At 45.6% G+C, this 71,348-nt stretch overlaps 4 protein-coding genes across 5 annotated transcripts; 3 read left to right on the top strand and 1 right to left on the bottom strand.

Moving 5' to 3' along the window:
* Positions 1-23,230: 23,230 nt before the first annotated feature.
* LOC125537759 (serine/arginine repetitive matrix protein 2-like) lies at positions 23,231-26,926 on the top strand. Its single transcript, XM_048701078.1, has 3 exons — positions 23,231-23,317; positions 24,778-24,855; positions 24,944-26,926. Exons 1-3 carry the CDS (start codon positions 23,231-23,233, stop codon positions 26,813-26,815), a joined length of 2,037 nt encoding a protein of 678 aa, XP_048557035.1. The 3' UTR covers positions 26,816-26,926.
* A 2,283-nt stretch (positions 26,927-29,209) lies between these two features.
* LOC125539588 (V-type proton ATPase subunit G1-like) lies at positions 29,210-31,634 on the bottom strand. The gene is made up of 4 exons (XM_048703080.1): positions 31,484-31,634; positions 30,662-30,756; positions 29,730-29,830; positions 29,210-29,649 (listed from the first exon to the last, which is right to left on the bottom strand). Exons 2-4 carry the CDS (start codon positions 30,747-30,749, stop codon positions 29,506-29,508), a joined length of 333 nt encoding a protein of 110 aa, XP_048559037.1. The 5' UTR covers positions 30,750-30,756; positions 31,484-31,634; the 3' UTR covers positions 29,210-29,505.
* A 123-nt stretch (positions 31,635-31,757) lies between these two features.
* Positions 31,758-34,115, top strand: LOC125539587 (multiple organellar RNA editing factor 2, chloroplastic-like). The gene is made up of 4 exons (XM_048703077.1): positions 31,758-32,144; positions 32,243-32,340; positions 33,033-33,098; positions 33,708-34,115. Exons 1-4 carry the CDS (start codon positions 31,816-31,818, stop codon positions 33,857-33,859), a joined length of 645 nt encoding a protein of 214 aa, XP_048559034.1. The 5' UTR covers positions 31,758-31,815; the 3' UTR covers positions 33,860-34,115.
* A 396-nt stretch (positions 34,116-34,511) lies between these two features.
* On the top strand, positions 34,512-37,313 carry LOC125539586 (thylakoid lumenal 29 kDa protein, chloroplastic). 2 transcript variants are annotated; one of them, XM_048703075.1, is made up of 11 exons: positions 34,512-34,662; positions 34,731-34,856; positions 35,516-35,600; positions 35,702-35,736; positions 35,828-35,893; positions 35,986-36,026; positions 36,148-36,278; positions 36,361-36,467; positions 36,569-36,706; positions 36,824-36,958; positions 37,077-37,313. In XM_048703075.1, the coding sequence occupies exons 1-11, from the start codon at positions 34,579-34,581 to the stop codon at positions 37,185-37,187; spliced, it is 1,059 nt and encodes a 352-aa protein (XP_048559032.1). In that variant the 5' UTR covers positions 34,512-34,578; the 3' UTR covers positions 37,188-37,313. The 2 variants fall into 2 exon arrangements, with proteins under 2 accessions (XP_048559032.1, XP_048559033.1); XM_048703076.1 differs by having other exon boundaries at positions 34,512-34,644.
* The last annotated feature ends 34,035 nt before the right edge of the window (positions 37,314-71,348 follow it).

A 71,348-nucleotide genomic window follows, 5' to 3' on the forward strand; every position in this document is an offset into this window, starting at 1 on the left:
ACATAGAATATGTATGTCTAATACATATTCCATCTGCCATGTGTTTATTGGTTCACCACGAATTTTAGGTCAAATTTTCAATCATAGTATATATTTGACTAGCCAAATATCTCTACCATTGAAGGGAAGTTGGCGTTGGTACGTCACCAAATGCGGTTTGGTCCCTCCCCATTCGTTTGGAATAATCTAAACCAAATCATGTTTTTCTTACCTTACTCTAGTGAAAACCCGGCACTAAATCAATCAAATCTTACTAAAATCATGGCCTGCATTAACTCAATTAACTAGATCAAATTTTACTTGTCTTCTCCTACTCATGCTCAAATCAAACCAAATCCTACCAAAATCTAGAATATGATTTCCTGCAAAAAAAATCTGGTATCTGATGGGTGTAGCGTATATGTCAGACACGATGGTGTTGAACCATTAGAATATGTATGCCCCCATTTGCAGCACACGGAAAATTAGCTGGTTAGTTTTATGCTGGAATAACTATACTTATATTTAGTCAAATCCATGGTCAGAGTTTGATCCGAAATATGAGGATGACTAATAAACTTAGACAAATTAAGTACCCTAAACTGTTTCTTAATATTGTAAGTACAACATAACATAGATGCACATAGGCTCACGCTCATCTACTGAATTTTAGGCTAGGAAAGCTTCAAGATTAACGGAGTCACGATAAAGATCATTCCACCGACTATAATATCATCATGCTGAAAATTTAAGGCGCTTTAATGAGATGCAAGTGCAGTAAATGCACAGTTTAGTCCATGATGAACTAGGCATTCAACCAATGTTTCAATCTTGAGCCACTCTAAACTACGGAGATTTCAACACGTGGTACGATTATGATTATACATTGATCGGTCTCCCACCCCCCTCCCCATGACCCCGTTCATCAAAGTGTGCTAGGGTGTGTTAGGATTGTTTTCTTATTAATACCATAATCATGTGATGTTTTTTAGTAAATTGCAGGTTCTATAGAAGATATATTTTTCGTGGCTCCTTGCAGATTAAGGACGGGCTACTCGGATGTTACTATTGCCAAAAGTCACACGCCAACACACAATCATCTCACGCTTTCAATTATGGAAAATTCTAGAGTGTGATCTGTTGAATTTTGTAGAAAACACGCTTGGGATTGTTTCTTATGTGCCCATAAAGTTTGAAGATGGTGAATGCACGCTCAATGAAGTGGATTGTAGTAGAATGTGATTTCTATAGAAAATGTATATTTTGTTGCTCGTCACGGACTATTGACGGGCTAGGTACTTGGATGGTATTTCCAAAAAGGCACACGCCAATGCATGATACGTCTCCTACGTATCTATAATTTTTGATTGCTCCATACTATATTATCTACTGTTTTGGACATTATTGGGCTTTGTTATCCACTTTTATATTATTTTTGGGACTAACCTATTAACCGGAGGCCCAGCCCAGAATTATTGTTTTTTGCCTGTTTTAGGGTTTCGAAGAAAAGGAATATCAAATGGAGTCCAAATGGAATAAAACCTTCGGGAACGTGATTTTCTCACCGAATACAACTCAGGAGACTTGGACCCTACGTCAAGCCAATTAACAGGAGGCCACGAGGTAGGGGGCGCGCCTGCCCCCTCCCCCCCAAGCGCGCCCTCCACCCTTGTGGGCCCCCTATTGCTCCACCGACGTACTTCTTCCTCCTATATATACCCACGTATCCCCAAACGATCAGAACAGGAGTCAAAACCCTAATTCCATCGCCGTAACTTTCTGTATCCACGAGATCCCATCTTGGGGCCTGTTTCGGAGCTCCGCCGGAGGGGGCATCGATCACGGAGGGCTTCTACATCAACACCATAGCCTCTCCGATGAAGTGTGAGTAGTTTACTTCAGACCTACGGTCCATAGTTAGTAGCTAGATGGCTTCTTCTCTCTTTTTGGATCTCAATACAATGTTCTCCCCCTCTCTTGTGGAGATCTATTCAATGTAATCTTCTTTTTGCGGTGTGTTTGTTGAGACCGATGAATTGTGGGTTTATGATCAAGTCTATCTATCAATAATATTTGAATCTTCTCTGAGTTCTTTTATGTATGATTGGTTATCTTTGCAAGTCCCTTCGAATTATCAGTTTGGTTTGGCCTACTAGATTGATCTTTCTTGCAATGGGAGAAGTGCTTAGCTTTGGGTTCAATCTTGCGGTGTCCTTTCCCGGTGACAGTAAGGGCAGCAAGGCACGTATTGTATTGTTGCCATCGAGGATAACAAGATGGGGTTTTCTTCATATTGCATGAGTCTATCCCTCTACATCATGTCATCTTGCTTAAGGCGTTACTCTATTTTTAACTTAATACTCTAGATCCATGCTGGATAGCGGTCGATGAGTGGAGTAATAGTAGCAGATGCAGGCAGGAGTCGGTCTACTTGTCTCGGACGTGATGCCTATATACATGATCATGCGTAGATATTCTCATAACTATGCTCAATTCTGTCAATTGCTCAACAGTAATTTGTTCACCCACCGTAGAATACTTATGCTCTCGAGAGAATCCACTAGTGAAACCTATGGCCCCCGGGTCTATCTTTATCATATTAATCTCCTACTACTTAGTTATTTACTTTGCCATTTACTTTGCCTTTATTTTACTTTGCATATTTATCATAAAAATACCAAAAATATTATCTTATCATATCTAACAGATCTCACTCTCGTAAGTGGCCCTATAGGGATTGAGAACCCTATTTGTGTTGGTTGCGAGGATTTATTTGTTTTGTACAGGTACGAGGGACTCGCGCGTAGCCTCCTACTGGATTGGTACCTTGGTTCTCAAAAACTGAGAGAAATACTTATGCTACTTTGCTGCATCATCCCTTCCTCTTCGGGGAAAACCAACACAGTGCTAAAAGAGGTAGCAAGAAGGATTTCTGGCGCCGTTGCCGGGGAGGTCTAGGCAAAAGTCAACATACCAAGTACCCATCACATACCCTTATCTCCCGCATTACATTATTTGCCATTTGCCTCTCGTTTTCCTCTCCCCCCCAATTCACCCTTGTCGTTTTATTCGCCCTCTCTCTCTCTCTATCCTCCCTCTCTTTCTCTATTTGCCCCTTTTTGTCTGCTTGCTTTTTGTTTGCTTGTTTGTCGCAATGGCTCAAGATAATACTAAATTGTGTGACTTCACCAATACCAACAACAATGATTTTATTAGCACTCCGATTGCTCCTCTTACCGATGCTGAATCTTGTGAAATTAATACTGATTTGCTGAATCTTGTCATGAAAGATCCGTTCTCCGGCCTTCCTAGTGAAGATGCCGCTACCCATCTAAATAGCTTCGTTGATTTGTGTGACATGCAAAAGAAGAAAGATGTGGATAATGATATTGTTAAATTGAAGCTATTTCCTTTTTCGCTTAGAGATCGTGCTAAAGCTTGGTTTTCGTCTTTGCCTAAAAATAGTATTGATTCATGGAACAAGTGCAAAGGTGCTTTTATCTCTAAGTATTTTCCTCCCGCAAAGATCATCTCTCTTAAAAACGATATTATGAATTTTAAGCAACTTGATCATGAACATGTTGCGCAAGCTTGGGAGAGAATGAAACTAATGATACGTAATTGCCCTACTCATGGTTTAAATTTGTGGATGATTATACAAAATTTTTATACCGGATTGAATTTTGCTTCTAGAAATCTTTTGGATTCGGCCGCGGGAGGCACTTTTATGGAAATCACCTTACGAGAAGCTACTAAACTCCTAGATAATATTATGGTTAATTATTCTCAATGGCATACTGAAAGATCTACTAATAAAAAGGTGCATGCGATAGAAAAAATTAATGTTTTGAGTGGAAAGATGGATGAACTTATGAAATTATTTGCTAATAAGAGTGACTCTTCTGATCCTAATGATATGCCCTTGTCTACTTTGATTGAGAATAATAATGAATCTATGGATGTGAATTTTGTTGGTAGGAACAATTTTGGTAATAATGCGTATAGAGGAAATTTCAATCCTAGGCCTTATCCTAGTAATCCCTCTAATAATTATGGTAATTCCTACAACAATTCCTATGGAAATTATAATAAGATGCCCTCTGATTTTGATTCTAATATTAAATAATTTATTACTTCGCAAAAGAATTTTAATGCTATGATTGAAGAAAAATTGCTTAAGATTGATGATTTGGCTAGGAACGTTGATAGAATTGCTCTTGATGTTGATTCTTTGAAACTTAGATCTATTCCAGCTAAACATGATATCAATGAGTCTCTGAAAGCCATGAGAATTTCCATTGACGAGTGCAAAGAAAGAACCGGATGCGTGCTAAGAAAGATGCCTTTATAAAAGCGTGTTCTTCTAGTTCCTATGAAAATAATGATGAAGATCTAAAAGTTATTGATGTGTCCCCTATTAAATCTTTGTTTTGCGATATGAATCTTGATCATGATGGGACTGAATATGATCCACCTTTACCTAGAAGGCGTTCCAAGAATTCTGAATCTTTTGATCTTGATGCTAAATTTGATAAAAGTGGGATTGAAGAAATTAAAACCCTAGATGTTGCTAAACCCACTATTATGGATTTGAAGGAACTTAACTATGAAAATTGCTCTTTGGTTGATTGTATTTCCTTGTTGCAATCCGTGCTAAATTCTCCTCACGCTTATAGTCAAAATAAAGCGTTTACTAAACATATCGTTGATGCCTTGATGGAATCTTATGAAGAAAAACTTGAATTGGAAGTTTCTATCCCTAGAAAACTTTATGATGAGTGGGAACCAACTATTAAAATTAAAATTAAAGATCATGAATGCTATGCTTTATGTGATTTGGGTGCTAGTGTTTCCACAATTCCAAAGACTTTGTGTGATTTGTTAGGTTTCCGTGATTTTGATGATTGCTCTCTAAACTTGCACCTTGCGGATTGCACTATTAAGAAACCTATGGGAAGAATTAATGATGTTCTTATTGTTGCAAATAGGAATTATGTGCCCGTAGATTTTATTGTTCTTGACATAGATTGCAATCCTTCATGTCCTATTATTCTTGGTAGACCTTTCCTTAGAACGATTGGTGCAATTATTGATATGAAGGAAGGAAATATTAGATTCCAATTTCCGTTAAGGAAAGGCATGGAACACTTTCCTAGAAAGAAAATTAAATTACCTTATAAATCTATTATGAGAGCCACTTATGGATTGCCTACCAAAGATGGCAATACCTAGATCTATTCTTGCTTGTTATGCCTAGCTAGGGGCGTTAAATGATAGCACTTGTTGGGAGGCAACCCAATTTTATTTTTATTCCTTGCTTTTTTTCTCCTATTTAGTAATAAATAAATTATCTAGCCTCTATTTTGGTTATGTTTTTTGTGTTTCATTAGTGTTTGTGCCAAGTAGAACCGTTGGGAAGACTTGGGGAAAGTCTTGTTGAACTTGCTGTAAAAAACAGAAACTTTAGCGCTTACGAGAACTGCTGTCATTTTTATTTGGAAAGTGCTATTTAGTTAATTATTTTTGCAGATGATTAATAGATAAATTACTCAAGTCCAGAAATTTATTTTATAATTTTTTGGGTTCCAGATCTTGCGCTAGCTACAGATTACTACAGACTGTTCTGTTTTTGACAGATTCTGTTTTGCGTGTGTTGTTTGCTTATTTTGATGAATCTATGGCTAGTAAATTAGTTTATAAACCATAGAGAAGTTGGAATACAGTAGGTATAACACCCATATAAATAAAGAATGAGTTCATTACAGTACCTTGAATTGGTCTTTTTTTTTTCTTTCGCTAACGGAGCTCACGAGATTTTCTACTTTAAGTTTTGTGTTGTGAAGTTTTCAAGTTTTGGGTAAAGATTTGATGGATTATGGAACAAGGAGTGGCAAGAGCCTAAGATTGGGGATGCCCATGGCACCCCCAAGATAATCTAAGGACACCTAAAAGACAAAGCTTGGGATGCCCCGGAAGGCATCCCCTCTTTCGTCTACTTCTATCGGTAACTTTACTTGGAGCTATATTTTTATTCGCCACATGATATGTGTTTTGCTTGGAGCGTCTTGTATGATTTGAGTCTTTGCTTGTTAGTTTACCACAATCATACTTGCTGTACACATCATTTGAGAGAGCCATACATGATTTGGAATTTTTTAGAATACTCTATGTGCTTCGCTTATATCTTTTGAGTTATATAATTTTGCTCTAGTGCTTCGCTTATACCTTTTAGAGCACGGTGGTGGATTTGTTTTATAGAAACTATTGATCTCTCATGCTTCACTTAGATTATTTTGAGAGTCTTAATAGCATGGTAATTTGCTTAAAATCCTAATATGCTTGGTATGCAAGATTAATAATAAAACTTTCTTATGAGTGTGTTGAATACTAAGACAAGTTTGATGCTTGATAATTGTTTTGAATGGAGGTAATAATATCAAAGTCGTGCTAGTTGAGTAGTTGTGAAATTGAGAAATACTTGTGTTGAAGTTTGCAAGTCCTGTAGCATGCACGTATGGTAAACGTTATGCAACAAATTTGAAACATGAGGTGTTATTTGATTGTCTTCCTTATGAGTGGCGGTCAGGGACGAGCGATGGTCTTTTCCTACCTATCTATCCCCCTAGGAGCATGCGCGTAGTACCGAGGTTTCTGATGACTTGTAGATTTTTGCAATAAGTATGTGAGTTCTTTATGACTAATGTTGAGTCCATGGATTATACGCACTCTCACCCTTCCATCCTTGCTAGCCTCTTCGGTACCATGCATTGCCCTTTCTCACATTGAGAGTTGGCGCAAACTTCGCCGGTGCATCCAAACCCCGTGATATGATATGCTCTTTCACACATAAACCTCCTTATATCTTCCTCAAAACAGCCACCATACCTACCTATTATGGCATTTCCATAGCCATTCCGAGATATATTGCCATGCAACTTTCCATCATTCCGTTCATCATGACACATTCATCATTGTCATATTGCTTAGCATGATAATGTAGTTGACATAGTATTTGTGGCAAAGCCACCGTTCATAATTCTTTCATACATGTCACTCTTGGTTCATTACATATCCCGGTACACCGCCGGAGGCATTCATATAGAGTCATCTTTGTTCTAGTATCGAGTTGTAATCATTGAGTTGTAAATAAATAGAAGTGTGATGACCATCATTTTCTAGAGCATTGTCCCATGTGAGGAATAAAAAAAAGAGAGAGAAGGCCCAAAAAAAGAGAAAGGCCATAAAAAAGAAAATGCCCAAAAAGAAAAAAAAAGAGAAAAAGAGAGAAGGGACAATGTTACTATCCTTTGCCACACTTGTGCTTCTAAGTAGCACCATGATGTTCATAGTAGAGAGTCTCTCATGTTATCACTTTCATATACTAGTGGGAATTTTTCATTATAGAACTTGGCTTGTATATTCCAACAATGGGCCTCCTCAAGTGCCCTAGGTCTTCGTGAGCAAGCAAGTTGGATGCACACCCACTAGTTTATTTTGTTGAGCTTTCATACATTTATAGCTCTAGTGCATCCGTTGCATGGCAATCCCTACTCCTTGCATTAACATCAATCGGTGGGCATCTCCATAGCCCATTGATTAGCCTCGTTGATGTGAGACTTCCTCCTTTTTTGTCTTCTCCGCATAACCCCCCTCATCATATTCTATTCCACCTATAGTGCTATGTCCATGTCTCGCGCTCATATATTGCGTGAAAGTTTATAGGTTTGAGATTACTAAAGTATGAAACAATTTCTTGGCTTGTCATCGGGGTTGTGCATGATGATAGCATTCTTGTGTGACGAAAATGAAACATGACTAAACCATATGATTTTGTAGGGATGAACTTTCTTTGGCCATGTTATTTTGAGAAGACATAATTGCTTAGTTAGTATGCTTGAAGTATTATCATTTTTATGTCAATATGAACTTTTGTCTTAAATCTTTCGGATCTGAATATTCATACCACAATTAAGAAGAAGTACATTAAAATTATGCCAAGTAGCACTCCGCATCCAAAAATTTGTTTTTATCATTTACCTACTCGAGGACGAGCAGGAATTAAGCTTGGGGATGCTTGATACGTCTTCAACGTATCTATAATTTTTTATTGCTCCATGCTATATTATCTACTGTTTTGGACATTATTGGGCTTTGTTATCCACTTCTATATTATTTTTGGGACTAACCTATTAACCGGAGGCCCGGCCCAGAATTGTTGTTTTTTGCCTGTTTTAGGGTTTCGAAGAAAAGGAATATCAAATGGAGTCCAAACGGAATGAAACCTTCGGGAACGTGATTTTCTCACCGAATACAACTCAGGAAACTTGGACCCTACGTCAAGCCAATTAACAGGAGGCCACGAGGTAGGGGGCGCGCCTGCCCCCCCCAGGGGCGCCCTCCACCCTCGTGGGCCCCCTGTTGCTCCACCGACGTACTTCTTCCTCCTATGTATACCCATGTACCCCCAAACGATCAGAACATGAGCCAAAACCCTAATTCCACCGCCGTAACTTTCTGCATCCACGAGATCCCATCTTGGGGCCTGTTCCGGAGCTCCGCCAGAGGAGGCATCGATCATGGAGGGCTTCTACATCAACACCATAGCCTCTACAATGAAGCGTGAGTATTTTACTTCAGACCTACAGGTCCATAGTTAGTAGCTAGTGTTGGGGAACGTAGTAATTTCAAAATTTTCCTACGCACACGCAAGATCATGGTGATGCATAGCAATGAGAGGGAGAGTGTTGTCCACGTACCCTCGTAGACCGAAAGCGGAAGCGTTAGCACAACGCGGTTGATGTAGTCGTACGTCTTCACGATCCGACCGATCCAAGTACCGAAGGCACGGCACCTCCGAGTTCAGCACACGTTCAGCTCGATGACGTCCCGCAAACTCCGATCCAGCAGAGCTTCACAGGAGAGTTCCGTCAGCACGACGGCGTGGTGATGGTCATGATGTTGCTACCGACACAAGGCTTCGCCTAAGCACCGCTACGATATGACCGAGGTGGAATATGGTGGAGGGGGGCACCACACACGGCTGGGAGAGATCAACTGATCAACTTGTGTGTCTAGAGGTGCCCCTGCCCCTATATAAGGAGCAAGGGGGAAGACCGGCCGGCCCTCTATGGGCGCACCAGGAGGAGGAGTCCTCCTCCTAGTAGGAGCAGGACTCCCCTTTCCTACTCCTACTAGGAGGAGGAAAGGAAGGAGGAGAAGGAGAAGGAAGGAGAAGGAGGAAAAGGAGGAAAGGGGGGCCGGCCCCCTAGTCCAATTCGGTTTGGGCTAGGGGGGGCGCGCGCCCTGCCTCCTCTCTTTCACCACTTGGCCCATGAGGCCCATTACTTCTTCCTCGTATTTCCGTAACTCCCCGGTACCCTCGAAAATACCCGAATCACTCGGAACCTTTCCGATGTCCGAATATAGTCGTCCAATATATCGATCTTTACGTCTCGACCATTTCGAGACTCCTCGTCATGTCCCCGATCTCATCCGGGACTCCGAACTACCTTCGGTACATCAAATCACATAAACTCATAATACAATCGTCACCGAAACTTTAAGCGTGCGGACCCTACGGGTTCGAGAACTATGTAGACATGACCGAGACATGTCTCCGGTCAATAACCAATAGCGGAACCTGGATGCTCATATTGGCTCCCACATATTCTACGAAGATCTTTATCGGTCAGACCGCATAACAACATACGTTGTTCCCTTTGTCATCGGTATGTTACTTGCCCGAGATTCGATCGTCGGTATCTCAATACCTAGTTCAATCTCGTTACCGGCAAGTCTCTTTACTCGTTCTGTAATACATCATTCCGCAACTAACTCATTAGTTGCAATGCTTGCAAGGCTTAAGTGATGTGCATTACCGAGAGGGCCCAGAGATACCTCTCCGACAATCGGAGTGACAAATCCTAATCTCGAAATACGCCAACCCAACAAGTACCTTCGGAGACACCTGTAGAGCACCTTTATAATCACCCAGTTAAGTTGTGACGTTTGGTAGCACACAAAGTGTTCCTCTGGTAAACGGGAGTTGCATAATCTCATAGTCATAGGAACATGTATAAGTCATGAAGAAAGCAATAGCAACAAACTAAACGATCAAGTGCTATGCTAACGGAATGGGTCAAGTCAATCACATCATTCTCCTAATGATGTGATCTCGTTAATCAAATGACAACTCATGTCTATGGTTAGGAAACATAACCATCTTTGATCAACGAGCTAGTCAAGTAGAGGCATACTAGTGACACTCTGTTTGTCTATGTATTCACACATGTATTATGTTTCTGGTTAATACAATTCTAGCATGGATAATAAACATTTATCATGATATAAGGACATAAAAAATAACTTTATTATTGCCTTTAGGGCATATTTCCTTCAATCTCCCACTTGCACTAGAGTCAATAATCTAGTTCACATCGCCATGTGATTTAATACCAATAGTTCACATCACCATGTGATTAACACCCATAGTTCACATCGACATGTGACCAACACCCAAAGGGTTTACTAGAGTCAATAATCTAGTTCACATCGCTATGTGATTAACACCCAAAGAGTACTGAGGTGTGATCATGTTTTGCTTGTGAGAGAAGTTTAGTCAATGGGTCTGCCACATTCAGATCCGTAAGTATTTTGCAAATTTCTTTGTCAACAATGCTCTGCACGGAGCTACTCTAGCTAATTGCTCCCACTTTCAATATGTATCCAGATTGAGATTTAGAGTCATATGGATCAGTGTCAAAATTTGCATCGACGTAACCCTTTATGACGAACCTTTTGTCACTTCCATAATCGAGAAACATATCCTTATTCCACTAAGGATAATTTTGACCAATGTCCAGTGATCTACTCCTAGATCACTATTGTACTCCTTTGCCAAACTCAGGGCAGGGTATACAATAGGTCTGGTACACAGCATGGCATACTTTATAGAACCTATGGCCGAGGCATAGGGAATGACTTTCATTCTCTCTCTATCTTCTGCCGTGGTCGGGTTTTGAGTCTTACTCAACTTCACACCTTGTAACACAGGCAAGAACTCCTTCTTTGACTGTTCCATTTTGAACTACTTCAAAATCTTATCAAGGTATGTACTCATTGAAAAACTTATCAAGCGTCTTGATCTATCTCTATAGATCTTGATGCTCAATATGTAAGCAGCTTCACCGAGGTCTTTCTTTGAAAAAAACTCCTTTCAAACATTCCTTTATGCTTTGCAGAATAATTCTACATCATCTCCGATCAACAATATGTCATACATATACTTATCAGAAATGATGTAGTGCTCCCACTCACTTTCTTGTAAATACAGGCTTCACCGCAAGTCTGTATAAAACTATATGCTTTGATAAACTTATCAAATCGTATATTCCAACTCCGAGATGCTTGCACCAGTCCATAGATGGATCGCTGGAGTTTGCATATTTTGTTAGTACCTTTAGGATCGACAAAACCTTCTCGTTGCATCATATACAACTCTTCTTTAATAAATCCTATTAAGGAATGCAGTTTTGTTTATCCATTTGCCAGATTTCATAAAATGTGGCAATAGCTAACATGATTCGGACAGACTTAAGCATAGATACGAGTGAGAAATTCTCATCGTGGTCAACACCTTGAACTTGTCAAAAACCTTTTTGCGACAATTCTAGCTTTGTAGATAGTAACACTACTATCAGCGTCCGTCTTCCTCTTGAAGATCCATTTAATCTCAATGGCTCGCCGATCTTTGGGCAAGTCAATCAAAGTCCATACTTTGTTCTTATACATGGATCTCATCTCAGATTTCATGGCCTCAAGCCATTTCACGGAATCTGGGCTCATCATCGCTTCATCATAGTTCGTAGGTTCGTCATGGTCAAGTAACATGACCTCCAGAACAGGATTACTGTACCACTCTAGTGCGGATCTCACTCTGGTTTACCTACGAGGTTCAGTAGTAACTTGATCTGAAGTTACATGATCATCATCATTAGCTTCCTCACTAATTGGTGTAGTAGTCATAGGAACAGATTTCTGTGATGAACTACTTTCCAATAAGGGAGCAGGTACAGTTACCTCATCAAGTTCTACTTTTCTCCCACTCACTTCTTTCGAGAGAAACTCCTTCTCTAGAAAGGATCCATTCGCAGCAATGAATATCTTGCCTTCGGATCTGTGATAGAAGGTGTACCCAACATTTTCTTTTGGGTATCCTATGAAGACGCACTTCTCCGATTTGGGTTTGAGCTTATCAGGTTGAAACTTTTTCACATAAGCATTGCAACCTCAAACTTTAAGAAACGACAGCTTAGGTTTCTTGCCAAACCATAGTTCATACGGTGTCGTCTCAACGGATTTAGATGGTGCCCTATTTAACGTGAATGTAGCTGCCTCTAATGCATAACCTCAAAACTATAGTGGTTAATCGGTAAGAAACATCATAGATTGCACTATATCCAATAATAGTACGGTTATGACGTTCGGACACACCATTATGTTGTGGTGTTCCAGGTGGCACGATTTTGTGAAACTATTCCACATTGTTGAAAACCAAACTCGTAACTCAAATATTTGTCTCAGCGATCAGATCGTAGAAACTTTATTTTCTTGTCACGATGATTTTCCACTTCACTCTGAAGTTTTTGAACTTTTCAAATGTTTCATACTTATGTTTCATCAAGTAGATATACCCATATCTGCTCAAATCATCTGTGAAGGTCAAAAAATAACGATACCCGTCGCGAGCCTCAACATTCATCGGACTGCATACATCAGTATGTATTATTTCCAATAAGTCAGTTGCTTGCTCCATTGTTCCAGAGAACAGAGTCTTAGTCATCTTGCCCATGAGGCACGGTTCGCAAGCATCAACTGATTCATAATCAAGTGATTCCAAAAGCCCATCAGCATGGATTTTCTTCATGCGCTTTACACCAATATGACCTAAACGGCAGTGCCACAAATAAGTTGCACTATCATTATTAACTTTGCATCTTTTGGCTTCAATATTATGAGAATGTGTATCACCACAATCGAGATCCAACAAACCATTTTCATTGGGAGTATGACCATAGAAGGTTTTATTCATGTAAACAGAACAACAATTTATTCTCTTACTTAAATGAATAACCGTATTGCAATAAACATGATCAAATCATATTCATGCTCAACGCAAACACCAAATAACACTTATTTAGGTTCAACACTAATCCCGAAAGTATAGGGAGTGTGCGGTGATGATCATATCAATCTTGGAACCACTTCCAACACACATCGTCACTTCACCCTTAACTAGTCTCTGTTCATTCTGCAACTCCCGTTTCGAGTTACTACTCTTAGCAACTGAACCAGTATCAAATACCGAGGGGTTGCTACGAACACTAGTAAAATACACATCAATAATCTGTATATCAAATATACCTCTGTTCACTTTGCCATCCTTCTTATCCGCCAAATACTTGGGGCAATTCCGCTTCCAGTGACCAGTCCCTTTGCAGTAGAAGCACTTAGTCTCAGGCTTAGGACCAGACTTGGGCTTCTTCACTTGAGCAGCAACTTGCTTGTCGTTCTTCTTGAAGTTCCCTTTCTTTCCCTTTGCCCTTTTCTTGAAACTGGTGGTCTTGTTAATCATCAACACTTTATGCTCTTTCTTGATTTCTACCTTCATCGATTTCATCATCATGAAAAGCTCGGGAATCATTTTCATCATCCCTTGCATACTATAGTTCATCACGAAGTTCTACTAACTTGGTGATGGTGACTAGAGAATTCTGTCAATCACTATTTTATCTGGAAGATTAACTCCCACTTGACTCAAGCAATTGTAGTACCCAGACAATCTGAACACATGCTCACTGCTTGAGCTATTCTCCTCCATCTTTTAGCTATAGAACTTGTTGGAGACTTCATATCTCTCAACTCAGGTATTTGCTTGAAATATTAACTTCAACTCCTGGAACATCCATATGATCCATGATGTTCAAAATGTCTTTGAAGTCCTGATTCTAAGCTGTTAAGCATGGTGCACTAAACTATCAAGTAGTCATCATATTGAGCTATCCAAACGTTCATGACGTCTGCATCTGCTCCTGCAATAGGTCTGTCACCTAGCGGTGCATTAAGGACATAATTCTTCTGTGTAGCAATGAGGATAAACCTCAGATCACGGATCCAATCCACATCATTGCTACTAACATCTTTCAACTTAGTTTTCTCTAGGAACATATCAAAAATAAAACATGGGAGCTAAATGCGAGCTATTGATCTACAACATAGATATGCTTATACTACCAGGACTAAGTTCATGATAAATTTAAATTCAATTAATAATATTACTTAAGAACTCCCACTTAGAAAGACATCCCTCTAATCTTCTAAGTGATCACGTGATCCAAATCAACTAAACCATAACCGATCATCACGTGAAATGGAGTAGTTTTCAATGGTGAACATCACTATGTTGATCATATCTACTATATGATTCACGCTCGACCTTTCAGTCTCAGTGTTCTGAGGCCATATCTGCATATGCTAGGCTCGTCAAGTTTAACCTGAGTATTCTACATGTGCAAAACTGGCTTGCACCCGTTGTAGATGGACGTAGAGCTTATCACACCCGATCATCATGTGGTGTCTGGGCACGACGAACTTTGGCAACGGTGCATACTCAGGGAGAACACTTTTATCTTGAAATTTAGTGAGAGATCATCTTATAATTCTACCGTCAATTAAAGCAAGATAAGAAGCATAAAAGATAAACATCACATGCAATCAAAATATGTGACATGATATGGCCATCATCATCTTGTGCCTTTGATCTCCATCTCCAAAACATCGTCATGATTTCCATCGTCACCGGCATGACACCATGATCTCCATCATCTTGATTTATATCAATGTGTCGTCACATGGTCGTCTCGCCAACTATTGCTCTTGCAACTATTGCTATCGCATAGCGATAATTGTAAAGCAATTATTTGGCGCTTGCATCTTATGCAATAAAGAGACAACCATAAGGCTTCTGTCAGTTGCCGATAACTTCAACAAAACATGATCATCTTATACAACAACTTATATCTCATCACGTCTTGACCATATCACATCACAACATACCCTGCAAAAACAAGTTAGACGTCCTCTACTTTGTTGTTGCAAGTTTTACGTGGCTGCTACGGGCTGAGCAAGAACCGTTCTTACCTACGCATCAAAACCACAACAATAGTTTGTCAAGTTAGTGATGTTTTAACCTTCTCAAGGACCGGGCGTAGCCACACTCGGTTCAACTAAAGTTGGAGAAACTGACACCCGCTAGTCACCTATGGGCATAGCACGGCGGTAAAACCAGTCTTGCGTAAGCGTACGCGTAATGTCGGTTCGGGCCGCTTCATCCAACAATATCGCCGAACCAAAGTGTGACATGCTGGTAAGCAGTATGACTTATATCACCCACAACTCACTTGTGTTCTACTCATGCATATGACATCTACGCATAAAACCTGGCTCGGATGCCACTGTGGGGGAACGTAGTAATTTCAAAATTTTCCTACGCACACGCAAAATCATGGTGATGCATAGCAACGAGAGGGAGAGTGTTGTCCACGTACCCTCGTAGACCGAAAGCGGAAGCGTTAGCACAACACGGTTGATGTAGTCGTATGTCTTCACGATCCGACCGATCCAAGTACCGAACGCACGGCACCTCCGAGTTCAGCACACGTTCAGCTCAATGACGTCCCGCGATCTCCGATCCAGCAGAGCTTCATGGGAGAGTTCCGTCAGCACGACAGCATGGTGACGGTGATGATGTTGCTACCGACGCAGGGATTCGCCTAAGCACCACTACGATATGACTGAGGTGGAATATGGTGGAGGGGGGCACCGCACACGGCTGGGAGAGATCAACTGATCAACTTGTGGATCTAGAGGTGCCCCCTTGCCCCTGTATATAAAGGAGCAAGGGGGGAGGCCGGCCGGCCCTCTATGGGCGCGCCAGGAGGAGTCCTCCTCCTCCTAGTAGGAGTAGGACTCCCCTTTCCTACTCCTAATAGGAGGAGGAAAGGAAGGAGGAGAAGGAGAAGGAAGGAGAAGGAGGAAAAGGAGGAAAGGGGGGCCGGCCCCCTAGTCCAATTCAGTTTGGGCTAGGGGGCCGCGCGCCCTGCCTCCTCTCTTCCACCACTTGGCCCATGAGGCCCATTACTTCTTCCTCGTATTCCCGTAACTCTTCGGTACCCCCAAAAATACCCGAATCACTCGGAACCTTTCCGACGTCCGAATATAGTCGTCCAATATATCGATCTTTATGTCTCGACCATTTCGAGACTCCTCGTCATGTCCCCGATCCCATCCGGGACTTTGAACTACCTTCGGTACATCAAATCACATAAACTCATAATACAATCGTCACCAAAACTTTAAGCGTGCGGACCCTACGGGTTCGAGAACTATGTAGACATGACCGAGACATGTCTCCGGTCAATAACCAATAGCGGAACCTGGATGCTCATATTGGCTCCCACATATTCTACGAAGATCTTTATCGGTCAGACCGCATAACAACATACGTTGTTCCCTTTGTCATCGGTATGTTACTTGCCCGAGATTCGATCGTTGGTATCTCAATACTTAATTCAATCTCGTTACCGGCACGTCTCTTTACTCGTTCTGTAATACATCATCCCGCAACTAACTCATTAGTTGCAATGCTTGCAAGGCTTATGTGATGTGCATTACCGAGAGGGCCCAGAGATACCTCTCCGACAATCGGAGCGACAAATCCTAATCTTGAAATACGCCAACCCAACAAGTACCTTCGGAGACACCTGTAGAGCACCTTTATAATCACCCAGTTACATTGTGACGTTTGGTAGCACACAAAGTGTTCCTCTGGTAAATGGGAGTTGCATAATCTCATAGTCATAGGAACATGTATAAGTCATGAAGAAAGCAATAGCAACAAACTAAACGATCAAGTGCTATGCTAACGGAATGGGTCAAGTCAATCACATCATTCTCCTAATGATGTGATCCCGTTAATCAAATGACAACTCATGTGTATGGTTAGGAAACATAACCATCTTTGATCAATGAGCTAGTCAAGTAGAGGTATACTAGTGACACTCTGTTTGTCTATGTATTCACACATGTATTATGTTTCCGGTTAATAAAATTCTAGCATGAATAATAAACATTTATCATGATATAAGGAAATAAATAATAAGTTTATTATTGCCTCTAGGGCATATTTCCTTCAGTTAGATGGCTTCTTCTCTCTTTTTGGATCTCAATACAATGTTCTCCCCCTCTCTTGTGGAGATCTATTCGATGTAATCTTCTTTTTGCGGTGTGTTTGTTGAGACCGATGAATTGTGGGTTTATGATCAAGTCTATCTATGAATAATATTTGAATCTTCTCTGAATTCTTTTATGTATGATTGGTTATCTTTGCAAGTCCCTTCGAATTATCAGTTTGGTTTGGCCTACTAGATTGATCTTTCTTGCAATGGGAGAAGTGCTTAGATTTGGGTTCAATCTTGCGGTATCCTTTCCCGGTGACAGTAAGGGCAGCAAGGCACGTATTGTATTGTTGCCATCAAGGATAACAAGATGGGGTTTTCTTCATATTGCATGAGTCTATCCCTCTACATCATGTCATCTTGCTTAAGGCGTTACTCTGTTTTTAACTTAATACTCTAGATGCACGCTAGATAGCGGTCGATGAGTGGAGTAATAGTAGTAGATGCAGGCAGGAGTCGGTCTACTTGTCTCGGACGTGATGCCTATATACACGATCATACCTAGATATTCTCATAACTATGCTCAATTCTGTCAATTGCTCAACAGTAATTTGTTCACCCACCGTAGAATACTTATGCTCTCGAGAGAAGCCACTAGTGAAACCTATGGCCCCCGGGTCTATCTTTATCATATTAATCTCCTACTACTTAGTTATTTACTTTGCCATTTACTTTGCCTTTATTTTACTTTGCATCTTTATCATAAAAATACCAAAAATATTATCTTATCATATCTATCAGATCTCACTCTCGTAAGTGGACCTATAGGGATTGAGAACCCCTATTTGCGTTGGTTGCGAGGATTTATTTGTTTTGTGCAGGTAAAAGGGACTCGCGCGTAGCCTCCTACTGGATTGATACCTTGGTTCTCAAAAACTGAGGGAAATACTTACGCTACTTTGCTGAATTTTAATAATTGTTTTCGTGAACCGAAAGTTTCTGGAAATTACAGCAAGATCAAATAACTATCATCCAAGAAGATCCTATAGGTTTAACTTGGCACAAACACTAACTAAAAGATAAAACCACATCTAAACAGAAGGTAGATGGATTATTTATTCCTAAACAGAAAAAAAGCAAAAAAAACTAAAATGAAATTGGGTTGCCTCCCAACAAGCGCTATCGTTTAACGCCCCTAGCTAGGCATAAAAGCAAGGATAGATCTAGGTATTGCCGTCTTTGGTAGGCAATCCATAAGTGGCTCTCATGATAGATTCATATGGTAATTTTATTTTCTTTCTAGGGAAGTGTTCCATGCCCTTTTTTAACGGAAATTGGAATCTAATATTCCCTTCCTTCATATCAATAATTGCACCAATCGTTCTAAGGAAAGGTCTACCAAGAATAATAGGGCAAGAAGGATTGCAATCAATATCAAGAACGATAAAATCTACGGGCACATAATTCCTATTTGCAACAATAAGAACATCATTAATTCTTCCCATGGGTTTCTTAATAGTGGAATCCGCAAGGTGCAAGTTTAGAGAGCAATCATCAAAATCGCAGAAATCTAGCAAATCACACAAAGTTTTGGGAATAGTGGAAACACTAGCACCCAAATCACATAACGCATAAAATTCATGATCCTTAATCTTAATTTTAATAGTTGGTTCCCACTCATCATAAAGTTTTCTAGGGATAGAAACTTCCAACTCAAGTTTTTCTTCATAAGATTGTATCAAGGCATCAACGATATGTTTGGTAAACGCTTTATTTTGACTATAAGCATGAGGAGAATTTAGTACGGATTGCAACAAGGAAATACAATTAATTAAAGAGAAACTTTCATAATTAAATCCCTTGAAATCCAATATAGTGGGTTTAGCAACATCTAGGGTTTTATTCTTTTCAATCCCACTTTTATCAATTTCATCATCAAGATCTAAATACTCCGAATTTTTGGAACGCCTTCTAGGTAAAGGTGGATCATATTCAGTTTCATCAAGATTCATATTGCAAAACAAAGATTTAATAGGGGACACATCAATAACTTTTAGATCTTCATCTTGATTTTCATAGGGATTGGAAGAACACGCTTTAATAAAGGCATCTTTTGTAGCACGCATCCTAGCGGTTCTTTCCTTGCGCTCATCAATGGAAATTCTCATGGCTTTGAGAGACTCATTGATATCATGCTTAGGAGGAATAGATCTAATCTTTAAAGAATCAACATCAAGAGAAATTCTATCAACGTTCCTAGCCAATTCATCAACTTTAAGCAATTTCTCTTCAAGCAAAGCATTAAAATTCTTTTGTGAATTCATAAACTCTTTAACACTAGTCTCAAATTCAGAGGGCATCTTATTAAAATTTCCATAAGAGTTGTTGTAGGAATTTCCATAATTATTAGAAGGATTACTAGGATAAGGCCTAGGATTAAAATTCCCTCTATACGCGTTGTTACCAAAATTATTCCTACCAACAAAATTCACATCCATAGATTAATTATTATTCTCAATCAAAGTAGACAAAGGCATATCATTAGGATCAGAAGAAACACTCTTAGTAGCAAATAATTTCATAAGTTCATCCATCTTTCCACTCAAAACATTAATTTCTTTTATCGCATGCACTTTTTTATTAGTAGATCTTTCAGTGTGCCATTGAGAATAACTAACCATAATATTATCTAGCAGTTTAGTAGCATCTCCTAAAGAGATTTCCATAAAAGTGCCTCCTGCGGCCGAATCTAAAAGATTTCTAGAAGCAAAATTCAATCCGGCATAAAAAATTTGTATGATCATCCATAAATTTAAGCCATGAGTAGGACAATTACGTATCATTAATTTCATTCTCTCCCAAGCTTGTGCAACATGTTCATGATCAAGTTGCTTAAAATTCATAATATCATTCCTAAGAGAGATGATCTTAGCGGGAGGAAAATACTTAGAGATAAAAGCATCTTTGCACTTGTTCCAAGAATCAATACTATTTTTAGGAAAAGACGAAAACCAAGCTTTAGCACGATCTCTAAGTGAAAAAGGAAATAGCTTCAATTTAACAATATCATTATCGACATCTTTCTTCTTTTGCATATCACATAAATCAATGAAGCTATTCAGATGAGTAGCGACATCTTCACTAGGAAGGCTGGCGCATTGATCTTTCATAACAAGATTCAACAAAGCGGTATTGATTTCACAAGATTCAGTATTGGTAAGAGGAGCAATCGGAGTGCTAAGGAAATCATTATTGTTGGTATTGGTAAAGTCACACAATTTGGTATTATCTTGAGCCATCGTGACAGACAAGCAATCCAACACACGAGCAAATAAAAAGCAAGCGAGAAAAAGGCAAACGAAAAAGAGAGGGCGAATAAAACGGCAAGGGTGAAGTGGGGGAGAGGAAAACGAGAGGCAAATGGCAAATAATGTAATGCGAGAGATAAGGAATTGTGATGGGTACTTGGTATGTTGACTTTTGCGTAGACTCCCCGGCAACGGCGCCAGAAATTCTTCTTGCTACCTCTTGAGCACTGCGTTGGATTTCCTTGAAGAGGAAAGGGTGATGCAGCAGAGTAGAGTAAGTATTTCCCTCAGTTTTTGAGAACCAAGGTATCAATCCAGTAGGAGGCTATGCGCGAGTCCCTCATACCTACACAAAACAAATAGCTCAACGCAACCAACGCGATTAGGGGTTGTCAAGCCCTTCACGGTCACTTACGAGAGTGAGATCTGATAGAGATGATAGATAATATTTTTGGTATTTTTGATATAAAGATGCAAAGTAAAATAAAAGAGAAATTAAAAAAGCAAAGCAATAATAAAGTGATTGGAGATTGATATGATGAGAATAGACCCGGGGGCCATAGATTTCACTAGTGGCTTCTCTCAAGAGCATAAGTATTTCTACGGTGGATGAACAAATTACTGTTGATCAATTGACACAATTGAGCATAGTTATGAGAATATCTAGGTATGATCATGTATATAGGCATCACGTCCGAGACAAGTAGACCGACTCCTGCCTGCATCTACTACTATTAATCCACTCATCGACCGCTATCCAGCATGCATCTATAGTATTAAGTTCAAGAAAACAGAGTAACGCCTTAAGCAAGATGACATGATGTAGAGGAATAAATTCATGCAATATGATAAATACCCCATCTTGTTATCCTCGATGGCAACAATACAATACGTGCCTTGCTGCCCCTACTGTCACTGGGAAAGGACACCGCAAGATTGAACCCAAAGCTAAGCACTTCTCCCATTGCAAGAAAAACCAATCTAGTAGGCCAAACCAAACTGATAATTCGAAGAGACTTGCAAAGATAACCAATCATACATAAAAGAATTCAGAGAAGATTCAAATATTGCTCATAGATAATCTTGATCATAAACCCACAATTCATCGGTATCAACAAACACACCGCAAAAAGAAGATTACATCGAATAGATCTCCACGAGAGAGGGGGAGAATATTGTATTGAGATCCAAAAAGAGAGAAGAAGACATCTAGCTACTAACTATGGACCCGAAGGTCTGAGGTAAACTATTCACACTTCATCTGAGGGGCTATGGTGATGATGTAGAAGCCCTCCGTGGTGGATTCCCCTTCCGGCGGAGCTCCGGAACAGGCCCCAAGATGGGATCTCGTGGGTACAGAAGGGTGCGGCGGTGGAATTAGATTTTTGGCTTCGTATCTGATCGTTTGGGGGTGCGTAGGTATTTATAGGAGCAAGGAGCACGTCGGTGGAGCTTCGAGGGGCCCACGAGGCAGGGGGGCGCACCCTACACCCTCGTGACCGCCTCTCTTCTTTCTTGACGGAGGGTCCAAGTCTCCTAGATCATATTTGTTGAGAAAATCACGTTTCGGAAGGTTTCATTTCATTTGGACTCCGTTTGATATTCCGTTTCTTCGAAACATTGAAATAGGCAAAAAAAAACAGCAATTCTGGGCTAGGTCTCCGGTTAATAGGTTAGTCCCGAAAGTAATATAAAAGTGAAAAATAAAGCTCAATATGGTCCAAAACAGTAGATAATATAGCATGGAGCAATCAAAAATTATAGATACGTTGGAGACGTATCAGCTGCATCAACAAACGGCACAAAGGGCTACCGCCTTGCTTGAGCAACCTCGTCGAGTTTCCACTCCAGCCACGACTTCCGCGATGCATCGAATGTTACGACTGTGGAGGGTGCCCGTCGGCTTGCCTTTGGATTCTTCTTCAGTCTCACCGTCTGCGTCGCTACCGTTGTGACTGCGGGGGGGTGTTGAGTAAGGTGATTGTATTGGATACATAGGATAGACTAGGAAAGTATTCTGGCTTGTCTTGTACTCCAAATAAATCATGTACTCCTATATATATGCCCACGAGACTCAAACAATACAACGAACTATTCCACCAAATCCCTTTCTCCCTTCTAACATTTCCAACATTAGGTTAGTTTTTTTTTTTTGAGGGTAACATTAGGTTAGTTGCCAGTCTTTTTTGGATGGCTACCAGTTTCTTTTTTCCTTTTTTTGTTTGAGAATACCAGTTTCTTTTTCCAGGAGAATGGTAACGGCATTCGGTATACTTGGGCCGCATGGGAACGGGATACCCTACCACTCCTTTCTAGCCCATCAAGGCAGGTAACTCTCCAGCGGGTTCTCGCGCCACGCAACACCCTCGTCAGTCGTCCCTTCCCCACACGAGCACTGCAATTCTGGAACCGCCTGTTCTCCCTTGCCACCGGAGAACTGCTAAATTCGCTCGACACCGTCGAAGAAGATGGAGCAGGCGACATCGATCTCGTCGTCCTCCCATGAACCTGGTTCGTTCCTGCCCCCCGTCTCCGTTTTGGTAGGAAATAGAGAAATTAAGCTTCTCCGTCCGATGCATGGAGGCGCGCAGTTCATCACGATCTGTGTTCTTACTTTTTCTTTTTTCTTTTCTTTTTTGGCGGGAAGATCTGTGTTCTTACTATTCATGTGACGTTTCTACTGAAGCGCCGGCGCCGGATGAGAATGAGATGGGGATGGAGCAGGTCCTGGCGGATCTGCAGGCGCTCAAGGGGCTCTACGGCCTGCTTTACAGGGCCCCCCAGCCAAATGAAAATGTAAGATTGCTTGAAGATCGATCAGCATGTTTTACTGCCTAAACAACCATTGCTTCTTTCAACAAGTCTTCTTCAACTGCGTCCGTCGATGCGTGCATTTTAAATTTCTGGATTTGCTAACTCTCGGTTGATCGATCATGACTTTCTTAATCATATTGTTTTTGAATTTCAATAGCAAATGCTGTTTTTCCCCCTCTTAACAAATTATTACAGCAAGCTGAATGTTTTCTTAGATTCATATGAACAAAGTTGTAAACTAGACTGGGAAATAAGATGTTCTCAGTCCGCTGAGATGATACTATATTGTTCTGCAACAAATTATTACAATAATATGAACTTTTTCTTTAAATCTGCATGAATAAATTGAGAAATGAGATTTGTTTTTATTGCCTTCAGACGTGTTTGGCTACCAAAGATTAGGAAGAACATAACATAACATAATGGAAAATGGTGGTTCTATTCCAAATTAGTGCATTATAAGTCTTTTTTTTGCATGAGAAACAAATTTCCACGCCAAAGGCGAAAAAAATGAGCTGTTGCCTTTGTTTCAAAAGAAAAGAGAGGTTTGCTATTTCTAAGGCAAACTAATACCAAAATGCCATTGTGAGGTTTACTGTTGTTGTGTGCTAGTTTTAGTTGCTTATTTGTAAAGTTCAACATGATTTTCAAACTGTATGCCCATCCAATTTTAAAAGGATAAAAAAATAAAAATATGATATCGTCGGATTAGAAATGGACACTCTCAAGAAATAAATGGGAATGGTTTTTCTACCCCTTGTCCTTGCTCGGAGATTCGTCCCACATTTTTCCGAGTTATGTTGATGTTTGCCTTGTTTGCTTGTTTCGTAGCGTATCATAAACGTTACACCGTTGAAGAGTGAAAATTTGTGCTTCTGTCAGATCCTCCCTATCTTTTGATCGAGCTTGTATAGGTGCATACTGCCTGCTAGGACCGATAGTACTATACTGTCTGGGATGGAGTCAGGTCCTTTGTCACCCCTAGGAGTCGTCTAGCAGAAATTTGTTTCTGGGTGGGGTAGAAGAACTAGGAATCACAGATCTCTGCCTTTAAGGTTGAGATGAATCGATCTCGTTCGACGGAACGAAAACACCTCATATGTCGAATTCCAGAAAACCAGCAAGAGGTTCCTCTCTTTTTGATCCCAAGGGCCGAGCGACAACCTCGACCAGAGCTGAAGTTTCGTCATATTTTGATCAAGTTCCATGGGATTTTCCCTTATTTTAGAAGTATATCGTAATGTTTCATTGTATATTATCAAAAATAGTTGCACGAAATATCCAACACATCGAACAGCAGATGAAAAATGCCGCCCATGGTAGATAAACGTTTCTTCGAAACTAACATGATAGTAATTGCCAATATACAAGAAAACTTCAGGCATCTTAGTTTCGTTTACATTTTCAGTTGCAACTCTAATTTAAACTCAACATTGTTGCAGTTGAACGAGGCATCAAGAGATATGTTAATGAAGATGCTAGACAACGCTACTCAGCAGACTCTCCTAAGACAGGCAAAGGTAATAATACATTTGCAGTAGTAATTATATATTGCCTTCTTGGGCAAATGCTGATAAGCAGAGCGATCGCTCGTCTGTACGCTTGCAGCTGCTGTCAGGCCCCCTGATGTCTCCTGCTGTGGAGAGGAAGCTCTCGATCCAACCAGGCCGCCGGACAAGCGGCAACGCCGAGCATCGCCTGAAGCCGACCGCGTCGCCCAGCCCCAGCCTCTGCGCCAGCCAGATGTCCCGGAGGCTGAAGCCGCAGAGCTCGGCGAGAAGCCGGGACGCCCGCAGCGTGTACGACGACCATCGCCGCCGCGAGAGGGACGGTCGTCTCCTTGCTCGCGTCGACTCCGGCCGCTCGTCAAGAACCGCGATGCCGCAGCTCCATCAGAGGACTCCGGATCAGCGCCTTTCCCGCCTCGCCTCCAACCGTTCGTCCAGGGTCGCCGAGCCGCGGCTCCATCCGAGCACTCCGGAGCAGCGCCTTTCCCGCGTCGACTCCAACCGCTCGTCCAGGGTCGCCGAGCCACGGCTCCGTCCGAGCACTCGGCCGGAGCAGCACCTTTCCCGCCTCGCCTCCAACCGTTCGTCCAGGGTCGCCGAGCCACGGCTCCGTCCGAGCACTCCGGAGCAGCGCCTTTCCCGCGTCGCCTCCAACCGTTCGTCCAGGGTCGCCGAGCCACGGCGCGGCGTGGCGAGCGGCAACGCTCCGCGCGCCGACCGCAGCGACAGGCATAGCAGGCTGCGCGGGAGCTCTGGACGTGGTGATCGTTCGTCGTCACCGTCGTCGTCGTCCTCGCCAGAGCGGAGCAACAGGCGCCGCTCCGTGTCCCGCGCGCCCTCGTCGCATGGTCGCGCCACGGTGCGAGGAGTGGGGGCGTATGGCTCCTCGACGCGTCGTTACAGCGGGAGGCTGGAGTCTGGGTTGTCCATGGGCGTGAGGTCACGCCGCGGCTCCGAGCGGGCCGGACGCGGCGCGGCCACGCCGAGGCGATCGTCGTCGAGCAGTGGCGAGGCGGCCACGATAAGCAGCCGCATCAGGCCGACCCGGGAACTCACAGAGCGCCGCGTACACGAATCTGAAGAAAGCGGAGAACGGAGCCTTCGGCGGCGACAGAGGAAGGAAGGTGCCGTCGGTGGCAGCACTAGCATGGGCTGGTCAAGCCGTCGGCCGCGGCGAGCGCTGGACCCAATCACCTCCGGCAGCACGTACAGCAGCAGCTCGTCAGCTGCCGCTAGCCCGTCTCCCTCCGCCAGCCCCACGGCGCCAACATCAACATCGGCCCCTTCAGCTTCTTCCTACTCCTCGTCGGCGTCGGCGTCAGCGCCGCGGCGAGGCAGTGCGCTGCCGGAGCACAAATTCAAGGAGGCGTCGAGCGCGTCAAGAAGTCGCCGGCGCCGGGAACGACAGGAGAGAAGGGAAGGGCGGCTACGAATGTTCAAGGAGAAGCTGGCGCTGGTGTTCCACCACCGCCATGACCATCACCACCACCACCACATCGGTGGCGGTGGCGGGCGCTCCGGCAGCCCCGTGCCCAGGCGCGACCGCCGCAGCAACAACAGCAAGTCGCCGTGGAGCTACCTCGGCGGCATGTTCCACCGCAGCATTGGCCACGACGCAAAGAAAAGCCACGACGCAAAGGAAAACCACGGCGCAAAGAAAAACCACGACGCAAAGGAAAACCAGGACGCAAAAAAGAAGACCACGAGCCGGACGGTGGTGCCGGTGCCGGCGCCGGCGAAGAAGCGCGGCGGGGGGCAAGCGCAGTCGCTGTTCGGCGCGCTGGTGAAGCACAAGTTGGGAGCGCGGAAGGCACCGGCGCGAGCTCCGACGGCGCGAGCTCCGACGGCGCGCGCGGGTACCCAGAGCAGGATGCAGGTCAATCACTGGTGGCAACTGCTGAGGCAACAGCACGGCCAGGCACAGCGTACCGGCAGGGCACGTCGTCGTTTAGGACAAGGGAAAGCACCGTAGTTTTGTGCGCCTGGGTCTGCAAGCACTCTCGTGCAGCATGTACTACAATGTGTGTTCAATTTGTTTGCTTTGCTTTAGTTGAGAAGTTGACCTGTTGGCCGGAGAGCCACGATGCCGAGTCCGGATTTACTAGGCCGCTGCCTCGATTCTCTGCTGTTTTGTTTAGACTTCCGATAGAATTAACTGCGAGCCGAACGCTGCGCCTCAAATAACGGGAAAGCCAGCTCCTGCATTGGCCATGCACGGGCGCTGCATGCGCGTGTGAAGCCTCGAGCGTGGGGCGAGGCACACCGGTTGGCTAGCTTCCTTCCGATTTCACCGGCCGGGATTAATTACAGACAATTACTGATAGCGCATTCAGTGACACCTAAATCCTGCCAATCCTGCCGTCCGGCCCTTTAAACCCGGACGGAGGTAGTATGTTCTTACAATTAATTTGTCGTTGCATTGAGGGTAGACAATAAAATCTGAGAATACAAATGATAAATGCCACATGTTACTCTCTCCTTTTCGGTTTACAGGGCTTATCTCAAAATTTTAGTTTTTTCATTTTATAAGGCTAAATTTGGTTGTTTTTCATCACATGTTCAGATTCTAAGGTGCATTAAATCATGCATGCAAGTATTAAGAGAAAATTGACCAATGCATGTACTTTATGCATGCATGCATTGCAATTTATGCATTGATAAACATAATTTTTTGAGGAAAACAAGTGCATTAATTAGGTGCTTTTGCAAATTACAAAAAGTATTCCACCATTCATCATCTACCTTGGTTGGTGAGATTTTTGAATTGAGCCATATAAACCGAAAAGGAGGGAGTAGGTGCGTGACACTTTGGCCCAAACATTTTTTGATGGCAATTCCAGTAACTCAAGGATAGCAAATTTCAATGATACACGGAAAGTTTCTGTCAAAAACTGAAGCACGAAAGTTGCCATGCTTGCCATCCTCGCGTGACTAAACTTACCATAGCAAAGGACGGTGGTGCTAAAAAGTCGTCGATGAGCCGCTGCTGAGATGCAACCACTGTGCTGCAACCAAGGTGTTGCTTGAGGGCGGTGCAAGCTTGCTAGCTATCGCCAGCGAAGGTGCTCACCGGTGCGGGTTGGCCTGCATAGGTCGTTGGGGTTTGCAACATTGCCTATGTTGCAGTGCAACATGCCCCGGTTGCACGAGCGGTGTTTGGAGAGTCATGCAAGCTGGAGGTGACCGCAACATGATCCATGTTGCAATTGGCGACCAATGACCCATGTGTTTTTGCACTCATTCAAGGTGACCCCAACATGGTCCATGTTGTAATGGATAACTGCCACATGGTCCGTGTTTGTGATGATGCGATGGCTACACGAGACAAATATAACGATGCATGACCCCAAACGATCTTTGCCAAAGATTAGTCGACTTGCGTGGTCCCTAAATTTCAGGAACCCTCTTACGAACGAAGACATACATGAGATTCATGGAAAGCCTGAGGCGGAGATGCGCCTGCTCGTAGGTCAATGGCGGACATGAGGCGAACAACTTCCTGCTAGACCAGAGAAGAAAAGAGCTCTCTATCTTGAAGTATCTTTCACCCTTTGAAATGGGGTGAGGGTTCCCCAATTTATAAAAAAATGGAAGAAGACTATAATTTAGCCCTTTGGGCTACAACATAAAATGAGAAGCATCATGATTCTCTTTACTGTTGATCCTAAAGGCAGCATGAGTGAGGCGATCCTTACACTAAACATAGCCTGCCCGGTAACTGAGCATAACATAAAACCCAACACGCTTGTTCAGAAGGTGTATTAAGGGAATGTTTGCAATATATGTCAATGGTATATTTGATTTTATGGAACATGGATATATGAAATAATAATATAAAAACAAAAAATTCATACTATGATTTATTGTGTTTGATTGATTATTGTAAAATATTTGTTGAATATAAATTGCATAACAGGACAAGCATGTTTGCATATCGAGGTGACCTTTTTCTCATGTATGTTGCATGCTGAGGTGGTACATTTGCATGTTGAGAGAAATATGTTAGTGTGGGGTAGCTATTTAGATATTAAGATTAACATGAAATTAAACTTAAGTAAAAAGGCATGCCAAATATATGGAAACAATCCAAACAAAGGCCAATAATTTGGACATGACCAAAATATTGGTAGGTAAGTTTATCACCATCCAAACATATCCTAAGAATAAAACACTACCAATGAACATACAATGGCAGATCCAATAGCCTATAGCTGCATTACGATTTGAATCAGGATGCATTTCCTGCATCCAAAAACTTTCCAGCGTCTAAAATTCATGCATTCAAAAGCTTTCGAGCATCTGAAGCACTCCATTTTTACGAACCCATTTCTGTTGTCAGAACAACATAGCTTGCCAAAGCTCACCATGGATTAAAAACTTATTTACTATTATGAATAATATATCTCACATAAAAGAATACATATACTGATAGCCATACAAGGGAGAGACAAAAAGGGCGGAAATCGACAAAATTTACGAACTAATCACCAAAGGTTTAGCAAGTAGTATCAGACATGGCTGCTGCTGAACTGTAGCAGCTTATTTCCAAGACAACAAGGAATTACAGCTGGAAGTGGCAAAAGCCATTTCTTATAATACCTCCCAAAGAAATGAACAGATAGTACAAAGTTGCCATCATATGCAGGGCTGACTCATCAACCTTTAGTTCTTCACAGTGGTGACGTGCCTCAGAAGCATTTGAATCACCTCTGGAGAGATGTTTGCTGCCTGCTGCTTGAGCTGCTCAATCTTTACGTTTGTCTCTTGCTCAAGGCGTTTGACGTTTGCGCCAGAGTCACCGCTGGTCTGGAAGTGGAAATGATCAGAAGCCCTGTTATTATCTTATATAAACGAACAGATTGAATGTGCAGATGCGCGGTACATACCTCGGTGAGCTTCCTCTGGAAATCAGCCTCCATTTGTGCACGGTACTCAGCTATTTCTCTCTCAGCCTCTTCTTTGGCTTGCCTAAGCCTCGCCGTTTTAGCTGACAGAGACATCAGATTTCAGTTCATAGACAGAAGTAGATAGGAGTAATTTAATTTCAGCTTCGCAGTGAACAATAATATTCATAGAAGTTCAAATATTTCTATGGTACTCCCTCCGCTCCTAAGTATGTCTTTTTAGAGATTCCAATGCGGACTACATACGGAGCAAAATGAGTGAGTCTACACTCTAAAATATGTCTATATATATCCGTATGTAGTCCTTATTGAAATCTCTAAAAAGACTTATATTTAGGCCCCGGAACCCAAAGACTTTGATAACCGTAACAGATTTTGCCAACTCAACAATGCAATGCAAACATTTCACTTTCTGTACCCAACAAAAGAAAAGATGACATGGCCTATCAAGTAAGAAAGACAACATTACCAGGCAAAGAAGTTACACAACGCTAGCAACCATGCTCTGTGCTACAAACCAGATGATGATCTCATAACTCACAATGGAACAACATCTATCATGACTTTAAAGTTCACTTAGTATAGCAGACGAGACATAGCAAATACTCTCTCCGTTCCCTAAAATAAAACCTTTTAGCTATTTCAAAATATTGATTACATACATACTAAAATGAGTGAACATACATACTAAAATGTGTCTAGATACATACGAATCAGGAAAAAGCTAAAAGGCCTTGTGTTCATTAGAAAATGACATTAGATCATGACAAATCCTACAAAAATCGGTGAATGCATCAAAATATAAAGTATCCACTGTAGCAAACAGAGCAGACCCTCACAGACTTCATAATGTTCTCACTCCACAATATTATGCTCGATACATAATTAATTAAGCCAAAAAATAAGAAATTTACCAGCCCTAGCAGCATTTACAATTTGCTGAGCTTCTTGCTCTGCAGCAAGCAATTGCTGGATTCCACTCGGGCGCCTGCTTGAGTCCATGTTTGGGCTGCAGAATGAAGAACAATAATCAACGAAATGCAAATGGGTATGCAATATTGTTACATGGTTAGGAGTCCTAAAACACAGAATGTCACATAACATCCCAAAACTCCTAACAAAAGGGAAGCCTATAGCACTATCCATGCTGTAACCACCTGCAGTTTTACAGACAGAGATAGCTGGAAGAAAAATCGCACAAATCTGCTACTCAGAATACCAAATATCAACATTAGCTGGAGCTACAAAACTACCACAGAAGGCAGTATTTCGCTTCAAGCGGCTTAAACATTCATACGCAATTGCCTGATTCCAGGGCCTGACTACCTTGGAGCAACAAACTAATCAGGTCAATTTAGCGTACATAGCAACAGCCACTGCAGAATAGTTGGATCTACCCAGGCAGGTCTACACAAGCTTACAAGCCAGCTAGATGCCCACACATTACGGACCGCTACCTCAAACTGCAAATCCAGATCAGATCAGCTAAGATCCAGCAACAGAGGCCAGCTACTTGACAAATCAGCGATCCCCGAACACCCTTTGCTTATCCTCAATCGACCGGATCATCAAACAAACAGCGCCCAAATTGCAATAGCGTGAGCGAGCAGGATCGAATCGACGAAACGACCCGGCATCAAGCGCGGCCGATTCCGGCCCAGATCCGCCCAGATCGACGCGACGGGAAAAGAAATCAACGGAAAATCCCCCTGCGAGGAGGCGGATCGAGCTCGTACCTGACGGAGAGAGGCGAGACGACTCGAATCACGTGGAAGACGAGAAGGATCCGTGGGGAAAAGCTATCCTCTGCTGCTCCTCTCGCCGTCGTGGCCCCGACCTTTCCAGACTATTTATTACGGCCGCGCAATTGTATCGTTGTCTTGTGCCGAGCAGGGCCGGGCCGGGCCGGCCGTTTCAGATCCACTCGGTTACGAATAGGGCCTGTTAGCACTAATAAGGCCCAGAGGCGCGGGCAGCAAATAATAATATCTCTTCTCCCAAACCCCCAATCAAAACCCCATCCATTCCGGTTCCACCTCCTCCTCCGCTCGTCTCCTACTCTCCCGCCATGGCCACCGCAGCGCGCGCCGTCGCCGCCGCCGCGCGCCCGGCGCGGCCGGTGCTCCAGCCGCGGCGCCTCCCGTGCCCATCCGCTCGCCCCGCGCGGCCTCGCGTCGGCCGCGCCGTCCGCTGCATGGCGCGGCGGCCCGACGCCTCGTACTCGCCGCTGCGGCCGGGGCAGGGCGGGGACCGCGCGCCCACGGAGATGGCGCCGCTGTTCCCCGGCTGCGACTACGAGCACTGGCTCATCGTCATGGACAAGCCCGGCGGCGAGGGCGCCACCAAGCACCAGATGATCGACTGCTACATCCAGACCCTCGCCAAGGTCGTGGGCAGGTAATCCGCGCGCGTTTGGCTCGATTTCTATCCGTCCCTACCGTGGGTGTTTCGCGGAATGAGGCTAATTTTGGTTTTGCTGTTGGTCGCCGGTGTAGCGAGGAGGAGTCGAAGAAGAGGATCTACAACGTGTCCTGTGAGCGCTACTTTGGGTTTGGGTGCGAGATTGACGAGGAAACGTCCAACAAGCTGGAAGGTATACATCAGCGAAATGCAAACTTTTTTCCATATTTAAGCACACATTGTGATAATTGGATATGAGTGCCATCTTAGGTTTCAGTTTCCAGTTGATGTACAGTCGTATTTCAGTATTCTGTTGTCTAGTTTAATAACATGATTAACACACCCTTTTGCTAACTGCGGGTCAAAACATTTCAAGTGCAAAATGTGTGAATGCCAAGGTCCAAGGATTACATAATACTGGGAAAAGGGCAAGTTGTAACATGCTCATGTTTGTCCCATATTAGTAGAGACTGAATTGTGCTGCACTATTGCAATCTGTGATCCTTTGGTGATGGGTATATTGGTTCATGGACATTGTTTTTTGTATATCTCACTTGGGTTGTATGGTATGCTACTGCACTTTTACCTTCGTTGATGGTGTATCAGGGATTTGATTTCTTGATATTTTGATTCTAGAAGGTTTATTATGTGAAATGTGCTGTAACAGCCTTATGTTTGGCATATACTACTTGTTTGTGGAATGTTCAGTAGCTAATCTGAAGAGAAAGTTTGCTATTGACTAGTGAGTACAGCTTCAGTGTTATGGTATTTATATACTTATCTGCATATGTACATTTGTTTAATGTCAGTAGCTAATATTCAGAGATATTTTGCTGTTGGATATCTGGTGGTTTCATAACCGTTGTTTGTGTTTTCAATATACAGGCCTCCCGGGTGTTCTTTTTGTGCTTCCGGATTCCTATGTTGATGCTGAGAACAAGGACTATGGTGGTAAGATTATTGCTTATGTTCTCTCTATTCCATTGTTTTGGCGTATTTTTCGAATTTTATGCTAGCTGTTGGTAGGCCATACTTTATGATTGTCCTTGAAGTAGAATTGGTCAATCAGATTTATGATACCTTAATCCAAATGACTTGATTCTACTTAATGAGTCACTATCAGTTCTGTGCATTGATGTGCTCACTGCACAGTTTGATTCAATATACTCCCTCCGTAGATACATTCGTATGTAGACAAATCTAAGACAAGCTTTTTTGGACGGAGGTAATAGTTACTACATTACATGATTGAGGAAACCTTATTTAGGAGTATAAAGGTGCATTAATTTATTAGTCAGTGTTAAGGTTATAGTCCTTAAATGATCCTTTTGGAAAGACTGATCCTTCAAACATGATTTGCATGGCTTTCTATTCAAGGGTTTATACCATCCTCAGACTGTTCACATGCCTCCTGAGCCGTTAATTGTACAAGTGCAATTGATCCTTTCAGACCTGAAGTATATACTACACCTATGCATACTTCTGTTCTCCATGAAGAACATTTCTCACAAATGTGATCATATTTGTCCCGGATTTTCATCATGCTGCCCTTCTTTGCAGCCGAGTTATTTGTGAACGGAGAGATCGTCCAACGATCACCGGAAAGGCAGAGAAGGGTGGAGCCGGTGCCTCAGAGAGCTCAAGATAGACCGCGTTACAGCGACCGGACTCGCTATGTGAAGAGGAGGGAGAACCAGGCCTACCAACGGTGACATGTCCCCGTCGGTGTACCGCACAAGTGGCCCACTGCTATCGCTCCTTGCCCTAGATATAGCAACTGCTCCACGCCCGAAATGCCCCTCGTCGTCTTTGCTGCATTGTAGCCTCGCCATATCTGGGCGTTTATTTTCTTCACGAACTGTAGGTTAAGGACTGCATGTACTACTGTGAGTGACTTGTTCCGTTGTTTTGGTAACGGTATCTTGGTTTGCGGCGGAAAGAAAAAAAAAGTTCATGTGTTTGGAGCTCTGAGATTATTTTCACTCGTGATGATGAATCCTCCCTACCCTGTTTCAGCTCCATTAATTCGCCCTCTGTAACAAGCGTAGGTAGTAGCAGCACTGCAGCAGGGAGCTCATTTTCAGAAATCATCCATCTCTGTGTTGTCGCACGAGCCATGATGCCAGTGACCACGGGAGGCGGCACGGTTCGGTAACAATGTGGAAGCCAATCGGGGACGCGGAGGAACAACGCAGCGGCGCGATGAGTTTTACCAGCAAACGTGTGGTGGCGGTGGCGACATGGAGAATGCACGTGCAGGTCCGTGATTGGCTGCCTTATCCGCCGAATCCTACACGTGCAGGTCCGTGATTGGCTGCCTTATCCGCCGAATCCTCCCGCTGCATGCCGAGCGCACAACACACGCGCCGGCCAGCCAGCCAGCCCCGTGACCGAGACCGTGCGAGCGCTCAAGTCGAACGGAGTGAGGGAAATGGCGGGCGCGACCTTCCTCTCTGCTCCCGCGCTGCGCCTCGGCCTCCCTTCCGTCTCGTCGCCGGTGCGCAGACACGCACACGTATGTATGCTTCCCGATTCAGACCGCGAGTCCCCTCTCATGCTAAGTTAACAGCTTTCTCCGTGCAGATTCAGGTGTGCTGCCAGGCCAAGTCCGGGGGCTCCGGCGCCGAGGCGGCCGCCGCTTGCGAAGAGGCTCTGCGGTTCCGCAGAAGGGATCTGATCGGGGGCTGCTTCGGCGCCGCCGTTGGCTTGGTATGTGATACTACTTCTCTATGCAGCTCAGCAGTCCCTGCAGGCTGCAGCTCAGCTCTGCTGCATCATCATGGGTGGCAGTATGGTACAGCTAAACAAATGCAGCATGCATGATGGAAGAATGATGACAACCGGCACCTCCATGGCTTTTTTTTTGAACCGGGCCTCAACCCCTTTCCATTAAAAGCATAACGGAAATACATACTTCAAAGAACCACAGACCCAAGAACCAAATTCAGCATAAGGAAACTAGAAAGGGGGGGCGAGTTCAAGGCACCACTGGGAAACCCACCATGAGCACTCGTCATCGAGCAGCTCATTGCGGGGCGAAAACCCAGCGACACCTGTGATCACGCAACCTATAGGATCTAAACACCAAGGAGTCTCCAAAAGGAACCCGAAACAGTCTAAATTCACCAAGCTTACAGGCTCACAAAAGAGCAATCAGAGCACTCGCGCAGGAGTGAAAGGCAGCCTATCCCTGACAGACGAGAACTCGAAGCTTCGAAGAGATGCAGAAGGGATCAGTTCGAAGCTGAGTTGGTTGGAGCCACGCAGATTCTCATCATCATCGAAGCACTGGACCTGAGCATCTTGGCTCCGCGCTCCATGGCTTTTATCTATCGTAATTACAGTTGTTTGTTTATGCGGTGTGTTAGGAAATCGTTGAGGGCTCTACGAGGTTCACAGGGGTGGCTGCTGCGGCTGACCTGATCGAACGCCGGCAGCGCTCCGAGTTCCAATGTAGGTTGCCTCAGCTCCCTCTTTTCGCTTCAAATGCTACGTAGTACATATGCTTCTTAATGACCTTTCGGGTTGGTGCACTCTGCTGTTTGTTTCTTCAGCAAGCATCAAAAGCACCCTCACAGCAGCCATAGAGGTGAGATAACTGCACATTATGTACACTCAGATCGTCATCAATTTCACCTGTCTGTCCCATTGTCGGCTGAAACTCTGAAAGTCTTTTGCAGGCAAAGCCAGAGCTCGTGCCGTCTCTCTTGACCTTGGCACTGAATGATGCTATGACATACGACAAGGTCTGCTCTCTAAATGGCTTCTGGCAATTGGTTACATGTTCACATTGAGGTAACTGATGGTGCTACTGGCTGTTAACTTAACTCTTCTGCAGGCTACGAAGACAGGAGGGCCAAATGGGTCCATCAGGCTAAGGTAGTAGCTACCAGCTTCTCTTTCTGCATCTTTGTGGTTATGTTACAGTTAAGCTCTGCAAGTGACAGCCTAACAAGTTGCTCGGCCTTGTTGTTTGATCAATTCCTGTTAAACAATAAAGTGCAGAAATAAGCAGACCTGAAAACAGTGGACTTTCTGCTGCCTTAGATCTGCTAGTAGAAGCAAAGAAAGAGATTGATTCCTACTCCAAGGGAGGCCCCATTTCATTTGCAGATTTGGTCCAAATAGGGGGTATGCTAATTTGATTAGCCATATGATCTGTGTGTGTACTGCACTACTGATGTATACTCAAATAAACTTTTACCCGCAACAGCATCACAGGCACTTAAGAAAACGTTCCTTGATGCGGCCATTGCCAAGACCGGTGGGAACGAAGAGAAGGGAAGGACCCTATACTCGGCATACGGTTCAAGTGGGCAGGTATTCATCCACTTCGCCAGGCCGGAGCCTGTCTGTTCATTTCTTCTTCTGTAATATAGACCTAGTTTGCTAATATACAAGTCGGTACACATTCATTGTAGTGGGGTTTCTTCGACAAAATATTCGGGCGAGACGACGCACAAGAACCTGATCCAGAGGGCAGGGTGCCTCAGTGGAGCACCGCTTCTGTCCAGGAAATGAAGGACAAGTTTATCTCCGTCGGTCTCGGTCCTCGTCAGGTCACTTCTACTCATTGATCGTTTCATAATTTCTCCTTTAGTTACAGATCACTTTTTCTATTGGACTGCAGAAGTTGTGATTTCAGTCTAACCAGTACCAGGAGAATTCTACTGCAGGTTGCTGTGATGTCGGCCTTCTTCGGACCCGACCAAGCTGCCACGGAGGAGAAACTGATCGCTGATCCAGACTGCCGGCCATGGGTCGAGAAGTACCAGCGCAGTCGCGAGACGGTCTCCCGAACCGACTACGAGGTAAGGGATTTAATGGACATGTTCAAGCTGCCAATGCCAATGCCGCAGGACATATATATGTTCTGAAATCCTCACCTCTGGTTTTTAAACTCTGCTTCTGAATGTGTATGTATGCCAGGTTGACCTGATAACCGCGGTCACCAAGCTGAGCTACCTGGGCCAGAAGATAAACTACGAGGCCTACACATACCCCAAGCAAAAGATTAACTTGGGTAAACTGAAGCTGTGATTGATGATTGCGCTGGGCATATCTGCGAGCGATTGGGTGTGTATGGAGAATGAGTTTGATATGGGGAGAGTTAATGTTTTGGCTGAGTCTTGTCGTGTTTTAGAAAAAGAAAGATTTATTGCTTTTGCTCTCTGCGTCATAGATGCACACACATACCTTTTTTTAGTTGTTGGAGCTGATTCTGGCAGATCCATCAGTAGGGTATCCCAGCGAGGTGAGTAGATCGGCAGGAGGCCAGATTTACCTAGGTTCAGGTCCTCCTTACGAGGTAAAACCCTACTCGGCCTCGGCTTATTTTTAGTTGTATGTTGTCTATCGACTAGCTCAGTCTCGGCTTATATAAGATATTGCGGCCCCTGGGTTGCACAAACATAGTCAGCTATGTCCCCCTAAAAAAAACATTGTCGACTATGTCGGTGGAGGAGAGTCCTCTATGGCTTCAGCTTCCTTGTCTTGAACAGTAAGGCCTCCAGCGTCTTCCTTCTATAGAGCCCATGGGCCGACATGATGGCCCAGGACGGGAAACTGACCTAGGGGGCCTTCGGCTGGCCTACTTGAAACGACAACTAGAGAGGTGAGGCACCCCAGGGCTGTAACACCATTAGTAGCCCCTAAACTGGTCCTCAAGCTTGGCGGCATCCTGATCGGCATTGATCCTCAACAATGTCTTCTCGGCTTGCCGAGGTTGAAGCTGGTTCTTTGAAGCTCCCTTGAAAGTGACTGTTTGTTGCCGACCTCCTGTAGCCAGTCTGCTCCCTGAAGTCGGCCCACCTGTTGAGAGAAAAGCTTAGTTTGATCTTGAATTGCCGATTAAGCTAGCTGGACTCCGTGGAAAAGTTATCCTGCCAAGCCGGCTCTTGCGAGCCGATTTCTCGAGGAAAAATTTCTGATGACGTCCAGTGGCCCCCAAGGAGTAGGTTTGTTCGACGAACCCGTCCTGCACTATGGACTTTTTCCTTTTAAAATTCATGAAACTTCCGTCCCGTAGCCCCCGAGTCAAACCGGTTTCAATGAAACTGGGTTGCAGTTCACTATAATTAGGATTTAGCGCGGGATGCAGTAGCCCCCCAGACCCAGGCCGGTTTGAAAAGTTGACCTAAGGACCGAATCTCCTTGGAATCATTTTTCCGTTGAACTGATGTATAGCCCGCAAGACTCAGGCTAGGATGTAAGGCCGACCTAAGGATTGAATCTCCTCGAAGAAATTATTTCTTTGAACTGATATGCAGTAGCCCCCCGGGACTGAGGACGAGCTGAAAGGCCGACCTGAGGATCGAATCTCCTCTTGGCATTTTTATGTTGAACTGAGATGCAAGATGGCTGGCCTGAGGATCAAATTAATCTTCTCGGAATTTAGCTTTTTGCGCTTGAAAACACTGATCCAGTAGCCCGTGAGACTTAGTGCGTGTTAAAAAGCCGGCCTTTCAACCCGGCCCGAGGATCAAAAATTTCCTCGTAGGATCTAAATAAATCAAATTGGTGAGCAGTAGCCTCTGATAGTCAAGTTGGGCAGAATGGCGGACCTGAGGATTTTCCTCTGGTAGCTTGCACTTATTTTTGGCACTGGACTATAATTCAGTCGACGAACGACGTTTGACCATGTGTAACCCCAGGCTCAGTTGGGGGGGGGGAGGAGGCCTCAATGGTGTTTGGGCCCAAGTAGCCCCCATGCTCGGTTCTGGGGGATCTGTCAATTATCCCGCTAGATGTCGGCCTGGAATATAATTCAGTCGACTAATTGCTTTATCCGCAAGGTTAATTCACCCGAATTGATAACTCAATACATACCTATAAGCTTGTGCAATGTGTTGTATAAGATAATTTTCAAGATGTTGGCAGCCATATGGGGAGTGTCTCATGTTCTACTCTTCCCCTCCGACAACTTCACTTTTCGGAGCTCACCACCATTTGGTTTTACTGGACATGGGGAGAAAGGACGTGGAACACAGAAATCTCTACAGCCGGTGAAGATTTAGACTATGTTAAGAAAGTGTTGTCCACTTTTGTTTAGTTGAAATATGTCGAAAATGTAATGAATTTGGTCCGGTATAAATGAAAGCCATCTGGTTTACATGAAATGTGTCAGATTTTTTCAAATTCGGGTTGAAATGTGTTGGACGTTTGTGAACGAAATATGCCCTACAGGCAATAATAAAGTTGTTATTTTATATTTTCTTATTCATGATAAAGGTTTATTATTCATGCCAGAATTGTATTGATCGAAAACTCAAATACATATGTGAATACATAAACAAGTATCGTGTCCCTAGTAAGCCTCTACTAGACTAGCTCGTTGATCAAAGATGGTTAAGGTTTCCTAACCATGGACATGTGTTGTCATTTGACATCCAGATCACATCATTAGGAGAATGATGTGATGGACAGGACCCATCCATTAGCTTAGCATAATGATCGTTCAGTTTCTTGCTATTGCTTTCTTCATGTCAAATACATATTTCTTTGACTATGAGATTATGCAACTCCCGGATACCAGAGGAATACCTTGTGTGCTATCAAACGTCACAACGTAACTGGGTGATCATAAAGATTCTCTACAGGTATCTCCGAAGGTGTTTGTTGAGTTGGCATAGATCGAGATTAGGATTTGTCACTCTGAGTATTGGGGAGGTATCTTTGGGCCCTCTCGGTAATACACATCATAAGAAGCCTTGCAAGCAAATTACTAAGGAGTTAGTTACAAGATGATGTATTACGAAACGAGTAAAGAGACTTGCCGGTAACGAGATTGAACTAGGTATAAAGAGCGACGATCGAATCTCGGGCAAGTGACATACCGATGGACAAAGGGAATTACACATGTTGTCATAACTGTTCGACCGATAAAGATCTTCGTACAATATGTAGGAGCCAATATAGGCATCTAGGTTCCGCTATTGATTATTGACCGGAGAGGTGTCTCGGTCATGTCTACATAGTTCTCGAACCCGTAGGGTCCGCACGCTTAACGTTCGTTGACAATATAGTGTTATATGAGTTATATGATTTGGTGACCGAATGTTGTTCGGAGTCCCGGATGAGATCACGGACATGACGAGGAGTCTCGAAATGGTCGAGAGGTAAAGATTTATATATGACGATGGTATTCGGACACCGAAAGAGTTTCGGGATGCACCGGGTAGCCATCGGGTCACCGGAAGGGGTTCCGAACACCCCCCCGGTAGGTATATGGGCTTAATGGGCCAAGGAAGGGACATACCAGCCCACAGGGGGCTGGTGCGCCCCTCTCCCTGGCTGGCCAGCCCTAGGGAACGAAAGGGGGAGGGCTAACCCCTCCCGCCTTTCCCTCTCATGGGAGAAAGGAAGGGGGCGCCTCCCTCCTCCGCCTTTCCCCCACACCTAAACATGGCAGGGGGCGCCGCTTGGGAGGAGACCCCAAGTAGGATTCGACCTACTTGGAGCGCCCTCCTGGCTGCTCCCTCCTCCCCCACCTTTATATATGTGGGAGGGGGATGCCTAGCACACCAGAACATTGTCTTAGCCGTGTGCGGCGCCCCCTCCATCGTTTACACCCCCGGTCATATTTTCGTAGTGCTTAGGCGAAGCCCTGCGGAGATCACTCCACCAACACCGTCACCACGTGATGACCCACAAGTATAGGGGATCTATCATAGTCCTTTCGATAAGTAAGAGTGTCGAACCCAACGAGGAGCGGAAGGAACTGATAACCGGTTTTCAGTAAGGTATTCTCTGCAAGCACTGAAATTATCGGTGACAGATAGTTTTGTGATAAGGTAATTTGTAACGGGTAACAAGTAATGAAAGTAAATAAGGTGCAGCAAGATGGCCCAATCCTTTTTGTAGCAAAGGACAAGCCTGGACAAACTCTTATATAGAGAAAAGCGCTCCCGAGGACACATGGAAATTATCGTCAAGCTAGTTTTCATCACACTCATATGATTCGCGTTCGTTACTTTGATAATTTGGTATGCGGGTGGACCGGTGCTTGGGTGCTTCCCTTTCTTGGACAAGCATCCCACTTATGATTAACCCCTATTGCAAGCATCGGCAACTACAAAATAAGTATTAAGGTAAACCTAACCATAGCATGAAACATGTGGATCCAAATCAGCCCCTTATGAAGCAACTCATAAACTAGGGTTTAAGCTTCTATCACTCTAGCAACCCATCATCTACTTATTACTTCCCAATGCCTTCCTCTAGGCCCAAATAATGGTGAAGTGTCATGTAGTCGACGTTCACATAACACCACTAGAGGAAAGATAACATACATCTCATCAAAATATTGAACGAATACCAAATTCACATGACTACTTATAGCAAGACTTCTCCCATGTCCTTAGGAACAAACATAACTACTCACAAATCATATTCATGTTCATAATCAGAGGGGTATTAATATGCATAAAGGATCTGAACATATGATCTTTCACCAAATAAACCAACTAGCATCAACTACAAGGAGTAATCAACACTACTAGCAACCCACAGGTACCAATCTGAGGCTTTAGGACAAAGATTGGATACAAGAGATGAACTAGGGTTTTAGAGGAGATGGTGCTGGTGAAGATGTTGATGGAGATTGACCCCCTCCCAATGAGAGGATCGTTGGTGATGACGATGGCGATGATTTCCCCCTCCCGGAGGGATGTTTCACCGGCAGAACAGCTCCGCCGGAGCCCTAGATTGGTTCCGCCAAGGTTCCACCTCGTGGCGGCGGAGTTTCTTCCCGAAAGCTTGCTTATTATTTTTCTCGGGCGAAAGACTTCATATAGCAGAAGATGGGCACCGGAGGCCTGCCAGGGGGCCCACGAGGCAGGGGGCAACGCCCTCGATGCGGCTATAGCTCCCACGTGTCGAGGCACGACTTAGAGACATAACCGCATTGAAAGCAATGTCGCAAGTCAGGCAATCATTACAACATCCCATGTAATACATAATAAAACGGGGAAGATAACATAGTTGGCTTACACTCGCCACGTCACATCAGAGTACATAAATAACATTCATCATACAAATCACTCATGGCCCGACTACGGCGCCAAAATAGAAAAGACCCCCAACATGCGACAAGGCCCTGAATCGATAACCCCAACTAGGCACCACTACTGATCGTCGGGAAAGGAAACACAATAACGCTGAGAGTCCTCGTCGAACTCCCACTTGAGCTCGTACTCGTCACCTGGAGCGGAATCACCTGGACCTGCATCTGGAGTTGTAGTATCTGTGAGCCACGGGGACTCAGCAATCTCACACCCACGCGATCAAGACTATTTAAGCTTATAGGAAGGATAAGGCAAGTATTTGGAGCTGCAGCAAGCGACTAGCATATGTGGTGGCTAACTTATACGCAAAAGAGAGCGAGAAGAGGAGGCAAGGCGCGAGCGAGAATCTAGAGGAACAACCTGCGCAAGCATTACTCCAACACCGTGTCCACTTCCCGGACTCCGCCGAGAAGAGGCCATCACGGCAACACACTCAGTTGATTCATTTTAATTAATTAAGGTTCAAGTTATCTACAACCGGACATTAACAAATTTCCATCTGCCCATAACCGCGGGCACGGCTTTCGAAAGTTTAATCCCTGCAGGGGAGTCCCAACTTAGCCCATGACAAGCTCTCACGGTCAACGAAGGAATAGACCTCCACCCGAGACACACCGATCAGACTCGGTAACCCGGTACAACAAGACAATTCGACAGGTTAAAACAAGACCAGCAACACCTCCCGAATGTGCCGACAAATCCCGATAGGAGCTGCACATATCTCTTTCTCAGGGCACACTCAGATTGTCCAAACTTCCGGTAGGCCAGCCCAGAGTTGCCCCTGGTAGCCACCGGCGGCTGACGGTTGGACCAACACTCAGAGGAGCACTGGCCCGGGGGGGGGGGTTAAAATAAGATGACCCTTGAGTCTGCAGAACCCAAGGGAAAGTAAAGGCTAGGTGGCAAATGGTAAAACCAAGGTTGGGCATTGCTGGACAAGCTTTAATCAAGGCGAACTATCAAGGGGTTCCCATTATAACCCAACCGCGTAAGGAATGCAAAATCCGGGAACATAACACCGATATGACGGAAAACTAGGGCGGCAAGAGTGGAACAAAACACTAGGCGAGAGGCCGAGCCTTCCACCCTTTACCAAGTATATAGATGCATTTAAATAACATAGTAATATAGTGATATCCCAACAAGTAAATAAATGTGCCAACAAGGAACGGCCTCCAATCTTCACCTGCAACTAGCAACGCTATAAGAGGGGCTGAGCAAAGCGGTAACATAGCCAATCAACGGTTTGCTAGGACATGGTGGGTTAGAGGTTCAACATGGCAATTGGGAGGCTGACAAGCAAAAGGTAGGCATCGTAGCATTGGCATAGCAAGAGCGAGCAAACTAGCATAGCAAAGATAGTAGTGATTTCGAGGGTATGATCATCTTGCCTGCACAGTTGTCAAAGTTGACTGGATCCTCACAAGCAAACTCAACGGGCTCCTCGGTAGCGAACTCGTCTCCCGGCTCTACCCAACAATACAAACAAGCAACAAGGATACAATCAACCACGTGCAAGACCAAGCAATATGATGAAATGATGATATGCTATGCGGGATGCGGTGCGGGATGCAAAATGCAAGATATGACAGGAAATGCATGAACCTGGCCTCAACTTGGAATTCCAAGGGTGCCACTGGATAGAGGGGATGAAATCACTTGAAAACGATATAAAGATCATTGGAATCGGAGTTACGGTTTGGAAATGGCAAGCGTTTTAAGATATGACACCGGTCTGCGATTTACAGCAAGTAGGCATCTAAACGCAACGAAATGAACATGCTGAAGCCACCAAACATGAAAACAAAATACATGGAAGTGATGTACACAAGATGGTTAACAAAACACTAGCACTGAGCCATAGGCAAATTCATCCATTAAGAGGTTCAAACAAGCATGGCAAAAATGAATATGCAAAACAGATTCCAGACTTGGTGAAATTAACACTAGCCTGAAATTTCAGATCACGATGCTCTCTTTGGAGCAGCAAAACAACATGATAAATAACCTTAACATGACAAGTAAGAACATGGCATGGAGCTACTCAACAAGCTTAACAAAACACCCAAAGTGACCTTGGGCCAAAAGGGTTCACAAAATACTCTACCGAGCTCACGAACATAGCTCGAACACAATCAGTTTTCAGACAGTGAAAACTGAGACATGCTGAAATTATAGCTCACGAAGGCATGTAAACGAGCTCGATGCACTCACTACGGTGCAAGTCATGGCAAGGCAAGCATATATCCAGAAAGAAGACACAAAATTCTAGCTACACATGGCAAGAACAAAGGCATAGCATGCATGGAACACTAACGGTAGCATCGGCAAAATCGCAAACAAGTTGACGATCTGCCCAGATTAACAACGAAGCTAAAGTTGAGCTCGATTGAGTCAACCTAGAGCACTCCACATATGCAAACAAAGACATGGATGGATAGAGCATAACATAAATATCAAAACTACCTTACTGATCATCCTCAAAATAGGCACGGATCACTAGTAAACAAGCTGGACATATAGCATCACGAACTAAAATATCCCAGACTTAGTGAAAATCACAAAGTCCCTGAAATCAGCAATCTCAGGTACCTCTCTTCGCAAGCTTGCACAAGACAACACACACATCCTAAAAATGCATGGGTGGCACCTCTGGAAAGAAGACAAAATGATTAACAATTCATCCCAAAGGGGCACAGGCATATCATGCACGGATTAAACATGGCAAAAATGACAAAAGTGCATGATGAACTAACGGATCTGCAATTTAACTCACGAAGGCTCCTTCTAACAGCATTTTGGGCAACAAGATGACCTCAAATGCAAATGATGCACATGTCGAGACGAAGATTTTGGTATATCATATGTCCAAAACGGAGCTACGGATGCAAAGTTACAAGGCCTCGAACAGAGCAACTTGGATCAAGAATTTCAGGACTTAGAGAAAAAAAACACCTCGCGAAAATTAGGGTTACTGTAGCGCAGATCGGATCTGGCGACGCGGCACTGTTCCGGCGCGACTCCCGAGGACGGCCGGCGCCGGAGCCGGTGGAGCTCGCCGGCGAACGAGGCAGAGGCGGCGGAGGGCGGCGGACGAGGACGGCGGGGTGGCCGCGGGCGGAGCGGCGGGCACCGGTGGCCAGGGCGGCGCGCGCCGGCGACCGGAGCGGTGGACGACGGTGGCGGGGCGGCGTCCGGCCGGCGAAGTCGGCGGCGAAGGCGGCGAGGCGCGGCGCCGGTTGCGGGGAAGAAGAGGCGGGCGGCGGCGCTCCGGATCTGGGCCTCGAGGGCCGGTAACGGGCCGGGCGGGCCTCCGAGGCGGCGGCGGCGGCGGCGCCACTTGGCAGCGCGGGAGAGGACGCGGGCGGCGGCGGACGCTGTCCGGCCGGGGGCGGACACGTCCGTCGGTGCGGGAACTGTTTTTTTTTTGGAACTAGGGTTCGAGGAGGAAGACGAGATCCGAAATTGGAGGGGGTATATATAGGCATAAGTGGAGCTAGGAGAGTCCAAATGAGGTGCGGTTTTCGCCCACGCGATCGTGATCGAACGCTCTAGGACATGGAGCAGAGTTTGGAGGGTTTTGGGCCAAATTTGAGGGGTGTTGGGCTGCAACACACACGAGGCCTTTTCGGTCCCTCGGTTAACCGTTGGAGTATCAAACGAAATCCAAATGACCCGAAACTTGACAGGCGGTCTACCGGTAGTAAACCAAGGCCGCATGACAAGTCTCGGTCCAATCCGGAAATGTTTAATCCCCACACACGAAAGAAAGCTAGAAATGGCCACCGGAGGAGAACGAAGCGCCGGAATGCAAAACGGACAACGGGGAAAATGCTCGAATGCATGAGATGAACATGTATGCAAATGCAATGCACGAGATGACATGATAAGAGATGCACGAAAAAGAAAACAACACACGGAGACAAAGACCCGAACCCGAGAAATAAATATAACTTAATGCCGGAAACAGCAAGAGTTGAATACAAATATGGAAAGTATAACTGGGGCGTTACAGGGGCGCCCAGGGGGGTAGGGTGCACCCCCACCCTCGTGGCCAGGGTGTGGGCTCCCTCTGGTGGATTCTTTCGCCAGTATTTTTTTATTAATTCCAAAAATAACTTCCGTGAAGTTTCAGGACTTTTGGAGCTGTGCAGAATAGGTCTCTAATATTTTCTCCTTTTCTAGCCCAGAATTCCAGCTGCCGGTATTCTCCCTCTTCATGTAAACCTTGTAAAATAAGAGGGAATATGCATAAGTATTGTGACATAACGTGTAATAACAGCCCATAATGCAATAAATATCGATATAAAAGCATGATGCAAAATGGACGTATCAACTCCCCCAAGCTTAGACCTCGCTTGTCCTCAAGCGGAAGCCGATAACGATAAATATGTCCACATGTTGAGAGGTAGAGGTGTCGATAAAATAAAATACGGACATGAGGGCATCATGATCATTCCTATAACGGCAACATATATAGATATTGTCATATGATTTCTTATGATCAAGTAATAATCTATTCACAATGTCAAGTATGAATCAGAAACTTCATTGAGAACTAACAAACTATGATCTTCGTCATTGAAGCAGTTGCAATTTATCATAACATCAGAAAGAGTCAATATAAGAGCTTTTCAGCAAGTCCACATACTCAACTATCATTTAGTCTTTCACAATTGCTAACACTCACGCAATACTTATGGGTATGTGCTACCTCTTGAGCACTGCGTTGGATTTCCTTGAAGAGGAAAGGGTGATGCAGCAGAGTAGAGTAAGTATTTCCCTCAGTTTTTGAGAACCAAGGTATCAATCCAGTAGGAGGCTACGCGCGAGTCCCTCGTACCTACACAAAACAAATAGCTCAACGCAACCAACGTGATTAGGGGTTGTCAATCCCTTCACGGTCACTTACGAGAGTGAGATCTGATAGATAATATTTTTGGTATTTTTGGTATAAAGATGCAAGATAAAATAAAAAGCAAAAGTAAAAAAGCAAAGCAATAATAAAGTGATGGAAGGTTGATATGATGAGAATAGACCCAAGAGCATAAGTATTTCTACGGTGGGTGAACAAATTACTGTTGAGCAATTGACATAATTGAGCATAGTTATGAGAATATCTAGGTATGATCATGTATATAGGCATCACGTCCAAGACAAGTAGACTTACTCCTGCCTGCATCTACTACTATTACTCCACTCATCGACTGCTATCCAACATGCATCTAGAGTATTAAGTTCAAGAAAATAGAGTAACGCCTTAAGCAAGATGACATGATGTAGAGGGATAAATTCATGCAATATGATAAAAACCCCATCTTGTTATCCTCGATGGCAAAAATACAATACGTGCCTTGCTGCCCCTACTGTCACTGGGAAAGGACACCGCAAGATTGAACCCAAAGCTAAGCACTTCTCCCATTGCAAGAAAAACCAATCTAGTAGGCCAAACCAAACAGATAATTCGAAGAGACTTGCAAAGATAACCAATCATACATAAAAGAATTCAGAGAAGATTCAAATATTGTTCATAGATAATCTTGATCATAAACCCACAATTCATCGTTCTCAACAAACACACCGCAAAAAGAAGATTACATCGAATAGATCTCCACGAGAGAGGGGGAGAACATTGTATTGAGATCCAAAAAGAGAGAAGAAGCCATCTAGCTACTAACTATGGACCCGAAGGTCTGAGGTAAACTACTCACACTTCATCGGAGAGGCTATGGTGTTGATGTAGAAGCCCTCCGTGATGGATGCCCCCTCCGGCGGAGCTCCGGAACAGGCCCCAAGATGGGATCTCGTGGGTACAGAAGGTTGCGGCGGTGCACTACAAGAAATATGTCAACTTGTGACCACCACTATTGGTCACTGAATGGTCACAAATTTCCATTTGTGACCTTTTTGTGACCAAAAACATAAGGTCAAAAGCTGGCCGTCGTAAACTGACTATAGCGACCTTTCTTTTGGAATGGTCGTAGACGTTTATGACCAAAATACGTCTACTGTGGTGTTTTGGTCACTAGCAACCTCCCCAGGCCACGTAGGCATCCAGCGTGGCAATCTGACATGGCACAAGATTCAGCCCGGTCCAATTCGATTTTCTACATGGGCCTAGCCCAACAATTCAGCCCATTTATATATTTTTTGCTGCTAATTTTGGTGAACTACACGGGCCAAGCCCTACAATTTGGCCTTTTTATTTTTTGGGCCATGGCCTTTTTGTACCAGCAGTTTTAGTTTTCTTTTTTTATAAAATGGGTCCATTAGTCAAACAGGTCCCACTTGTCAGGTTCTGATAAATGGGTCCCAGCTATTAGGCTCAGATTCTTCATATTTCAATTTGACATCATATTTGAATTTCATAGTAAGAAAATAACCAGTATTTAAATAGGCAAGCAGAAAACACACATAATTATTCAAATAACAATAGCCAGATTCACTACAAGCTCTACAAATGACACGTAATACAAGCTCTAACAAGCTCTACAAGCTATACAATGCTTTACAAGCTCTACAAATGCAAAGCTCTATAGTACTTTACAAGCTCTCCAAGTAATGTTACAAGCTCTACAAGTGTTTTCTTCTTCAGCATGGAGCTCCTTCAACAGCGATCAAATGTCGGACTCACGGACATACATAGTCAGGACTGGGCTGACAGAAATACAACATGCCTTCCACAGTCGCCCTGTTACATGAATCAGCTTAGAAGAATTAGAAAAACTGGAGCTAATATATTATGAACATTCCATTCAAAAAAATAAGTAAAGGAGTAAAGGACAATTTTTTATAGAATGATAAACACATTTCAGCTAGTACATGTTAAAATGAGGTATTCATACAAGACAACAGATATAATATGCATATGCATGGCACAAGTGCATGTCCTGCTACTTAACTTCAACACATTGTGCTGAAACAACAATATCATTATACTACAACAGCCATCCATTCAACACGCAAGATCTAACATTACTAGTCAGAGCACACAAACTATCAGCACATGAAGACGAACCACGAATGGAATCGGAGAACTCACATGAAGACGATGAAGGCGCTAGGAGGGTGCTTGGCCTTGCTCTTCTTCACCGCGAGCCTGCGCCGCCACAACAGAAACAACATCAGCAAACCAAACAGAATCAAAATCCAACGCGAAACAGCAGCAGCCACCAAGGGAACGAAACGAGATGGGAGACGAGCAAGGGGTCGGGTCGGGGCATGAATGTGTAAATGCATGAATGGTTCTTCAGATCAACTTCAAAGCTAGCAGCAAGCATGTTTAAACAACTTAGCAACATTAGTAAACAACTTAGCAAGAATGTTTAAATAAAAAAAAGACACTATGTCAAAATGAGAGTCTTTGATCTTAACAGCACAAAGCAATCACATACAGTCTACTATTAGTAGTAAACCTTGAGTGCAATTGTAGATGTTTTGCTGGTTATACTTTATTAAACTGAGACAATTATTGTAGGTGAAAGCAATGCTCCTAGTATATCATCACTGTAACATCAAACTATTCTGAATGTAACAGAGGAAGCACAACCCAATCATGTGCAGTCAATTCAAAATAGAAGGGAACAGATGATTATTAACAGGGTACAAATGTCACACAAGAAATGAAAAATTGATGAGCCAAATGATGATTAGTTAATTTAACTTGAAAGGAAGCCCACTGTTTCCCTACTCTATCTATCCATGATTTCTTTTTCTAAAGCAAGCATCATCAAAGAGTACACTCACAGTCTGTCATGATTTGTCCCAAGAAATTTATTGTAGAAATATCATTTGGCATGCTCAATCAGCTGACTTGAAGTAACTTGGTCAACTACAATCATGTAAAACACCAAGCTGCTCCAGGCTGGCCAGTTGACTGATACTACTGGATAAGCAATGCAAACTACTACCAAAACAAGAACCAGATATGGCAGGCAAAGTACCAGCATTTTACTCATAGCATGCAAAGTATCAATATTCTGTTCTTATCAGCTTATTCTTATGCCTAAAGCAAGGAAATCTCAATTTACTCATAGCATTACTCTTGCTCATAGCATTTTACTCATACAAGAGAAGTCTAAAAAAGACTACATCAGTACCTAACTAATGCTGCAAATTATATTAGCTAACTAATACAACAGTATCTAACTAATTATATTAGCTAACTCTTGCAAAAATGGAGCTGGTTCTCTCTAGGATTACTAGTCAGCTCACACTTTAAACATAACATTTGTTCATCTTATATAACAAAAGAACTTAGAAATGTCGATCTACTACTCCAGAAATGCAATATGTAAACCCAGCTGGAATTGATAACTACAAGCTACAACAGCTCAAAGTGGCAGTAGCTAAAACGCAAGCATTGTTCAAAGACAAACAACAAGAATCCTCGTAATGGATTGAACTCAATGCTCAGCAGCAGGTGGTGCTTGGCCTCCAGGTACCCCATGCCCTCGCCCGTCGGCAGCTGGTTCTTCCTCACCTATAACAATACACAAGCAGTCAAGCACGCCATGAATCAAACTGTGAGTCAACAGATCAGGGCAGAATCAATAGCCTAGTGTTCAGGCATAAATAAATTATAAAATTATCAATGCTGCTTCATTGAAACTGAGAAGCAGAAAGTAGAGTACAAAATAGTAACCAAAACAGTTACGTATATCCCTAAGTAATGCTATATGTTAAAAAACTATCAAACAAGACCTGTTCGGCTATTCCATTGTTTTCCAATTGGTTTCAACGAAGTGCTATGAAACATGTATGTGTCTTAACATAACTCCTAAGAAATGTTCACAACCTGAATTAACTATGCGATTATGTATCAATCACCCAAATCCACCACTTACAGCCATATCAGCATCTGGTGATGATTGCAGTAGTTGTGTGGGCATTTGGTATGTTCATCCTAGTAGTTGAACACTAATCATTTCCACACAAGTAATTTACTAGACCAGTAGCACTAGTACTAGCTCACATCTCAAAAGCAAACTGCTGGAATTATTGTCGGCGTCTCTGGTTGTTTATTCAACGTTGATCACTAGCCAGGCTTCGTACACGCAGATCACAGCGTGAAAATAGAGGACAAAGAAGGGGAACGAGGCACGGGTGGGAGAGAGATAGGGGGAGGGGGAGGAGCTCACCCCAGTCCTCCATCGTGGGTGGAAGTCGTCGAGATCTGAAAGGCTGGCGGTTGTCGCCATGTCTGGCTTCCTCATGTGCTGCGTGCGAGGTTGCCATGGCATCGGGCTTGTCCATGGCGTCCTCCTTGACCAGACGATCTGCAAAAAAACTGCACAAACGCAATGAGATTCGAGCAAGATGAAGAAATCTAGAAGGAGGAGGAGAAGAAATGGGGGAGTCCATACCAGATCTCACCTGCATGCGCCACCTGCGAGGTGGCCATGGCGTCGATCTAGGGTTTCGGCGTGGAGAGAAGGAGGGGAGCAGTTGCGCCAGGGGAACGAGCCGCCAAAGACCCGATGATCCCGTTGACGTCGTCGCCGTCCTGATTGCCAGAGGCCCGTGGCCGGCGTGAAGCACGCACGCGTGCGCCGGCAAGAAAGCCGACCGCGACGCCATGGCCGTGCCTGGACTGGTGGATCTGGGGGTGAAGGCTAGGGGAGAGGGTCCGTGGCGGAGACAAGGTCGACGGTGGTGGGTGGGGGTGGCGGCGGTGGGAATCGCGGGAGGGGGCTCTCTCTCTCTCTCGATCTGGACTGGATCGGGATCGGTTCGGTGGGTGGGATCGGGAGGGGAGGGGAGGGGAGAGGGGATCGTGCGCCACGGGGGAGGCCGGGGACGGGGAGGAAAGGAGGCCGGGGACAGGGAGGAGGTGGCGGCGGCGACGAGACGACGAGGGAGGAGGAGTATGATGGGAGGAGACTGGCGGCGGCGGGGGAAAAGGGAGCGGGAGCGGCAGCGGCGATGGGGATAAGTGAGCTAGGGTTTTCGTGGGTGGATGAGGATGAGAGGGAGGGGGAGAGCGACGAGGGGGGTGTGTGGGCTGCCGTTGGATCCGGGCGCATCCGACGGTGCTAATCCATGATCCGCGTGAGATGGTTTTGGACCAATCAAAACGCAGTACCCTTTGATGATTTTAAGACCATTTAAATTGGTCATAATCGATTGAAAATAAGATGTTAAAACATGTCTGTTATTTGACGGCCTAGAAAATTTATGAAAACAAATAGAAATCAAAAAACTTTGCATTGTGTCACCAAGTGTGACCTACTTTTCAGTAAGAATAACAAACTTTGAATAATGTAAATATCATAAAAAAGTGTTCTCAGAAATAAGTTTTCTATAAGAGAATTATTTTTCGAGTGCCCAAAATGATTTTTTATGAAGAACCTAGCAAATATTTGTTGCAAATTCGGGCCACATCAATTTTATAAAATCTTAATGTTCAGTTGACCAAATGTTGCCTAAGGAAGTTTTCATTTTCTTTGGACGAAAATTTCATTTTCCATTTTTTCGAGTGCCCAAAATGAGTTTTTTTGTGAAGGACCTACCATATATTTGTTGCAAAATTGTACCTAATCAATTTTCTAAAATACTAGGACATATTTAATGCACAATTGACCAAATGGTTGGGTGTAAAAAGTTTAAATCCACCTCTCGTGAAAAAGACAAATTTCCGCCGATTCAGTTGGAAGCGGGTCAAATTTGAACTGCAGTTGCCTCATAGTTTGCTATTTATTTTTTCCAAAAATCATTTCTAGGTACATAAGTATCTTTTTAATCAGAGAAACACCAAAAAAATTCCAAGATTCAACCACTAGCTAGGAACGGTCATTCCCACCGTTTTGACCGCATTTTGAAACGGGCATAAAAAATTCAAAAAAAATCAAAAAATTGGGAAACCTTCGCATTGTGTCATCATATGTGGCCAAGTTCCTAGTAAAAATAACAAACTTGTAATACGGCAATTATTTTAAAAAAGTGTTCTCAGAAACGAGCTATCATGTGTGGAGATCAATGGCTTTCAAGCCAAATGATCAATCTTATGGCCACATTCATGGCATAGTTTGTTCAAATGATCTCATATTGTGCACAAGAGTGCATATTGGAAAGGCAAACAATGTTGCCTAAGGAAGTTTTCATTTTCGTTGGACGAAAAAACCATTTTCCATTTTTCGAGTGCCCGAAAGGAGGTTTTTTTGTGAAGGAACTACCAAATAATTGTTGCAAAATTGGACCAAATCATTTTTATAAAATACTAGGCCATATTTAATGCACAATTGACAAAATGGTTGGGTGTAAAAGTTTTTGATCCACCTCTCGTGAAAAAGACAAATTTCCGCCGATTCAGCTGGAAGCGGGTCAAATTTGAACTGCAGCTGCCTCATAGTTTGCTATTTATTTTTCCAAAAATCATTTCTAGGTACATAAGTATCTTTTTAATTAGAGAAACACCAAAAAAAATTCCAAGATTCAACCACTAGCTAGGAACGGTCATTCCCGCCGTTTTGACCGCATTTTGAAAAGGGCATAAAAAATTCAAAAAAAATCAAAAAATTGGGAAACCTTCACATTGTGTCATCATATATGGCCAAGTTCCTAGGAAAAATAACAAACTTTTAATACGGCAATTATTTTAAAAAAGTGTTCTCAGAAACGAGCTATCATGTGTGGAGATCAATGGCTTTCAAGCCAAATGATCAATCTTATGGCCACATTCATGGCATAGTTTGTTCAAATGATCTCATATTGTGCACAAGAGTGCATATTGGAATGGCAAACAATGTTTCTTAAGGAACTTTTCATTTTCGTTGGACGAAAAAACCATTTTCCATTTTTCGAGTGCCCAAAAGGAGGTTTTTTTGTGAAGGAACTACCAAATAATTGTTGCAAAATTGGACCAAATCATTTTTATAAAATACCAGGCCATATTTAATGCACAATTAACAAAATAGTTGGGTGTAAAATGTTTTGATCCACCTCTCGTGAAAAAGACAAATTTCTACCGATTCAGCTCGAAGCGGGTCAAATTTGAACTGCAGCTGCCTCATAGTTTGCTATTTATTTTTTCCAAAAATCATTTCTAGTTACATAAGGACATATTTAATCATAAATACATGGTTGGTGGTGATACGTCGAGGTTTGGGCGGTGGCCGAGGGCCCCGACTCTAGAGCGCGTAAACTCGCATGCCCGTCGCGTGGTCACCGTGTGACCATAATGTTGCCATGTGTTCTGGGTGGCCTAGGCATGTCTAGTGGGTTGGGCACTCCCCCGGTTGGTGCTAGGAAGAAAATTACAACATAAGATTCTCACGAGGAGACCGATCGATGCTCAAACATGAATTAACAGCCAAGTGTTTGATTAGCGGTACGGTAAATGCACATGGCCAATGGGCGTGAGTTTTGGCTGAGGATGATCATCTACTAAGGAGAATGTCTTCACAAATTTTTAGCTCAAAAGGAGGATCCTAGGTGGTACTTGCTTTGCAAAGTACCACGCTGGACAAAAATATGAATGTTGAAGCTGGGCTCAAAATAATGAATGGAGTGAGCTAAAATTTTGTGGAGGATGGTTATTTGGGCATAGGAAAGCATTGTAGAAAATTGATACCATTTGGACATGCCAAAGTAGTACTTCCTTCACAATGCTCTTCTATGGACAAAAACTTGGGAAAACTAGTGAGAGAGATTGGATGAATGAAATGAGCTCAAAATTGGTGTAGGTAAGTTACTTAGGTATGGTCATGCGCTGGTAAATTTTCAGATCATTTGGGTAAGCCTAGCTAGTACTTACTTCACAAAGCTTCTCTCGAGGTAGAAACTTTGGAAATTTCCCGAGAAAGATGTGCTAGGAAAATTGAGCTGAATATTATCATGTGGCAATGATTTGGGTATGGAAGAGTGCCCGAAAAGTTTGAGGATAATAGGAGGGGTCTATATAACACTTGCTTTGCAACGTGCCAATTTGGCCATAAAATATAAATTGAACCTGGGCTCACATAGATGATTTGACTGAGCTGCAATTTGGAGGAGGGTGATAATTTGTGCATATGAAGGAACTGTGTAAATTTCATGTCATTTAGAGATATAAAAAAGCTACTTCCTTCACAATGCTTCTAGGTGGACAAAAACTTTGGAAATTTGCCGAGGAAGATTTGCTAGGCAAATGGAGCTTAATTTTGTCATGCGGTAATGATTTGGATAGGAAAGAGTGCCCAAAAATTCCGAGCGCAATCAAGAATATATAAATAGCACTTCCTTCATAAAGTGTTGTTGTGAACAGAATAGGAAAATGAATATTGTTGAATTAGTTTTGAACTAGGCAAGGAAGGATTTTTACATATTTGATGAAGATATGCCCCAAAGAATTTATGAGATTTTTTTTGGGATTTTGGGAATGATAGAAATATAGGTTGCTTCACAACCTAGGGAAAAAACTACCACATGGACATGACACATAGGCAAAACTGATGAGATGGCGCCTAGTCATCACAACCCACCACAATCTACAAGGCTATGACCATCTATATTGGTCATTAACAACTAGAAATAAGGCAGCGGACTAGCACTGTTTGCTTTGTGACCATTTCGTGTAAGGAAATTACGACCTTTCTGACCAAAATGGTCGCAATGGTTTAGGGTTTGAAGCCCCCTGAACAGCTTTTGACCAATTGGTCTAAAATGGTCATAAATTTATGACCAATTCTTCGAGAGTCACTGACAGAAGGTCATAAGTTGACATATTTCTTGTAGTGACTGGCCTGGCCATGATCTTGATGGCCTCCTTTGAAGGCGCCAACAAACTCATGGCACAGATCCGACCATGAGGAGATGGAGTCCGCCGGCAAGTGCATCAACGAAGACATTACATTGGGCTTGAGCGCCAGCGGGAAGTAGTTGGCGAGCACCTTGTCGTCGCGAGCCCCAGCGGCCTGCGTCACGATGGTGTAGATGCTGATGAACTCGGACGGATGGGTCTTGCCGGTGTACTTCTCGCCGACGTCAGGCTTGAACATGCGGTGGGACGGCCACTGGAACTGCCTCAGCTCATGGGTAAAAGCCGGGCAGCCCACCTCGTAAGGTAGGCCGCCGGGGCCCCCCGGTGTCGGGCGCTCCGTAGCGGGTCCCGCCCGCTTGTACGACTGGCGGCGCGTTTTGCGCTAGCGCTCGACGGTAGTCCGAGCATCTTCGTGAGCTTGCTCCCGAAGGACCTGGCGCTGGTCGTAGAGGGTCCATGGATTGGACGACGTTATGGAGATGTCATCACCTGCGTTGTCACGACGGGCCAACGCCCGCGGCGGCTGGCGAGGAGGTGGAGAGTGCATCGTGGTCGCAGCTCCCCCGGTCCTCCCAGCGCCAGCATGTGGTCGTTCGGTGGAGCGCCGACCTGAGGGCCCCGTCGGTCACGGATTGTCTTTGTTCACGACGGCGACGAGGCTCCGGATGGTGGCCCTCCACTCATCGAGCTTGTCCACAGCAGGAGGGAAGTCGAGGAGCAGCTGTGCGCGCGCCAAGGCTTCTGCTGGCGTGGGTGGCGGTGACAGCTGAGTGGATCGCGACGCGCTTCGACTTCTAACTATGTTAGAAGGAGCTCTGTCACGACCCAGCGGCCGTGTGCCATTTTCACCAGTGATTCGGCGAGCGTGTTGAACTCCTTCGTCTTGCTGACGACGCACAGGGTTCTTCTCACGGCGGTGCCCAGGGTCACCACGTGGTGATGCTGTTCGGCACGCACACCATGGGAAGAACGCACGGTTGTCACCGGTGTATGCGTCCTGGAGGTCGCCGCGCCGCCCGGAGTCGGCGCAACGACACCTCCGGAGGGCCCCGCGCCGCCGGCAGGGGCCCCAGCTCCGTCTTTGGGTCCGGCGGCGTGGGGCCGATTGTCTGGTGCACGAATGACGCCGCTCGCCAGGCTCCGACTGCCTAGGTGGTGCTGGTGTTCGCGGGCCGCGGCCCGAGTCCTGTCCGCGACTGGCCCGCTGCTCGTCCGCACTGGCACGGGTTGTTCGGCCCCCAACGAGCCGATCGCCGTGGCCGTCTTCTTCTTAGGGGCCATGCTGACGAAGAACCGCTAGGCTAACTACCAGACCAGATTCTCACAAACGCGCCCCCTACCTGGCGCGCCAAAGATGTTGGTGGGAAACGACACATATGGGATCACAAGAATCCCTACTGCGGTTGTGGGGCGCGGGGTTGAGAGAAGAGCGGGTCTGATAGAGAGCACGCGGTTCGTTTATCCAGGTTCGGGCCGCGAGGATGCGTAAAACCCTAGTCCTGCTTTGGTGGATGTATTCTGAGTTCTTGAACTAGCTACAGAGTGTAACGAGCTCCAAAAAGCTGAATCCTTCCCCTCGTCGCCTTGGGCCTCCTTTTATAGAAAAAGGGGTTGCCACAGTGGCACACAGGAGGTGGAAAGGCAACAGTGTCACGAGCTTATCGCTGGTGTTACAGGAGAAAGCACATTTAATGCATCGCGCAGGTGTCCCTTCACTTTATCAGGGACGGGGCCGAGGCCCGTCCCGTCCGTCGCCGCTCCTCCAAGCTTCGACACGCATCCTGGCCAGCGATGCATGCGGTGCCACGCAGGCAGGAAGGTAGCTGAGGTGGCGCGGTGGTGGAGCCTCCTCAAAGGGCTGCATTTTTCCACGCAGGTGCCTGCCCAGCTGGTTGGGTCGGCAGCTGCAAGCGAACGGCGGCGAAGACTTGGCTGGAGCGGGCCTGACGGTGGCCCTGCTGGTGCGCTTGGCGAGGGCCTTACCGGGTGGCCCGGCAAGGGTCTTGTCGTGGCACGCAGGCGTACCCGACAAGGATCTTGCCGGGGGTCTTGTGGGTTTCTTCGGTGAGGATGGCTGCCTTCCTATCCTCATTTCATTTTGACTACCCTTTGTCTTCACAAAGATCTGCATGCCACCACAGAGGTGCCTGTCGGTGTCAAAACTGGCGGATCTCGGGTAGGGGGTCCCGAACTATGCGTCTAGGCGGATGGTAACAGGAGACAAGGGACACGAAGTTTTACCCAGGTTCGGGCCCTCTCGATGGAGGTAAAACCCTACGTCCTGCTTGATTAATATTGATGATATGGGTAGTATAAGAGTAGATCTACCACGAGATCAAGGAGGCTAAACCCTAGAACCTAGCCTATGGTATGATTGTTGTATATTGTCCTACGGACTAAAGCCCTCCGGTTTATATAGACACCGGAGAGGGTTAGGGTTACACAAAGTCGGTTACAATGGTAGGAGATCTAAATATCCGCATCGCCAAGCTTTCCTTCCACGCCAAGGAAAGTTCCTTCCGGACACGGGGCGAAGTCTTCAATCTTGTATCTTCATAGTCCAGGAGACCGGCTGAAGGTATAGTCTGGCCATCCGGACACCCCCTAATCCAGGACTCCCTCAGTAGCCCCCGAACCAGGCTTCAATGACGACGAGTCCGGCGCGCAGATTGTCTTCGGCATTGCAAGGCGGGTTCCCCTCCAGATTCCGTGTACCTGTTGAATAATGTCCTGTGTTCTGTGAATGCAGCGCTCCTTGGTTTCTACGCTCAATAATGGCCGCCTTCCACGTGTCAAACGAATACGAAAAGTCTGGGTGTTTTTACATTCACACCCCTAGGCGCGTAAATGAGCCGCCTATTTAAAGGAATGGGGATTTAGATCCAAACCACACCTTCTCCCCTCCGCGAGTAGTCATCAGAGCGCATCCAGCGAAGATCCATTCCACCATGGCCAGCCGTTGCAACTCCACCTCTCGCCCTTCCCGTCCTAAGCCTGGAGACTGGGAGAGGTGCTCCATCCCGCATAGCGAGCTAGTATTGCTTCAGACCAAGGGATTCCTCCCTCCGGCCTACATGGTCCCGGTTCGAGCCGGACTCGCCACCTATAATGGAGGAGAGCAAGCGGAGAGCGCTCCCACTCCCTCCAAAGGAGAGCGGGTATGCCTTGTCCCTTATCTAATAAGGGGACTCGGATTTCCAATTCATCCGTTTCTCCGGGGGCTTCTGGAGTTCTATGGCCTCCAGCTGCACAACCTCACGCCTGCCTCTATATTGCATATCGCGGGCTTCGTTGCCCTTTGCGAGCTTTTCTTGGGTGTTGAGGCTCATTTCGCGCTGTGGAAGAGGCTGTTCTGCCTGGTGCCCCGTTCTCAAGAGGGGTTAATATATGAAGTGGGCGGAGCCGAAGTGTGGCGCATCGCCGGGACCGGATATCTATCCGGAACCCCAAAGAAGGCGTCCGAGGACTGGCCTTCGGAATGGTTCTACATAGAGGATGTCCCGCTGCCGGATCCTGTTCGGATCGGCCTCCCTGAGTTCAACAGTGCTCCCCCGAAGAAGCGCCTAAGCTGGCGTCCATGGAGCTCTCAGAGAGAAAGTGACAAGGACGTCCTTTACCTGATGGGCCGGATAAGATTATTGGCTCATTCCGGACTAACCATGATCGGAGTCATGGCCGTATGCATTATGCGGGGGGTGCAACCGCTTCAATATAGAAGTCACCCCATGTGGGATTTCAACGGGGAGGACGACGCCACCCGTCACGGCCGTAAGGGGCCGGACTCGGCTGCCGCTCTGATAAAGATCTTGTCCACTTTGTACAAGGGAGAAGAGGAGGAATTCCTCCGCGTCAACCCTTAGGGTGGATTTACCATGTATAATCCTCCGAACTGGGTAAGTGAGCACTTTCACTTGTCCATCCGTTTTGTATTCCTACTGTCAAATATATGGTCTGACAACTTGAACGCAGGAGCTGCGCCAGGCTGTTAAAGAGATAAACAGCCCCCCTCCACAACTCGAGGATCCGGGACGGTCCCTCGACCCGGACTCCCAAGAGGATCTGGACATATCTGTGGAGTTGATTGATGGGGTATTCCATCAATTAAGCAAGGACAACGCCTTGGTGGCCATTACGGCCGATTACCCAGGGCTAATCCCCGCCTCCCAGGTAACTGAGACTGAAATCCTAGTACTTTGAAAGGGGACCCGTCCTCGCTTCTTTTCGATGACCATATAACAACCGTGTTTTGCAGAGGAGGTCCTTGAGGCGGGAGGCCGAGCCTACGCGGCCAGCCCACGAGGGGCTGCGGGGCCCCGTGGGGTAAAAAGAAGTGTAGTCCGGACTGCGGTGCCAGCGCAAAGGTATAGCGTGCCTTTGTATTCCCCGGTGTTATTCCTTCGAGGCATATTAACACTCGTGCTCTGTTCAGGACAAAGAGACCTTGCCGGACTATATCCGGAGAGGCTGCCAATCGCGCCTCCACTAGCCAGGCTCCACAGCCTGGCCCGGAGGCGGAGGCGAACACGAGGTGCGCACTGGATGCTCCTCCGACAGAGGATGCGGACAGGCTGTCTGCCACCCCTTCCGAGGTGGAGAGTGCCATGAACCACAGGCGTCGCCGGACTGTTCTTCGCGATGCTTGTTTCTCCCAGGAGGCGTTTGATGCCTTCAATTCAGGAGATGCGTATCTCCGTGCCGCTCAAAATGGTCTAGCCAGAGCCACGGAGCAATATGTAAAAGACATACGGGTGAGAAAATTTAATGGTTATATATATCAGTAGCCCCCGAGACTTGAAACAGTTAGAATAACTGATTTAAGGATCGTGTAATACACAGGTTCTTTCAGAGAAGAATACCCAACTGTCCCGGGAGCTAAAAGAGTGCAAGGCCCAACTTGAGGCCGCACTAGCCGCGACGGGGGAGCCTAAGGAGACCCCCTCTGGTAATATATGCTTCAAAAAGATAAGTGTGAAGTGCGGCATATGTGCAAATCTGACAAATGAAATTGCAGATGGCGTCGGACTAGATCCGGACAAGCAACAACTCCTACGCCGGCTAAAGGCTGGCGAGGGCGTGCTAACAAAGGTGACGCGGGAGAAGAATGATCTTCAGGATGCCAACACCAAGCTGGGTGTTGAACTGAAAGATGTTCGTGCCCAACTGTCGGACTCCGTTAAGGAGAAGCAACGGCTTCCACGCGGCATATTTAGTAAGTGCTTAAACGAACTTTGAAAAAAGAGTTCGGCGAGGAAGTCGACTAACAGAGTGATGTCTGTAGGTATGCTAACAGGTCGTCCTGCAAAGGAGATGCCCGGTTCTACGTGTGACCTTCTTCCCGAGCTCTCACAACTGCACGAGCGAGTTCGGCAGGCGATGCAAGGCGTTGCCCAAGCCTTATGGCCATCCCTCTCCATGCCCGAGGGCCTTGGAGAGCTTGCAGAGAAGCTGAAGGGAGCGCGGCGGCGCTTCCGATTGTGGAAGATATCGGCCTGCCGTCAAGGCACTAGGGAGGCCTGGGCCATGGTGAAGACACGGTACACAAAGGCTGACCCAAACCACATGGCTGAGGTCAGACCTGTGGGGCCCGATGGGAAGGAAATCCCTGTAAGCTTAGTATACGGCCAAGTAGAATTGGCCGCAAAGTATTCCCAGCAGGACTATAAATTAGACAGCCTGTTAGATGGTATTGAAGAGGAATACAATCAGACAGAGTGACTATGTAAATTAATCAACATTTGTAATGCCTTCTAGCCAGATTGTAGATCGTTTGTCATGGCCGACCTTTTCGCTTCAACCTTAGGACCTGACGGTCCGGAGTGTGTCCGAATACCCTCGCGGTTATATAAGAACCGGGGTATGCATGGAGACCAGGCGTAGGGGTCATCAGTGCTTGAACAGACAAGTGCCCAACTAGTTATGTTATATTACATGGTTAGTAAGAAACATCTTCCAGGGAGAATAGTTCCGTTAAGGGTTCCTTTCCCTGGGAGGCATGCCCTAAAGTGCATGTCCATTCTGCCAAAAAGACGCAGGAAAAATCGTCTGGGGGCGCATAGATAAATAATTGAAAAAATCATCTTTCAGGTCACCGACCGAATATTCCCTTAAGAACGCTAGCTTTCGGCTTCACCAAGTCTGAGGTACACATCCGACTGACCCGGCAGTAACAATCGCAGAGGTGCTCCCTTTACCACCTAGTCGAACAATCGGGAACGTAGGGGTAAGCACAGGAGCTAGGCAACCCAGCTTGGCCAAAACTTAAGTCATATCGGTGCATATAATGGTGAAATAAAAGGTACATGCGGAAGTGTAACACATGTGTTGGGCATAAAGCCCGTGTGAATAAGCTTCTGTTAAAAGAAGCCCCCAGGTTTAATGAGTGCGAGTAGCACGTCATGTGATGAGCCTTTTAAGGCTATAAGAGGAGAGGAGAAGGAGAGAAATATAAGACAGACAGTATATAAAAAATGGACAGAGGAAGGAGACGAACACAGAGTCCGGCGCTAGGCATAGAATCTTTGGAGACGGGCTGTGTTCCATGGGTTCGGCTCGAGTCAGTTATCCGATGCATCTCGCAGGCGGTACGCTCCACCAGTCAGGACTTGGTCAATTATGAAGGGACCTTCCCACTTGGGCTTGAGTTTGTCCTTTTTCTTGTCCAGCAGGCGTAGAACTAATTCGCCAACGTTGTAATTTTTGGCCCGTACTTCTCTGCTTTGGTATCTTCGAGCCTGCTGTTGATAGAATGCGGAACGGGTTTTTGCCACGTCATGTTCTTCCTCCAATGCGTCCAAACTGTCCCGTCGATCGAGCTCGGCCTCTCTTTCTTCGTACACGCGCACCCGAGGTGAGTCATGAATTATGTCGCAGGGCAAAACTGCCTCTGCGTCGTACACCATGAAGAATGGCGTATATCCAGTGGTGCGATTCGGCGTGGTCCGCAGCCCCCAGAGTACGGAGTCGAGCTCCTCCACCCAGTGCGTGTTAGATTCCTTAAGGGACGCACTAATCTGGGTTTGATGCCGCTCATGATAAGACCATTTGCACGTTCTACCTGTCCGTTAGTTTGTGGGTGATAGACGGAAGCATAATCGAGCTTAATGCCCATGTATTTGCATCAGAGTTTTACCTCATCAGTCGTAAAGTTTGTGCCGTTATCAGTGATGATGCTGTGAGGGACGCCATAACGGTGTATGACCCCAGATATGAAGTCTATCACCGGTCCGGATTTGGCCGTTTTAACAGGCTTGTCTTCTATCCATTTGGTGAACTTATCCACCATGACCAGTAAGTATTTTTTCTTGTGGGTTCCACCTTTAAGGGGTCCCACCATGTCAAGCCCCCAGACCGCAAAGGGCCATGTTATGGGGATAGTTTGGAGGGTGGTGGGTGGCATATGGCTTTGGTTTGCAAAAAGCTGGCAACCGACGCATCGTTGGACTAAGTCCTGAGCGTCTGCCCGGGCCGTTGGCCAATAAAAGCATGTATGGAAAGCCTTGCTTACAAGGGACCGAGCTGCAGCGTGATGACCACCGAGTCCGGCGTGAATTTCAGCCAGCAAGTTCCGCCCTTCCTCTTCGGAGATGCACCTTTGAAGGACTCCGGTAGTGCTTTTCTTATAAAGCTCTCCCTCATGGACTTTGTAGGCTTTAGATCTCCGCACTATGCAGCGTGCCTCGTTTTGGTCCTCTGGGAGTTCCTGCCTAGTAAGGTAGGCTAGGAATGGTTCTGTCCACGGGGCGATAACGACCATTATTACATGGGCTGAAGGTGTGACTTCATTGGCGGAGCCTCCGATTGTGTCAGATTGTTCGGCATCGGGCAGTGCGGTTGAGTCCGGAATGTTATTGCCGGATTCCCCTTCCCATACTATGGATGGCTTGAACAGCCGTTCCAAGAAGATGTTGGGGGGGACTACGTCGCGTTTTGCGCCGATGCGTGCCAGGACGTCTGCCGCCTGATTGTTCTCCCGGGCTATATGATGAAATTCGAGCCCTTCGAACCGAGCTGACATTTTTAGGATGGCGTTGCGATAAGCTGCCATTTTTGGATCCTTGGCATCGAAGTCTCCATTTATTTGGGATATTGCGAGGTTTGAATCCCCTCGCACCTCTAGGCGTTGAATGCCCATGGATACTGCCATCCGGAGACCGTGTAAAAGGGCCTCATATTCGGCTGCATTGTTGGAGTCTGTGTACATAATCTAGAGTACGTATTGCACTGTGTCTCCCATGGGGGACGTCAAAACGACGCCAGCCCCTAGATCGGCCAACATTTTAGAGCCGTCAAAATGTATGATCTAGTTTGAATATGTGCCGTACTCTTTAGGGAGTTCGGCCTCCGTCCATTCTGCGACGAAGTCGGCCAAAACTTGCGACTTAATAGCTCGCCGTGGCTTATAAGTTATGTCGAATGGGAGGAGCTCGATGGCCCATTTTGCAATCCGGCCTGTTGCTTCGCGGTTGTTTATAATATCGTTAAGTGGTACTTCGGAGGCTATTACTCTTGAAAGTAGTGTCGCAGCTTCTGGGATGCCATGAATACCGCGTATGGAATCTTTTGATAATGCGGGTACCGTGATTTGCATGGAGTGAGGACAGAGGACACATAGTAGACCGGCTTTTGAAGGGGGAATTTGTGTCCGTCCGTTTCTCTTTCGACAACGAGCACTGCGCTTACAACCTGATGGGTTGCTGCAATGTACAATAGCATTGGTTCGCCAATATTTGGCGCGGCCAGGACTGGGTTTGTTGCCAATATGGCCTTTATTTCGTCGAGTCCGGCCGTGGCGGCATCCGTCCACTCGAAGTGTTCAGTGCGTCGAAGGAGGCAATAGAGGGGTAGTGCCTTTTCTCCCAAACGGGAGACGAAGCGGCTTAGAGCCGCCACACATCCGGTTAATTTTTGTATCTGTTTGAGGTCTTTCGGGATATCCAATTGTGACAAAGCTCGGATCTTGGCGGGATTTGCTTCAATTCCTCTACCGGATACAATGAAGCCCAAGAGCTTTCCGGCTAGAACGCCAAAAACGCATTTTTCCGGGTTGAGCTTGACGTCGTATGTTCGGAGATTGTCAAATGTAAGCCTCAATTCGTCTACTAGAGATTCGACATGTCTTGTTTTTACGACCACATCATCCACGTATGCCTCTACTGTTTTGCCGATCTGGTTTGCCAGACATGTTTGAATCATGCGCTGGTATGTTGCGCCGGCGTTTTTGAGCCCAAAGGGCATCGTGTTGAAGCAAAATGGGTCGTATGGTGTGATGAATGCCGTTGCGGCTTGGTCAGATTCTGCCATCTTGATTTGATGGTAGCTTGAATATGCGTCGAGGAAGCACAATGAATCGTGTCCTGCGGTAGCGTCGATAATTTGATCGATGCGGGGGAGGGGGAAGGGATCCTTTGGGCAAGCCTTGTTAAGGTCTTTAAAATCGACGCACAGGCGCCAGGATTTGTCCTTCTTTGGTACCATCACCAGGTTTGCTAGCCAGTCCGGATATTTTATATCTCTGATGAATCCGGCCTCCAATAGCTTGGCTAGCTCCTCTCCCATGGCCTGCCTCTTAGGTTCGGAAAAACGCCGAAGAGCTTGTTTGACAGGTTTGAATCCTTTTAGGATATTTAAGCTATGTTCGTCCAGCCTGCATGGGATTCCTAGCATGTCTGAAGGGTGCCAGGCGAAGATGTCCCAATTTTCACGTAGGAATTTTCGCAGTGCAGCATCTACATCAGGGTTTAATTGCGCCCCGATGGAAGCTTTTTTATTGGGGTCCGTTGGATGGACCTGGAACTTGATTATTTCATCCGCTGGTTTAAAGGAGGTGGACTTGGATCTCTTGTCGAGTATCACATCGTCCCTGTTCACCGTGGAGCGCAGCGCAGTCAGCTCCTCAGCCGCTAGGGCTTCGGATAGTGCCTCAAGGGCCAGTGCGGCTGTCTTATTTTCGGCGCGGAGTGCTATGTCCGGGTCACTAGCGAGAGTGATGATTCCATTTGGCCCGGGCATCTTGAGCTTCATGTACCCGTAATGGGGTATGGCTTGGAAGATTGTAAATGCTTCCCGCCCGAGCAGAGCGTGGTATCCGCTACTGAACGGGGCCACATGGAACGTGACCTCTTCAGACCTATAATTATCCGGCGTGCCGAACACCACATCTAGTGTGATTTTTCCTGTACAGCGCGCTTCCCGACTGGGGATTATTCCTGTAAAGGTTGTGCTGCTTCGCTCAATGCGGTTCCGGTCTATTTCCATTTTTTGGAGGGTTTCCTTATAAATGAGGTTCAACCCGTTGCCTCCATCCATGAGTACCTTGGTGAGGCGAAAGCCGTCCACTATTGGACTGAGGACCAGTGCGGCTGGTGCTTTGGCTGTTCGGAATTTAGGTTCATCACCGGCATTAAAAGTGATAGCCGTGTCACTCCATGGGTTTATTGTTGCTACTTGGTAGACTTCGGCGAGGTTGCGGAGTGTTCTTTTTCGCATGCTATTTGATGCGAAAGTCTCGAAGACTGTTAAGACTGTACTGGTGTCCCTGGGGTGGCTTTCTGCGGCCTCCGGAATTAGGAGGTCTTCGCCAATTTTGGCCACCTGCCGGAGTATCCAACATGCTCTGAGGCTGTGAGTTGGGGTGGCATCCTCTATACTATGAATTTTACAGGGTCCATTAAGCCATCCTTCCAGTACGGTTCCATGCCCTGTAGATAGTTTTTGTTTTTTGGTGTTTAACCCGGGTGTCTGTCGATGATTCACCCTTTTGTTCCGGATGGGGTTTCTATTTAGGGCCGGATTATCCCAAAATTTTATTTTGGTTTTCCAGGCGCTTTCCATCGCACAGTACTTTTGTACAGTGGACGCCAAGTCAGAAAGGCGTGTAATATCACGACGACTTATGGCGTTAAGGATTCCCTTGTCCGTGCAATTATTGCAGAAGATTGAGATTGCGTCTTCCTTGCGGCAGTCCTTTATCCTGTTCATAACCAGGAGGAATCTGGCCCAGTAATGGTGTACTGTTTCTTCAGGCTTTTACCTGATTTTGGATAGATCGCTTATGTTCGGGTGGGTGGGTGGAATTAAATCCGAAACCTCACCCGATCTGAGACTCAGAGGCCAAGGAGTTTCCGAACTCTGAAGTTTAGGTTCTTGGATGTTATCCAATGAGTTTAGCCCGTTGCCTGATTCTAAGTTCAGGTCTTGAGTTATATCCTCCCCTCCGCGGGTATCCGGCCTGGAGGGATCGGGAATCCGGACGTAATTAGTCCTTCAGATAGATGAAGGGTCGCCGCACTGCCCTTCTACCACGGCAACGTGATGGGTGACCTGGGGAGAGTTAATCTCTCTTAGATCGGGTTTAGGCCCAACCTTGTCGTAATCTGTAGCGACCCCCAGGGCGGCGATGCGATCAAAGAGCTCGTTCATGGAAGAGAGCTCTATTGGATCTAACTGCTCGGCGAGTTCTAAACTGACGTGAAGATTGCTTTTGATGACCCGAGAGGTCATCGTCGGCGCAGCAGCCGAACAGGCGGTCATAAGAAAACCACCCAGCCGGAGAGTTTGGCCGATAGCCAATGCTCCCTTAGCAACGGTGCCGTCTTTAAAGACGGGAGGAGGCATCCTTCCTGATGATGATGGCACAGAGGAACTCCCAATGAAAGCACCAATGTCGGTGTCAAAACCGGCGAATCTCGGGTAGGGGGTCCCGAACTGTGCGTCTAGGCGGATGGTAACAGGAGACAAGGGACACAAAGTTTTACCCAGGTTCAGGCCCTCTCGATGGAGGTAAAACCCTACGTCCTGCTTGATTAATATTGATGATATGGGTAGTACAAGAGTAGATCTACCATGAGATCAAGGAGGCTAAACCCTAGAAGCTAGCCTATGGTATGATTGTTGTATATTGTCCTACGGACTAAAGCCCTCCGGTTTATATAGACACCGGAGAGGGTTAGGGTTACACAAAGTCGGTAACAATGGTAGGAGATCTAAATATCCGCATCGCCAAGCTTGCCTTCCACGCCAAGGAAAGTTCCTTCCGGACACAGGGCGAAGTCTTCAATCTTGTATCTTCATAGTCCAGGAGTCCGGCTGAAGGTATAGTCCGGCCATCCGGACACCCCCTAATCCAGGACTCCCTCAGTGCCTCCTGAGCCCTATCCTAATGCATTTGTCGAGTGTTGGTGGGCTCGAGGGTGGCTCGCTCAGCTGGCGTGGGTGAGCTGCCCCGGCAAGGGTCTTGCCGAGGAAACCTGCTTCGTCCATCTGATCTTTGTGGCCTTGGTCCTTGTCGTTGCTTTGCTTCGTCTCATGCATTCGGCTTCTCTCCGGCTCCCCTTTCCTTGCCCTATTATGCGCGGCCGTGGTGGGAGGCTCTAACTGCCTGTGCACAAGTAAAGGGGTCAAAAAGAGAGTGTCGGTGTCAAAACCGGTGGATCTCGGGTAGGGGGTCCCGAACTGTGCGTCTAGGCCGGATGGTAACAGGAGACAAGGGACACGAAGTTTTACCCAGGTTCGGGCCCTCTTGATGGAGGTAAAACCCTACGTCCTGCTTGATTAATATTGATGATATGGGTAGTACAAGAGTAGATCTACCACGAGATCAAGGAGGCTAAACCCTAGAAGCTAGCCTATGGTATGATTGTTGTATATGAAGTTGTCCTACGGACTAAGACCCTCCGGTTTATATAGACACCGGAGAGGGTTAGGGTTACACAATGTTGGTTACAATGGTAGGAGATCTTGAATATCCGCATCGCCAAGCTTGCCTTCCACGCCAAGGAAAGTCCCATCCGGACACGGGACGAAGTCTTCAATCTTGTATCTTCATAGTCCTGGAGTCCGGCTGAAGGTATAGTCCGACTACCCGGACACCCCCTAATCCAGGACTCCCTCAGTAGCCCCTGAACCAGGCTTCAATGACGATGAGTCCGGCGCGCAGATTGTCTTCGGCATTGCAAGGCGGGTTCCTCCTCCAAATTCCTCAAGAAGATTTTAAACACCAAGGATAGTGTCCGGCTGTGCAAAAAAGCTTCCAATTAATATTTTGATGATATGGGTAGTACAAGAGTAGATCTACCACGAGATCAAGGAGGCTAAACCCTAGAAGCTAGCCTATGGTATGATTGTTGTATGATGAAGTTGTCCTACGGACTAAAACCCTCCGGTTTATATAGACACCGGAGAGGGTTAGGGTTACACAGTCGGTTACAATGGTAGGAGATCTTGAATATCCGCATCGCCAAGCTTGCCTTCCACGCCAAGGAAAGTCCCATCCGGACACGGGACGAAGTCTTCAATCTTGTATCTTCATAGTCCTGGAGTCCGGCTGAAGGTATAGTCCGGCTACGAACACCCCCTAATCCAGGACTCCCTCAGTAGCCCGAACCAGGCTTCAATGACGATGAGTCCGGCGCGCAGATTGTCTTCGGCATTGCAAGGCGGGTTCCTCCTCCAAATTCCTCAAGAAGATTTTAAACACCAAGGATAGTGTCCGGCTGTGCAAAAAAGCTTCCACATATTGCCATAGAGAGAATAATATTAACACAAATCTAATCTACTGACGTATTCTGCAGTGTGACATCACACTACGACCAAGTCTTTTACTTGAATCGTTTTTTCTTTTCCACCTCAGCACGTTTTGCGGGGCGGTTTCCTTGGCACGTCTTGTCAAAGCAGAGATTGTGTCCCCTTTATTTATGGGATTCTCATCAATATGGACGCGGGTAACCCAATCGTGCCTGTTAGCACGTTTCCTCGATTAAAGGCGAGTCCCAAACGGTTACGAGGAGGGCTCTTGGTATTCAACCTCTTATAAAGAGAGCAAGGCCTTGCTCCTTTTTCCAATCTCAAACGAGTTCGCCCGTCGCCTCGAGTTCCAACACCCTAGGCTCCAGATTCCAGGCGCTTCGGACCTTCGACAATGTCCGGCTCCTCCCTTCACCCGATGGGTGCGTCACGGAGGAGGACGTGCTAAAGTTGAGAGAGGCTAAGTTCTTGACTGGCGAAATTTCGCATAGGTTGCCTGCTCAAGGGCAAGCCATTCCCAGTCCCCAGCCCGGTGAGAGCGTGGTGTTCATGTCTCACTTCCTTCGGGGGTTAGGCTTCACAATGGATCCCTTTGTGAGGGGGCTGCTATTTTATTACGGGCTGGAATTCCACGACTTAGCTCTGGAGTCCATCCTCCATATTTCCTCATTCATCATCGTGTGTGAAGCGTTCCTCCGTGTTACCCCTCACTTCGGATTATGATCGATGGACGGCACGCAGAGTGCGGATGTGCTGTTATAAGCAAGAATGCTGATGCTTCATGGCCCGAGGGCTCTTTTCAAGAGGAGCTCGGTTTGTGGCAACGGGAGTGGTTCTATATCACCGCTCCTAGGGGCACCAAGTGGGTGGCGCCTCCTGCATTTCGCTCGGGTCCTCCACCACGGCTAGCGTCATGGGTCAACAAAGGATTAGATTGGGGGTTACCCAAAGACATGCCCTTGTTGCAGAGCCGCATTAGGGACCTCTTAGAAAGAGACCTCATCCTGGTCAAGGTGACGCATGTGGGAGTTTAATCCAGAGGGACCTCTTAGAAAGAGACATGCCCTTGTTGCAGGGCCGAATATTGCCCGGCAAACGTCGCTCCCTTCGCCTGTGGGAGTTTAATCCAGAGGGACCGCGAGCTCTCCAGCATTTCATGGGCGCAACGCCCACGGAGATGTATAAACTGTTCTTTGGATCACAAGCAATGTGTCCGGATTTGACCGAGGACACAGGTCTAAGCTGCAATCGCCCGTATACTCAAGTAAGTAACCTTGTGCCCGGACCTGCTATCTGTATAATTGTCATAAACTTGCCCCTAAAAGAGTTGTCCTTTTAAACAGGAGTCGATAGCGAAGGCAAAGCTGATCAGGTGTCCGGCTCCCCTTCCCAAAACCAGGCTGGATCCCGTGCTTGTCAGGATGTTGAAGATAATGCCTTTGGAGGGAAGTGAGGGGGAGGACAAGGAAACTATGGCCTCCTCGAAGGAGGCTGTTCCGAAGGGAGGAACCGACAATTCCTCTCCTAAGGGGAAGAAGAGGACTGCCTCTGACAACCGGGAGGCTATAGCCTCCAAGCAGGGGAAAAAATCCCCGTTAGAGGGTCCTATGTCGGGGGATTCCTCGGCCGAACTATGCCCTCAAGAGGACCGGCCCTCCAGCAAGCCGTAAGTGGAGAAAGATTTTCCTTAAGAGGGGTGAGAGAAATCCTTGCTTTATATCTGAGAGGATTAACCGAATTTTCACCTTGTAGCTCGGACCTCATCCCTTCTCAGCAGAGCTCGTCTTTAGAGGATCTTCTTCCGGAGATGATGGAGAGCAGGACGCTCCCCCTGCCGTACCGCCTAGCGAGGCGGGCGACCCTGAGGTGTCGTCGCGG

Source organism: Triticum urartu, chromosome 2 (genome assembly GCF_003073215.2).
Source record: "Triticum urartu cultivar G1812 chromosome 2, Tu2.1, whole genome shotgun sequence".
In the NCBI taxonomy this organism is placed as follows: domain Eukaryota; kingdom Viridiplantae; phylum Streptophyta; class Magnoliopsida; order Poales; family Poaceae; genus Triticum; species Triticum urartu.

Bases quoted from the DNA above. Each gene is read 5' to 3' on its own strand.
- LOC125539588 (XM_048703080.1), bottom strand. From the start codon at position 30,749: ATGGACTCAAGCAGGCGCCCGAGTGGAATCCAGCAATTGCTTGCTGCA. The intron at 29,831-30,661 runs GTAAATTTCTTA...TGTCTCTGTCAG, and splicing joins TGTAAATGCTGCTAGGGCTG to CTAAAACGGCGAGGCTTAGG. The intron at 29,650-29,729 runs GTATGTACCGCG...TTCCACTTCCAG, and splicing joins TCCAGAGGAAGCTCACCGAG to ACCAGCGGTGACTCTGGCGC.
- LOC125539586 (XM_048703075.1), top strand. From the start codon at position 34,579: ATGGCGGGCGCGACCTTCCTCTCTGCTCCCGCGCTGCGCCTCGGCCTC. The intron at 36,279-36,360 runs GTATGCTAATTT...TACCCGCAACAG, and splicing joins AGATTTGGTCCAAATAGGGG to CATCACAGGCACTTAAGAAA. The intron at 36,468-36,568 runs GTATTCATCCAC...CATTCATTGTAG, and splicing joins CATACGGTTCAAGTGGGCAG to TGGGGTTTCTTCGACAAAAT.
- LOC125539587 (XM_048703077.1), top strand. From the start codon at position 31,816: ATGGCCACCGCAGCGCGCGCCGTCGCCGCCGCCGCGCGCCCGGCGCGG. The intron at 32,145-32,242 runs GTAATCCGCGCG...TCGCCGGTGTAG, and splicing joins CTCGCCAAGGTCGTGGGCAG to CGAGGAGGAGTCGAAGAAGA. The intron at 32,341-33,032 runs GTATACATCAGC...TTCAATATACAG, and splicing joins AACGTCCAACAAGCTGGAAG to GCCTCCCGGGTGTTCTTTTT.
- LOC125537759 (XM_048701078.1), top strand. From the start codon at position 23,231: ATGGGGATGGAGCAGGTCCTGGCGGATCTGCAGGCGCTCAAGGGGCTC. The intron at 23,318-24,777 runs GTAAGATTGCTT...ACATTGTTGCAG, and splicing joins CCCCCCAGCCAAATGAAAAT to TTGAACGAGGCATCAAGAGA. The intron at 24,856-24,943 runs GTAATAATACAT...GTACGCTTGCAG, and splicing joins CTCTCCTAAGACAGGCAAAG to CTGCTGTCAGGCCCCCTGAT.